The sequence below is a fragment of the Nomascus leucogenys genome, unplaced genomic scaffold, assembly GCF_006542625.1.
Source record: "Nomascus leucogenys isolate Asia unplaced genomic scaffold, Asia_NLE_v1 Super-Scaffold_241, whole genome shotgun sequence".
Lineage (NCBI taxonomy): Eukaryota > Metazoa > Chordata > Mammalia > Primates > Hylobatidae > Nomascus > Nomascus leucogenys.
Genome location: NW_022095767.1, coordinates 2,867,120 through 2,936,254, shown reverse-complemented (window position 1 = coordinate 2,936,254; position 69,135 = coordinate 2,867,120). Strand labels below are relative to the sequence as shown.

Genomic DNA, 69,135 nt, shown 5'->3' with positions numbered 1-69,135 from the left:
TAGATTTCTCTGGAAGCTCACCCACTGCAGCCTTCAGCCGGGTCAGCTCCTGGTAGATCTCCTGCAGCTGAGATTTCTCTGGAAGCTCACCCACTGCAGCCTTCAGCCGGGTCAGCTCCTGGTAGATCTCCTGCAGCTTAGATTTCTCTGGAAGCTCACCCACTGCAGCCTTTAGCTGGGTCAGCTCCTGGTAGATCTCCTGCAGCTTGGATTTCTCTGAGAGCTCACCCACTGCAGCTTTAAGCTGGGTCAGATTCTGGTAGATTACGTCTTGCTCGGATTGTTCCTGACTTAGGGAGCTGGGGACCTTGTACACTGGGCCACGAAGAAAAGGAACTGCAATTATTAAACACCTACTGTGTGCCAAGTCCTGAACTGAGCCCCATAGAGACATCATTTGTGAGAGCCAAGGTCTTGGTTAATACCCTTTGAAGATGAGGAAAACTGACACCCGGAGAAAGCAGCACAGAAGGCCAAGGAGAGCCAGGTTCTTCCCCTCCTCCTCCTCCCTGTCCTGTCCTGCCCTAGAGTGGGGAGGGGCTGTGGGAGAGGCCTCTACAGACCCCCAGGGGCAACATCTTGGCTCTCAGTCCCACCTCCCTCCCAGACCCGGCAGCCCCAGGTTGTGTCCACAGCCAAAAGCCAGGCCTGGGGACCCCAGACTGTCAGAACCTGCCCCTGACCTTGGACAAGGATGGCCACCAGGACCCCAGCCAAAAGCGTGAAGGAGAGGAGTTGCAGCACCAGGGGGCCATGGCCAAGACACCCTGAGAGAGGATACATGCGTCAGCCTGCCAGTGTCCCCACCTGAGCCTGGCCCAGGGAGAGCCTGGCCTAAATCCCTCAGCACCCCAGGACCCAGGAACCCCAGCCCCAGCGCCCTCCACTCCAACACCTGGGAATCCAGGCCCTAGCTCACACCCCCCCAGGAACCAGGAACCCTGTCCCCAGCCTCTCCCTCCCCAAGTCCCAGGAGTTTAGGTCCCAGCCCCCACCTCCCCAGGTCCCAGGAAACCAGGTACCTGCTTCCACCTCCCCAGTGGAACAGGAATTAAAAGAAATTAAAGAATGTGTAAGCAAAAACTCAGTTGTATGTAAGAAAACCCAATTCCCCCTGAGGAAGAGAAAGAGGTGGAATCCTTTAAAAATTAACTGCCTGTTTGGCTGGGCATGGTGGCTCACACTTGTAATCCCAGCACTTTGGGAGGCTGAGGCGGGCAGATCACAAGGTCAGGAGATCAAGACCATCCTGGCTAACACAGTGAAACCCTATCTCTACTAAAAATACAAAAAATTAGCCGGGCGTGGTGGCAGGCGCCTGTAGTCCCAGCTACTCAGGAGGGTGAGGCAAGAGAATGGCATGAACCTGGGAGGCAGATCTTGCAGTAAGCTGAGATGGCGCCACTGCACTCCAGCCTGGGCACCAGAGTGAGACTCCATCTCAAAATAAATAAATAAATAAATAAAAATAAAAATAAAATAAAAATAAAGAAAGAATTAACTGCCTTTCTGTTTGGCTAGTGAGCCTTATCTCTCCCTTTCCCAGGCATTGTGAAGACCCTGTTTCTCTAGCTGTGCAGCTGCAAGATCACTAGGCAGATAAACTCAAGTTGTAAAATATGTTTTTCCTTGAAAAGTAAGAAATGATGTAATCCATGTCTCAACTGAATAACTATCTTTGTTTCTCACTTCTGTAATATGCTTCCCCCTGCACAGATCTCCCTCTACCCCATGAAATGCTTAAAAGGTAACTTGACTCTTTGTTTGAGGCTCAGTCTTTTTGAATGTTAATCTGATCGGGCTGGTGCACCTAAATAATAATAATAATAATCCTCCTCAACCCCTCAATCTCTGTGATTCCTAAATTATCCTGCAACACCAGGACTCAGGAATCCAGGCCCCAGCCTCCACATCCCCAGGACCCAGGAGGAACCCAGGCCCAAGCTCCCACCTCCCCAGGTCCCAGGAACCCAGATACCTGCTTCCACCTCCCCAAGACCCACGAATTCAGGCCCCAGTTCCCACCTCCCCAGGACCCAGGAATCCAGGCCCCAGTTCTCATCTGCCCCAGGACCCAGGAATCCAGGCCCCTTCTCCCACCTCCTCTTGTTCCAGGAGTCCAGGCTCCAGTCCCTACCTCCCATGGACCCAGGTGTCCAGCTTCCAACCCCCACCTCTCTAGGTCCCAGGAGTCCAGGCCCCCTCTCCCACCTCCCCAGGCCCCAGGAACCCAAGCCCCAACCCCCACCTCCCCAGGTGTGAGGAGTTCAGATCCCTGCTCCCTCCTCTTCAGGACCCAGGAAACCAGGTCTCAGAACTTTCTTCCCCAGGACCCAGGATTCCAGACCCCAACATCTACTTCCCCAGGACCCAGGGGTCTGGGAGGCTCTGTCTTCCACTATCTGCCCCCTAACTCTTGCCTACCTGTAGAGCTCTTGTGGCCATGTGTCTGCTGGAATTGAAAGTCTCTTGGAAAAAGTCTGATGCCACTGGTTGTCGGATCTTCTTCTGAACGGACAGACATCAGCTCAGAGCCTGGGCCATCCCTTTCCCTTACCCAGGATCCCAGAGTTCCAACCCAGCCTTACCCAGGAGGCCCAGCGGCTGCACCCTTGGTTCCTTGGAGTCACTCATGTTTTCCCCCTGTCCCCAGATGTTCAGGGCTCCTGGGGACCACAGCTTTTATTTTCTACCCTCTGATCCTCACTCCCTAAATCTACTGTCCCTCAGGAAGACAAACAGGAAGCTGGGTAAGGTCACATCACCAGAAAGGAGTCAGAGCCTGAGATCAGCCTGACCTTGCAGGAATTTCAGGGAGGTGTTGGGGGATGGTCTGGAGTTGACAGGGAGAAGAACTCCTCCACCCATGACATGGCTGAGTGACAGGATGCTTTTAATAAAATCCAATTCATTCTAATGGAAAGCGACTTTGTTATGCCTCCCCACGTAGGGCAGGGGTGGGCAGGCAGTACCCCCTAGTTCCTGGAACCATCATGCCCTCTGACTTCCAGGATCTGCTGTTTTGGTCTGCGGATGCTCTCATTCATGGGAATTTCCTCTGTTATTGGGAGTTGGAGATGAACAATAATTGTTTATTTCATACCTATGATAGGCACATTTCCAACAGCTTTATAAAACTCATTCATTTAACTTTCCTACCCTGCAGTAGATCATGTGACCTCTAGTTTACAGATGGGGGAAACAGAGGCACTGCGAGATTAAGAAACTAGCCCAGGGTCACACAGCTGGTAAATGGTGGAGCTGAAATTTGAATCCAGGCAGTTCGCCTCCACACTCCACCCAGTTAACCAAAGAGGGTCTAATAACATCAAGGGCAAAATAAAAATATTTATAATAACTTTAGTTAGAATATCCCAAATTGGAACAAACCATGTGGCCACCAGCAGGTGAATGAAAACAAATATCATGGCATATTCAGAGGGTGGAATTCTATACAGTAATGAAAAAGCAAAGTACTGATACAAACAACAATTTGGATGAATCTCACAAGAGTTAAGAAACCCAGACAGAATGAATACATTCTGTAAGATTTTGAGTTTACATGAATTTAAAGAATGGGCAGAAGAACTAACCTTTGATCGGACTCAAATTGGGGGCTTTCTGGAAGGAGTGGGTGTAAACTCAACAGAATAGGGTAGAAGGAAGTTTTCTGCTGACAGTGTTCCATATTTTGATCTGAGAAGTGGCTGCATGGATGAATTCATGTGTCCAAATTTCTTTTCTTTTCTTTCTTTCTTTCTTTTTTTTTTTTTTTTTTGAGACAGAGTCTCGCTCTGTCACCCAGGCTGGAGTGCAGTGGCGCGATCTGGGCTCACTGCAACCTCCACCTCCTGGGTTCAAGTGATTCTTCTGCCTCAACCTCCCAAGTAGCTGTGACTACATGTGTGCGCCACCACATCTGGCTAATTTTTGTATTTTTATTTATTTATTGGAGACGGAGTCTCGCTGTGTTGCCCAGGCTGGAATGCAGTGGTGCAAACTTGGCTCACTGCGACCTCCACCTCCCAGGTTCAAGTGATTCTCCTGTCTCAGCCTCCTGAGCAGCTGGGATTACAGGTGCGTGCCACCATGCCTGGCTAATTTTTTTGTATTTTTAGTAGAGACGGCTTTCACTGTGTTGGCCAGGCTGGTCTCGAACTCCTGACCTTAAGTGATCTGCCCTCCTTGGCCTCCCAAAGTGCTGGGATTACAGGTGTGAGTCACCGTCCCTGGCCCATATGTCAAAATCTTTTGAACTATATATTTAAGACTTGTGTACTGAGTTGTAAATGTGTTATATATCAATTTAAAAATGGGAAATACAGAGGCAGTTCAAGATGGCTGATTGGAGCCATCTGGCACTCACCTCCTCCCCAAAGAAGAATTAAATAGTGGGTAGATAATCACACTTTGAATACAGCAACTAAGAGAAAACACTGGAATTCAGCAGAGAAGTGATAGGAAACATCTGTGGCCTGGAAGGAGGGAAACAAGGCAGCTGGCCCAGCCTGGATCAGCTGGGAGCACCGGGTTGGGGGGCTTCCCAGTGCAGGAACAGGGTAAATGAGAGATCCCCCGCAGTCCGCATTCCCACCATGAACTCCTGAAATCCTAGCTGTGGGAGAGCTCCTCAACCCTCATGGGCCATGAGACCAGTATAAGGTGCTGCTTGGAGTTGATGTGACAACATTACTCCAGAGAGGGAGCTGACTCTGGGTTCCACACATCCCCCAACACACAAGTAGTTGCAGCACAGCACCATTTGGAGAACCCAGTCCCCACCAGACTACATCCTGCCCTGGGGCCCAACAGCCCCTGCATCTCCATGCCCCTGGAGTCCGACTGATATCCCCTCACATCCATCCAGAAGACTACTGCAGTGCCACAGTAGTTGGACCCAGGAATGTAGCAGGGTCCCCAGCACTGCAGCCCACATACTGTCTTACGTACCAGGGAACAAGCAGTGGAGCACAGTAGGGAGCCTGTCCCCAGGACAAAGGTAGGCGAAGTCCCCAGAACTTGAGAGACACCTTCCTAGGGCTGCTGCCATTGACAGCAAACCCCCACCCCTAGCAGCAGGGCCACCTTGCACCTGTACACACCATGAGGATAGGCTCTAACCATCCACCACCACTGCAGCCACTGCCACTCAAGCACACTGCCTTTTCCTTCCCATCACAGCCTACATGCATGAACGCCACTGGGGGGGCCCGAGGACAGGCCTGCATGGCCTGGCACTGTCCTCCAGGTGCCCAAGCACACTACCAGGGGTCCTGGGGATTGCTCTGCTCTATCAGTCACCCTAGGCACATGCATGTATCATCAGGAGACCTAACAACAGGCCTAGAACAGGCTGGACATGGTGGCTCATGTCTGTAATCCCAGCACTTTGGGAGGCCAAGGTGGGTGGATCACCTGAGGTCAGGAGTTCGAGACCAGCCTGACCAACATGGTGAAACCCCATCTCTATTAAAAATTCAAAATTAGCCAGGCGTGGTGGTGCATACTTGTAATTCCAGCTACTTGGGAGGCTGAAGCAGGAGAATCGCTTGAACCCAGGAGTCAGAGGCTGCAGTGAGCTGAGATCATGCCATTGCACTCCAGCCTGGGCTAAAAGGTGAAACTACATCTCAACAAACAGGCCCAGAACAACTGCCACCAGCACCAAAGCATGCTCTCTGAAGATCTGGGGTTCACCTCACTTTGTTCACCACTACTGGCATCTGTGTATCCCTCCCAGGGGCCCAGGCACAGGTACACCCAGCCTGCCGCTGCCACCACTGGGACCCAAGGACTGGCTCACATGGCACCCTTATCCCCAGCAAAGCCTCACTGTAGCCTCTGCTAACAACTGCAGCCTGAGACGCTGAGGAATTTACAGATACCACTCATGATATTTATGGTTAAAGAAATCATACAGAGACTACACTGCTGCATGCACCCAGTCAAAGCTAAAGTGACTTACCCAACCAACACCATAGATACATCAACAGCAAAAAGTCTTCCCCTATGAAAGCCAATCCAAAAAATTGGAAGAAGCAACTGTTACACCACATACATAGATATCAATGTAAGAACACAGGAAACATGAAAAGGCAAGGAAATAAGACACCTCCAAAGGAACACAATAATTCTCCAGTAACAGATTCCAATGAAAACGAAATCTGTGAAATTGCCTGAAGAATAATTCAAAATAATGATCTCAAAGAAGCTCAATTAGATACAAGAGAACACGGATAAACAATACAAAGACTACCTGAGTGTGGCGATGCATGCCTGTAATCCTCACTAAGCAGGAGGGTCCCTTAAGCCCAGGAGTTCTAGGCCAGCCTGAGCAACATAGTGAGACCCCCATCTCAAAAAATAAAAAATTCAAAGAAATCAGGAAAAAAATTCAGAATATGAATGAGAAATTCACTAAAGAGATAGAAATTATTTACAAAGAACCAAACAGAAATCCTGGAACTGAAGAATTCAATGAGTGAAATAAAAAATACAGTTGAGAGCTACAAAAAAAAAAAAGATTAGATGAAGCAGAAGAAATAATTCCAGAACTTGAAGACAGGTCGTTTGAAATAATCTAGTCAGATAAAAACAAAAAGAGAATAAAGCATAAAAAGAATGAATAAAGCCTATATAATATATGGAGCATCATAAGGTGACCAAATATTTAAATTTTGAGTGTATCAGAGAGAAAAGGCATAGAGCACCTATTTAACAAAATAATAACTGAAAACTTCCCAAGCCTAGGAAGATTTAGACATCCAAATATAGGATGCTCAGAGAATCCCAAATAGATACAAGCCAAAAGGACTTCTCTAAGGCACATTATAGTCAAACTGTAAAAAATAAAAGACAAAGACAGAATTCTATAAACAGCCAGAGAAAAGCATCTAGTCACATATAAGAAAACCCCTATCAGACTAACAATAGATTTCACAGCAGAAAACTTAAAGGCCAGGAGAGAATGGGATGATATATTCAGAGTGCTGAAAGAAAGAAACTGTCAGGCAAGAATGCTGTATTAATTCGTTCTCACATGGCTAACGAAGACATACCCGAGTCTGGGTAATTTATAAAGGAAAGAGGTTTAATTGACTCACAGCTCAGCCTGGCTGGGCAGACCTCAGGAAACTTACAATTATGGTGGAGGGGAAAGCAAATACGTTCTTCTTCATATGGTGGCAGGAAGGAGAATGAGTGCCAAGCAAAGGGGGAAGCCCCTTATAAAAGCATCAGATCTCATGAGAACTCATCTGCTATTACCAGAACAGCACGGCAGAAACCACCCCCATGATTCAATTGTCACCACCTGGTACCTTCTACAACACAAGGGAATTATGGGAACAACATTTCAAGATGAGATTTGGGTGAGGACACAGCCAAACCAGATCATTCCACCCCTGGCCTCTCCCAAATCCCATGTCCTCACAATTCAAAACACAATCATGCTCTTCCAACAGTCTCCCAATGAGTTAAAGTCTTAACTCATTCCAGCATTAACTCAAAAGCCCAAGTCTCATCTGAAACAAGGCAAGTCCCTTTTGCCTATGAGCCTGTAAAATCAAAATCAAGTTAGTTACTTCCTAGATACAATGGGGGTACAGGCATTGGGTAAATACACCCATTCCAAATGGGAGAAATTGGCCAAAACAAAGGCCGCATGCAAGTCTGAAACCCAATAGGGCAGTCATTAAACCTTAAAGTTCCAGAGTAATCTCCTTGGACTCCATTTCTCACATCCCGGGCATGCTGATGCAAGAGGTGGGCTCCCATGGCTTTGGGCAGCTCTGCCCCTGTGGCTTTGCAGGGTATGGCCCCCTCCTGGCTGCATTCATGGGTTGGCATTGAGTGTCTGTGGCTTTTCCAGGTGCATGGTGCGAGCTGTCAGTGGATCTACCATTCTGAGGTCTGGAAGACAGTAGCCCTCTTCTCACAGCTCCACTAGTCAGTGCCCTAGTAGGGATTCTGTGTGGGGGCTCCAACCCCACATTACCCTTCTGCACTGCCCTAGTAGAGGTTCTCCATGAGGGCTCTGCCCCTGCAGCAAACTTCTGCCTGTACATCCAGGTGTTTCAATACACCCTCTGAAATCTAGGTGAAGGTTCCCAAACCTCAATTCTTGACTTCTGTGCACCCATAGGCCCACAGCCCATGTGTAAGTCACCAAGGCATGGGGTTTGCACCCTCTGAAAGCAATGGCCTAAGCTGTACCTTGGCCCCTTTTAGCCACAGCTGGGGCTGAAGCAGCTGGGATGCAAGGCACCACGTCCCAAGGTTGCATAGAACAGGGGGTCCCTGGGCCCAGCCCATGAAACCATTTTTTCCTCCTAGGCGTCCAGGACTTTGATGGGAGGGGCTGCTGTGAAGGTCTCCAACGTGCCCTAGAGATATTTTGCCCATTGTCTTGGTGATTAATGTTCAGCTCATTACTTTTGCAAATTTCTTCAGCCAGCTTGAATTTCTCCCTAGAAAATGGAGTTTTCTTTTCTGTCACATCATTGGGCTGCAAATGTTTCAAACTTTAATGCTCTGCTTCCTCTTGTATGCTTTGCCACTTAAAAATTTCTTCCACTAGATACCATAAATAATCTTTCTCAAGTTCAAAGTTCCACAGATCTCTAGGGCAGGGGCAAAATGCTGCCAGTCTCTTTGCATAGCAAGAGTCATCATTACCCCAGTTCCCAAAAAGTTCCCCATATTCATCTGAGACCATGTCAGCCTGGACTTCATTGTCCATATCACTATCAGCATTTTGGTCAAAGCCATTCAACAAGTCTCTGGGAATTTCCAAACTTTTCCACACCTTCCTGTCTTCTGAGCCCTCCAAGTTTCTAGGAAGATTCAAACTTCCCACATTTCCTGTCTTCTTCTGAGACCTCCAAACAGTTCCAACTTCTCCCTGTTACCCAGTTCCACATTTGCTTCCACATTTTGAGGTATCTTTGTAGCAGCACCCCAGTCTCTGCAGTAACAATTTACTGTATTAGTCTGTTCTCATGCTGCTAATAAAGACATACCCAAGACTGAGTAATTTATAAAGAAAAGAGGTTTAATTGACTCACAGTTCAGCATGGCTGGGGAGGCCTCAGGAAACTTACAATCATGGTGGAGGGGGAAGCAAACACATCCTTCTTCACATGGTGGAAAGAAAGAGAATGAATGCTGAGCAAAGGAGGAGGCCCCTTATAAAAGCATCAGACCTCATGAGAACTCATGCACTATCATGAGAACAGCATGGTGGAAACTGCCCCCATGATTCAGTTATCTTTACCTGGTCCCTCCCATGACACATGGGGACTATGGGAACTACAATTCAAGATGAGATTTGGGTGGGCACACAGCCAAACTATATCAAATACTATACCCAGTAAAGTTATTCTTCAAGAATGAAGGAGAAATAAAGACTTTCTCAGACAAGCAAAACCAGAAGGAATTCATCATCACTAGACCAGCCCTACAAGAAATAATTAAGAAAGTCCTGCACCTAGAAGTGAAAGGACAATATCCACCATCATGAAAACACACAAAAGTATAAAACTCATTGGTAGAGCAAAACACAAATGAAGAAGATTTCTTCTCAAGTGTTACCACTACAGAAAACAACCAAACCACAATGATAAACAATAAGAGAGAAAGAAAGGAACAAAAGATATACAAACCAACCAGGAAACAATTAACAAAAGGAAAGGAATAAGTCCTCAGACATTAGTAATAACCTGGAATGTAAATGGATTAAATTTTCCACCTAAAAGATATAGACTGGCTGAATGAATTTTTTAAAAAGACCCAACTATATGCTGTCTATAAGAAACTCACTTCACCTGTAAAGACACATATATACTCAGGAGGAGGCTGAAGCAGGATGATTGCTTGAGGTCAGGAGTTTAAGACCTGTCTGGGCTACATGGTAAGACTGCATCTCTAAAAAAAATTTTTGTAAAGCTAGCCAGGTATGATAACATGTGTCTATAGTCTGAACTACTCAAGGGGCTGAGGCAGGAGGATTGCTTGAGCCCAGGGGTTTGAGGGTGCAATGAGCTATGATTGTGCCTGGGAACAGCCACTGCACTCCAGCCTAGGCAACAGAGTGAGACCCCATCTCTTAAAAAAAAAAAAAACACATATGGACTAAAAGTGAAGGGATGATAAAAGAAATTCTAACAAATGGAAACAAAAAGTGAGCAGGAGTAGCTATACTTATATCAGATAAAGCAGACTTTAAGTCAAAGACAGTAAAAATAGGCAAAGAAGGTCATTATATAATGATAAAGGGATTGATTCAGCAAAAGGATATAACAATTTTAAATATACGTGTACCCAACACCAAAGCCCCAGATATATAAAGGAAATCTTATTAGATCTAAAGGGAGAGATAGACTTCAATACAATAATAGTTTGGGGCTTCAACACCCCACTTTCAGCACCAGACAGATAATCTAGACAGAAAAATCAACAAAGAAACATCAGATTTAAACTACACTTTAGACCAAATGGACCTAACAGATATTTGCAGAATATTTCATCCAACAGCTGCAGCACACACATTCTTCTCATCAGTACATGGAACATACTCCAGAATAGGCCACATGTTGGGCCACAACACATTTTTTACAAAATTAGAATTATATCAAATATCTTTTCAGACCACAGTGGAGTAAAACCACAAATTAATAACAAGAGGAACTCTGGAAACTGTACAAATACATGGAAATTAAACCATATGCTCCTGAACAACCACTGGGTCAATGAAGACCTTAAGAAAGAAATAAAATTTCTTGAAACAAATCAAAATGGACAACAGAGCATACCAAAATCTATGGGATACAATAAAAGCAATGCTAAAAGAAAAGTGTAGAGCAATAAATGCCTACATCAGGGCCAGGCGTGGTGGCTCACACCAGTAATCCCAGCACTTTGGGAGGCCAAGGTGGGAGGCTTGCTTGAGCCCAGGAGTTCAAGACCAGCCTAGGCAACATAGTGAGACCCTGTCTTAAAAACAAAAAAACACACAAAATGCCTACATCAAAAAAGTAGAAAAATTTCAAATAAACAACCTAGGAATACACCTCAAGGAACTAGGAATGTAAAACCAAAACAACCCAAAATTAGATGGAAGGAAATAACACAAATCAGAATAGAACTAAATGAAATAAAGACTAAAAAAACAAAAACAAAAACAGAGGATCAGCAAAAGGAAATTTTTTTTAAAGATAATCAAAATTGATAAACCACTATCTAGACTAACCAAGAAAAAAAGAGATAAGGCCCAAATAAACAAAATCAGAAATGAAAAGGAGATATTACGATTGAAACCACACAAATACACAGAAAAAAAAAATCATCAGAGACTATTATGAACGACTATATGCTAACCAAATTAGAAGACCTAGAGGAAATGGATAAATTCCTGGACAACCTACCAAGATCGAAACAGGAAGAAATAGAAAACCTGAAACAGACCAACAATGAGTAATGAGATTGAATCAAAGTAAAATGCCTCCCAACAAAGAAATGCCCAGGGCTGGATGGCTTCGCTGCTAAATTCTACCAAACTTATAAAGAACTAACATAAATTCTCAAACTAATCCAAAAAATTGAAGAGGAAGGAATTCTTCCTAACTCATCCTACAGGGCCTACATTACACCAAGACTAAAACTAGACAATTACACAATAAAACAGAAAACAGTCTTGCTTTCAACCGTTTTGAGTATATACCCAGAAGTGGGATTGCTGGATTATATGTAATGAAATTTTTATTTCTATTTTTTAGGAACTGCCATACTGTTTTCTGTAGTGACTGCACCGTTTTACATTCCCACCAACAATGCACAAGGGTTCCAGTTTCTCCACATCCTTGCCATTATTTGTTACGTTATTATTTTTTGTAGTAGTCATTCTAGTGGGCGTGAGGTGGTATCTCATTGTGGTTTTAATTTGCATTTCCTGAATGATTAGTGATGTTGAGCATCTTTTCACATGCTCCTTGGCCACCTGTATACCTTCTTTGGAAAAATGTTTAGTCAAATCCTTTGCCCATTTTTAATTGGGTTGTTTTTCCGTTGTTGATCTGTACTTTTGCTCATCTTTAAACTAGGTTTGTTGTTTTCTTACTGTTGGGTTTTAGGAGTTCTTTACTTACTTTGAATATGAGTCTCTTTTCTTTTGAGATTGGTTCTTGCTCTGTTTCCCAGGTTGAAGCTCACTGGCACCATCATAGCTCACTGCAGCCTTGACCTCCTGAGCTTAAGCAATCTCCCACCTCAGCTGCCCAAGTAGCTGGGACTATAGGTGTGCACCACCATGTTTGGCTAATTTTTAAAATTATTTGTAGAGACAAGATCTTACGGTGCTACCCAGGCTGGATGATTTCTTTATATATGTCTTGCAAATATTTTTGCAAGTTTGTGGATTTTCTTTTCATTTGTCTTGATTTCAATGGGGATGCTTCTAAAATTTCTCCAGTAGAAATGGTGTTTGCTGTGGATTCTTGATGGATACCACAACCACGTTAAGGATATTTCCTTCTCCTCTTAGTTGATGAAGACTTTTAAAAATGTAAATCACGAGTCACTGTTGAGTTTTACGGAACACTTTTATTTGATCTATTGTGATACTTATGTAGGTTTTCTACTTTAAATTGTTTATTTGATTTATTATTATTACTATTATCACTTGAGATGGAGTCTTACTCTGTAGCCCAAATTGGAGTGCAATGGCACGATCTCGGCTCACTGCAACCTCTGCCTTTCGGGTTAAGCGATTCTCCTGCCTCAGCCTCCCAAGTAGCTGGGATTGTAGGCATGTGCCACTGTGCCAGCTAATTTTCGTGTTTTTAGTAGAGATAGGGTTTCACCATGTTAGCTAGACTGGTCTTGAACTCCTGACCTCAGGTGATCCACTCACCTCAGCCTCCCAAAGTGCTGGGATTACAGATGTGAGCCACCGTGCCCGGATGGTATGCTATTATTAATAGATTTTCTGATGCTGTCCATGTGTTTGTCGAAAAACTTTATTTGATCATAATGTTGTATAGGGAGAAACATGACAAACAGTACCTCAGCTAAGTTATCAAGCTTGGCTGATGATAAGTAATAAGTAATATCATGTGATAAACAAAAACAAAAAACTAAAACTGTAAACAAAACATACATTTCAAGTGAAATAAAATAAAATAAATGGCCGATGGAAAAATAAAATGATATTAGAGGACAAAGGACCAAGAAAAGGGGTAATAAGAACATAGTTGGGCCAGGCGCAGTGGCTCATGCCTGTAATCCGAGCACTTTGGGCGGCCGAGGCCGGTGGATCACAAGGTCAGGAAATCGAGACCATCCTGGCTAATACGGTGAAACCCCGTCTCTACTAAAAATAAAAAAAATTAGCCGGGTGTGGTGGCGGGCGCCTGTAGTCCCAGCTACTCGGGAGGCTGAGGCAGGAGAATGGCATGAACCCGGGAGGCGGAGCTTGCAGTGAGCTGAGATCGCGCCACTGCACTCCAGCCTGGGTGACAGGGTGAGACTCTGTCTCAAAAAAAGAAAGAAAGAAAAAAAAAGAACGTAGTTGGTCAGATGTGCTACGGGGACTTTGAATTGACTATCTAGCCAAAAGTCTTATTTCCTGGCTCACACAATACTGTGGAGGCGGGGGCAGAGGGGACACTCACCTGTCTCCAAGAGACAAAATGGCACTGACTGGTCTCCAGCTTAGGGCGTGGGTGAAGGTCTCCTCCACCAAGGCCAGGTCCCCAAGTTTCCCAGCTTGGGCCAGCTCAGCTGTCACAGGGTACCAGTAGCCTATTGGCCTGCTGGTCAGAGTGGCTGGTCCCACCTTACATGACACTACAGCCGGATGTTCCTCTGCTCAGCTCCCTTGCCTGCTAGGGAAGATGATGGTTCTTAAGAGTCTTTGGTTAGTGTTACAGCTCTGCAGTTTTGATTACCGTAGTGCTGATGGCTGTCTTGCTGTCTCTCGTCAACTGCTGCCTCTCCGTCTCACCCATCATCATCCTGCCCACTGCTGATCACCACCTGACATGGTTTGGGTGTGTCCCTACCCAAATCTCATCTTGAATTGTAGCTCCCATAATTCCCTCGTGTTGTGGGAGGAACCCAATGGGAGATCATTGAATCATGGGGGCAGTTTCTTCCACACTGTTTTCATGGTAGTGAGTCAGTCTCATGAGACCTGATGGTTTTATAAGGGGAAACCCCTTTCGCTTGGCTGTCTCATTCGCTCTTGTCTGCTGCGATGTAAGACTTACCTTTTGCCTTCCACCGTGATTGTGAGGCCTCCCTAGCCATACGGAACTGCCCATTAAACCTCTTTTTCTTTCTTTCTTTCCTTCCTTTTCTTTTTTTTTTTTACAATCCAGAGGTCTTTTATTTTTTTAACACCTCTGATGCCATGAATTCATAGGGAAGAGTTTCCAGCAGCTCAGCCTCCTTCCCATTGGTTCTCACAAAGCATGCTTCTCTGGGTGGAGCAGGCTGGTGCTTCAGTTGAACCCAAGTACCTTTCTCTTTGGCTTCTTTCTGTTTCTGATTATTTTCCTTCACACATTTCTGGAAGCTATCTCAGCTCTTAGCGTGCTTAATGCGCTCAATACACACATTAATTCTCTCGGCATGAATCTTGCCCTTAACTTGCTTGTTTACAGCAATGCCAACAGCATGCTGGGTAACATTGTAGACTCTTCCAGTTTTGCCATGGTAACCCTTGTGGGCCATTCCTTTTTGAACAGTACCCATTCCCTTGATGTCTACAATATCACCTTTGTTACAGATTCGCATATACGTGGCCAAAGGAACAACTCCATGCTTTCTAAAAGGCCTAGAGAACATATATTGGGTGCCTCTCCTCTTTCCCTCTGCGTTCGTCATTTTGGCAAATTACTGGAAGATGGCGGTTACTGCCAAAAGGCACCTCTTTTTCTTACAAATTGCCCAGTTTCAGGTACGTCTTTAACAGCAGCATGAAAACAGACTAATACACCACCTCTCTGTCTTTCTTTCTTTGCCACCACTCCACCAGTCTCTGATCACCACCTCTCTGTCCCACTGACCTATCACCGATGGGCACCTCTTGCCACCTTACCAGTTGCCATCTTGCTGTCTTGCCATCCCTTGCTGTTTCACCTCTCTGCCAATCACCAATTGCCACTGTCTCTGCTGTCTTACTAATTCTTCAGTGATCCCCAGTGTCTCACTGTCTCACTGCTGATCACCATCGGCAGTGCTGCACAGTCACTGCCTCTTGCTCACTGTCGTTGTCCCTTCATGGTCACCAAATGTTGCAGGACAGGTGAACCCCAAAATTGGGGCTTAGCCGGGGAGGGTTCTTGGCTTCGCTCTAGAAAGAATTCAAGGGTGAGCCAGTGATGTTAGACAGAGATTTTTTTTTTTTTTTTTTGAGACAGAGTTTCACTCTTGTTGTCCAGGCTGGAAGGCAATGGCATGATCTTGGCTCACCGCAACCTCTGCCTCCCAGGTTCAAGCGATTCTCCTGCCTCAGCCTCCTGAGTAGCTGAGATTACAGGCATCAGCCACCATGACTGGCTAATTTTGTATTTTTAGTAGAGACAGGGTTTCTCCATGTTGGTCAGACTAGTCTTGAACTCCTGACCTCAGGTAATCTGCCTGCCTTGGCCTCCCAAAGTGCTGGGATTACAGGCATGAGCCACCTTTTGTTTGTTTGTTTGTTTTTGACATGGAGTCTCACTCTGTCCCCCAGGCTGGAGTGCAGTATTGCAATCTTGGCTCACTGCAACCTCCACCTCCCAGGTTCAAGTGATTCTCCTGCCTCAGCCTCCCGAGTAGCTGGGATTACAGGCATCAGACACCATGCCTGGCTAATTTTGTATTTTTAGTAGAGACAGGGTTTTACCATGTTGCTCAGGCTGGTCTCGAACTCCTGACCTCAGGTGATCTGCCCGCCTCAGCCTCCCAAAGTGCTGGGATTACAGGCGTGAGCCACTGTTTTTTGTTTGTTTGTTTATTTGTTTGTTTGTTTTTGAGATGGAGTCTCACTCTCTTGCCCAGGCTGGAGTGCAGTGTCACAATCTCGGCTCACTGCAACCTCTGCCTCCCAGGTTCAAGCAATTCTTCCACCTCAGCCCCCTGAGTAGCTGGGACTACAGACATGTGCCACGTCGCCTGGCTAATTTTTTGGTATTTTTAAAAGAGATGGGGTTTCACCATGTAGCCAGGAGGGTCTTGAACTCCTGACCTTGTGATCTGCCCACCTCGGCCTCCCAAAGTGTTATTACAGGTGTGAGCCACCATACCTGGCCTTAGACAGATATTTTTTATGTAATGATACTGCTCCTTGTGAAGCAGGGCTAACTCATAGGCAGTGCACCCAGAGTCAACAACATACAAGCTCTTGGCAACTGTAGTTATGCTCATGTCAACTCGCTTTCAGTTATATGTCAGTTAAGGGGTGGGTCAATGCAAATTGAGGGGCGGGTTCTTTAGAAGTTTTTAGGAAAAGGGCAATGATGTCCAGGTTGTTTCCATGGAAACAGGTGGGAACTTCTGGGTCGTTGCCATGGCATTGGTAAACAGTCATGGCACTGGTGGGAGTATCTTATGCCCACGAGCAATGAGGCAGCCAGGGATTGCTTTTGTTGCTATCTGCTGGTTCCTGCTGGTTTCTTCACATCATCTGATCTGGACAAGATTCTGTATGGGTCTGCAGGGTTGTGGCCAGAAAAAAGTTCTGCCAGTTTCCTACCTCATTACCATGTGAAATGTTACCATTAGGAGAAACTGGGTTCACATTAGGGATCCCTAGGTGAGGGATTATATATGGGAAATCTCTTTCCTACATTTGCAACTTTGCTATAAACCCAAAATTATTCTAAAATTAAAAAATTTTTAAAAAGAATACAAAGTAAAGATCAGGTCAAAAACCACTATTTGATTATGATACATGTATGTATTTTCCATCTTTAAATTGAGATTTAACACGTGGTAAATGCACATCTCTATGATCAAAATATAGAATATTTCCAGCATACAGAAACCCCACTGTCAATCTCCACCTGCTCCTTCCTGATAATTCCCATTCTGAGTCTCCTTCAAAGGTTAGTTCTGCCTGTTCTCAAAATTCACATAAAATCAAATCTTACAGTGTGTACTCACTCTGTCTGGGTCCTTCTACTGTTTTGTGAGATTTATCTATGTTATTAAATGTATCAGTACTTTGCTTTTTCGTTGCTGTATAGTATTCCAATCTTTGAATATGCCATTATATTTTTTTATCATTCACCTGCTGGTGGGCATGGGGTTGTTCCAATTTCAGAGCATTCTAAATAAAGCTGCTATGGATCTTTTCTTCCTTCTTTGATACTATTTCACTCCTTGGTTAACAGCATGCACTGTGGAGGCAGACTGGGTTCAAGTCTCAGCCCCACCATTTACCAGCTGTGTGACCTTGGGCCAATTAGCTAACCTTGCAGTGCCTCCTCAGTTTCCCCATCTGTATAATGGAGGTCACATGATCTACTGAAGGGTAGGAACATTAAATGAATGAGTTTATAAAGCTGTTGGAAAAGTACCTGACTACCCTAGGCATTAAATAAACAAGCAATTATGATTCTGCCCCAACTCTCAAAGTCAGCAGGAATTCCCAAAAATGAGGACAGCAGCAGCTCACAGCAGGAAAGCCAGGAGGTCACAGGGGACAGTGCTTCCAGGAATTGGGGGTGCTACCTGCCCACCCTTGCTGTAGGTGGAGGGGGTGTAACACAGTAGCTTTCTCTTGCAATTTATCAGATTTCGTTAAAAGCATCCCACTGCTCAGCCATCCATGAGTGGATGAGTCCTTCTCCCTGTCAACCTCAGACCGTCCCCCACCCCCTCCCTGAAATTCTTGAAAGATCCAGCCCATCTCATGCTCTGATCCCTTCCACTAGCCTTTTGGGTGACAGATCCCTACCCAACTTCCTGTTTCTCTTCCTGTGGGAGACTAGATTTAGGAAGTAAAGATCACAGGGTGGGAAATAAAAGCTGCGGCCCCCAGGAGTTCTGGACACTGGGGGAGAGTAGGGCGACATGAGTGACTCCAAGGAACCAAGTGTGCAGCAGCTGGGCCTCCTGGGTGAGGCTGGGTTGGGACACTGGGATTCTGGGAAGGGGGAAGGGATGGCCAGCCATGGCCTCAGCCTGCCCAGGCTCTGATTTCACATCTATCCATTCAGAGGAAGAACAGCTGAGAGGCCTTGGATTCCGACAGACTCGAGGCTACAAGAGCTTAGCAGGTAGAGAGGAGTTAGCAGCTTGGGAGGAGAGACGAGAGACTCCTGGACTCCTGGGTCTTGAGGAGCTGGACGCTGGGGCCTGGACTCTTGGGTCCTGGGGATGTGGGGCTGGGGGCCTGGACTCCTGGGACCTGAGGAGGTTGAGTTTGGGGCCTGAATTCCTGGTTCCTGGGAAGGTGGAGGCTGGGGCCAAGACTTCTGGGTTCTGGGGAGGTAGAAGTTGAAGCCTGGGTTCCTGGGTCCTGGGGAGGTAGGGGCCTGGGCCTGGACTCCTGGGTCATGGGGAGGTGGGGACTTGGGCCTGGGTTCCTGGGACCTGGGGATGTAGGGGCTGGGACCCAGATTCTTGGGTCTTGGGGAGGTGGGAGCAGGTAACTGGGTTACTGGGGAGGTAGGGGCTGGGCCTGGACTCCTGGGTCTGGGGAGGTGGGGACTTGGGCCTGGGTTCCGGGACCTGGGGATGTAGGGCTGGGACCCAGATTCTTGGGTCTTGGGGAGGTGGGAGCAGGTACCTGGGTTACTGGGACCTGGGGAGGGGGAGGCTGGGTCCTGGGTTCCTGGGTCCTGGGGAGGTGGGGGCTGGGTGCCTGGGTTCCAAGGACCTGGGAATGTAGAGGCTGGGGCCTGGATTCCTGGGTCCTGGGGAGGTTAGAGCTAGGGCCTGGATTCCCAGGTGTTGGAGTGGAGGGGGCTGGGGCTGGGGTTCCTGGGTCTGCTCTCCCTGGGCCAGGCTCAGGTGGGGACACTGGCAGGCTGACGCATGTATCCTCTCTCAGGGTGTCTTGGCCATGGCGCCCTGGTGCTGCAACTCCTCTCCTTCACGCTCTTGGCTGGGCTCCTTATCCAAGGTCAGGGGCAGGTTCTGACAGTCTGGGGTCCCCAGGCCTGGCTTTTGGCTGTGGACACAACCTGGGGCTGCCGGGTCTGGGAGGGAGGTGGGACTGAGAGCCAAGATGTTGTCCCTGGGGGTCTGTAGGGGCCTCTCCCACTGCCCCTCCCCACTCTAGGGCAGGACAGGAGAGGGAGGAGGAGGAGGGGAAGAACCTGGTTCTCCTTGGCCTTCTGTGCTGCTTTCTCTGGGTGTCAGTTTTCCTCATCTTCAAAGGGGATTAACCGAGACCTTGGCTCTCACAAATGATGTCCCTATGGGGCTCAGTTCAGGGCTTGGCACACAGTAGGTGTTTAGTAATTGCAGTTCCTTATTTTTTTTTTGGCCCAGTGTCCAAGTTTCCCAGCTCCATAAGTCAGGAACAATCCAAGCAAGACGCGATCTACCAGAACCTGACCCAGCTTAAAGCTGCAGTGGGTGAGCTCTCAGAGAAATCCAAGCTGCAGGAGATCTACCAGGAGCTGACCCAGCTAAAGGCTGCAGTGGGTGAGCTTCCAGAGAAATCTAAGCAGCAGGAGATCTACCAGGAGCTGACCCGGCTGAAGGCTGCAGTGGGTGAGCTTCCAGAGAAATCTAAGCAGCAGGAGATCTACCAGGAGCTGACCCGGCTGAAGGCTGCAGTGGGTGAGCTTCCAGAGAAATCTAAGCAGCAGGAGATCTACCAGGAGCTGACCCAGCTGAAGGCTGCAGTGGGTGAGCTTCCAGAGAAATCTCAGCAGCAGGAGATCTACCAGGAGCTGACCCGGCTGAAGGCTGCAGTGGGTGAGTTCCTGGAACCAGGGCTCCTTGGGCCTGAGATGGTCATTGTGTGGTGTGAGTTTGCTTGAGTCACTGACCCTGCCTGAGCGAGTTTCTTCATCTGTGACATGAGAACACAGGGTAACTGTGATCATTGCACTCAGTGTTCCCAGTGGGCTGGGTACACAGTAGGCACTCAGTTAAGCCAGTCTCCTGCCTTCTGTCCTGAGTTCTAAAGCCCTGACTTCTCCTAGTCTGGAGGAGATGGGGCCAGGACTCCCGGGTTCTCATGGGGATGGGGGAGGGTCTCAGGAAGTGGGAAGGGGAATGGTCCACCCAGCGTGGACAGTCAAGGAAGGAACCTGATTCTCAAGACCTTGAAGGCTGGGCAGATACAGGAATATGGACGACCTAATCTAAGCCCAGCCCTGACCAGCCTCCCCCAACAGAACGCCTGTGCCGCCCCTGTCCCTGGGAATGGACATTCTTCCAGGGAAACTGTTACTTCATGTCTAACTCCCAGAGGGACTGGCACGACTCCATCACCGCCTGCCAGGAAGTGGGGGCCCAGCTCGTCGTAATCAAAAGTGCTGAGGAGCAGGTACACCTGGTGGGGGTCCCCGTCCTGGCCTGGGGCATGGCTTCTGGCCAACCGGGGAGGAGGTGCTCAGAGAGGATTTTGCAAAAGAGAGGCTTTGCTCCACTTGGAAAGATGGGAGGAGAAGGATATGAATGAAGGATTCTCAAGTACCCTTAGAGCAGATACAAACCGAATCTGAACATGTGTGAATGCTCCGGAAAAAAACATCAAATGTAAGCAAACCCCTGTGGCATGCTGCAAGCGGTTAACAACCAGCTCTCTGGGGGAAGAAGTCCTGATGTGTCTCGTGTTTGCCAATTTCCCTGGTGTAAATATTCCCATGGTGGCTGATTTCAAGCTGTCGATGTGATGTCACTCAGTGCAGAGCTGAAAGGAGATGTGCACGACCAGCAATTAGGGAATGAATCTGGCTCCAATACATTAAGCCCAGTTATGAGTAAATGCGTGTGGACATGCACAGTACATGTGAAATGGATAAACATGCAGTATTAGTGGGAGTGTGTGAGGAGAGGCCAGCTGTGCATGGATGTGTGCACGTCAGGACACATGTGCCGTGGGATACACATGTGAGGGGGACTCAGACACGAGGGTCTCAGGACCTAGTACACCAGAAGGCTGTAGGTCAGCCTACAAGCAGAACTTCCTGCCAAGAGATGGGGAGACAGAGCCTGGAAAATGGGAAGCAGAGCTCCCTCCTGACTCCTCCTCTACCCTCCAGAACTTCCTACAGCTGCAGTCTTCCAGAAGTAACCGCTTCACCTGGATGGGACTTTCAGACCTAAATCAGGAAGGCACGTGGCAATGGGTGGACGGCTCCCCTCTGTCGCCCAGGTAGATCTCAGAAGGGGCACCCTATCCACTGGGGCTGGAATTGTGAAACTCTGACTTGAACTTTCCCTGGGGACCCTCCCCAACTCCCTGACACCCTAGACCCAAGAATCTGGGGGTTTTACTGAGTTGAGGAAGGTGGTCTTCACACCCACCTCCAGAGAGCATGGCAGGTGCCTAGAATTCCACCAGCAGAGCTGCAGGCGGAGCCTGCCACCGGAGAGGTGTGTTAAAATATAGTGTATTAATAGGAAGTCTGAGGTCCAGTAAGGCCACCAGCTCAGGAGACCCCTGCCATTGTGAGTAGCTTCTCATATACACAGATCCCTAGAGAGAGGACACATACAGCTGGGGGCCACCTGGGGAAGCACCAGGGTCTGTTATGAGGCAGAGTGGTGGGGAGGGGGGACTGTGGGCCAGAGCCTTTATTATGGTTTCTATGGAAAGGAAAGGTCAAGGCCAGGTGAACAGGCTTAGGATTGGGAATTATGAAGCATTTTTTGGGCTCTGGGGCACAGGGGCTGCCCCTCGCTGTCTGACACCTGGCCTTGCGGTGATTAGCACAGGATAGTGGCTTGGAGTACAAGAGCCCAGTAAGGCAGGTGGCCGGGGGTGTGGACTCCAGATTGGTTGGTTCGTATTTGAAAATCACACCCTCAATAGGTGGAGTCCACCCAAGGACAGGTTGTGAGAAGAGAGGCAGGAACTCAAGGCATCGTGAGTGAGGCATATTATCAGGTATGCAGAGGGATTCAAGTCCAGCATACACACGCAGGGCAGATGTTAAGGCGTCAAGATGACAGAAGGTAGAAACACAGCTCATGTAGCTGAGGGGGACAGAGGCTCACATTCCGCATGGGCTTTGCAGCTTCAAGCAGTATTGGAACAGAGGAGAGCCCAACAACATTGGGGAGGAAGACTGCGCGGAATTTAGTGGCAATGGCTGGAATGATGACAAATGTAATCTTGCCAAATTCTGGATCTGCAAGAAGTCCGCAGCCTCCTGCTCCAGGGATGAAGAACAGTTTCTTTCTCCAGCCCCTGCCACCCGAAACCCCCCTCCTGCGTAGCAGAACTTCACCCACTTTTAAGCTACAGTTCCTTCTCTCCATCCTTCGACCTTCACAAAATCTCTGGGACTGTTCTCCACCAGATTCTTCCTCCTTTAGAAGGCTGGGTCCCATTCTGTCCTTCTTGTCATGCCTCCACGTTCCCCTGGTGTAGAGCTTGTTTTTCTGGCCCATCCTTGGAGCTTTATGAGTGAGCTGGTGTGGGATGCCTTTGGGGGTGGACTTGTGTTCCAAGAATTCACCTTCTCTTCCTTTTGGAGATTAGGATATTTGGGTTGCCATGTGTAGCTGCTATGTCCCCTGGGGCGTTATCTCATACATGCAAACCTACCATCTGTTCAACTTCCACCTACCACCTCCTGCGCCCCTTTGACTGGGGACTTACTGGTTACAAGAGCTCATTTTGCAGGCTGGAAGCAGCAGGGAATTAATTCCCCAGTCTACCAATGGCACCCAGAGAGGGCATGGAGGCTCCACGCAACCCCTTCCACCCCCACATCTTCCTTTGTCTTATACATGGCTTCCATTTGGCTGTTTCTAAGTTGTATTCTTTATTTTATTATTATTATTACTGTTTTTCCAGATGGAGTTTCACTCTTGTTGCTCAGGCGGGAGTGTCATGGCGCGATCTTGGCTCACTGCAACCTCCGCCTCTCGGGTTCAAGTGATTCTCCTGCCTCAGCCTCACGAGTAGCTGGGATTACAGGCAGGCGCCACCAGGCCCGGCTAATTTTTTGTATTCTTAGTACAGACAGGGTTTCTCCGTGTTGGTCAGGCTGGTCTTGAACTCCCGACCTCAGATGATCTGCCCGCCTCGGCCTCCCAAAGTGCTGGGATTACAGGTGTGAGCCACCGCGCCTGGCCTATTATTTTTTGTAAGAATAAAACAGGTTTATTTGGATTTGGGACTCTGAACAGTTCTGTCTCTACTACCTGATCTCTTCCTGCCACGACTTTGGGACCTAGAGGAACTTTGGCTCTGGCTGTGATGGCTCCTGCGGTTCTGGCTCCGGCTGCACTGGCCCCCTGCTGCGGTCACTATTTCTTCCTCTACTTGGTGAATTGTGCCTCTCCCGGCTCTTTGACGTGTGCTCGTGAGATTTCTTCCTTTTCCTTTCAGATTCCCCATTTCTTTTGTAGGAATGGTCTGGACTAGGGTTTCTCCTTCCCCGCAGCCTGTAGTATTCGTCGTGGTGGCCCATCCTCTCCCTCCTCTTGGAGCTCTTGCCAAAGGAGGAGCCATTCAGATCTGGAGACAAGCAGAGGTCTCTATTGGATTTCTCAACACCTGAAGCAAGTGCAGTGTCCTCCTCTTGGACATTGTTGTATTTCAAATAAACCACAAGTCACCATTTTGCACCGGGCCACTGGGCAGAATTCACACGGAAGCTGTCATCCTGCATACATACCATCGTCTGTTAAACAGAGAAAGAGCTGCTTGGCATTCTTCCAACTGGTACTGAACATATACACTGCCCCTCAGGTGAGGTTCCAAGTTGCAACTGACCTTGAACTGAATCACTCTCCTCGTGTTATTTTTTAATTATTATTTTTTTTTTAAAGATGGGGTCTTGCTCTGTCACCAGGCTGGAGTGCAGTGCTGTGATCTAGGCTCACTGCAACCTCTGCCTCCCGGGTTCAAGCGATTCTCTTGCCTCAGCCTCCCGAGTAACTGGGACTCTACTGAAAGTAAAAAAATTAGCTGGGCGTGCACCACCGCACCTAGCTAATTCTTGTATTTTTGGTAGAGATGGGGTTTCAACATGTTGGCCAGGATTGTCTCAATCTCTTGACCTCGTGATTCACCCGCCTCGTCCTCCCAAAGTGCTGGGATTACAGGCCTGAGCCACTGCGCCCAGCCTCTCCCAGCCTCTGCCCGTTCTTGAACTCGGGCAGCACATCCTCACAGAAATCTAGGAACTGTTGGTAGGTTTTTTCCTCGCTGTACTCCAGGCTTGCGTCGGAGTCATAGTCATCCCTCCTGCACTGCTCCATTCCAAACGTTGTAAACATGCTCTTAATAAGAATCGTAGGACCGGATGTTGGGAAATTATGTGAACATCTATCTCCAAATCTGCAAGCTCCTGTTTTACTGTAGAAAGGACAATTAACTTCATCCTTCTCCATGAGTCTGAAATCCAAGGGGGGGTTCCGGGTTTTGCCATGTGGCACCATTTTCCAACTCATTTTCAGCCTGATCCAGCATCTTCTGGACAACTTCCTGTTTTTCTTTCTTCTGTCGTTTCTGTTCCTCCTCTTCTCTCTCTTTCCTCTGCTGTTCTTCCCATTGTTCCTTTAACTTTCGCTCTTGTTCTTGCCGTTTTCTAGCCACCTCTTCCTTTTCCTTCTTTATTCTGAATTCTTCTTGTGCCTCCTACTCTCTCAGCAACCACTCCTCATGTAATCTTTGCCTCTCTCTTCCCCATAGCTTTTCTAGTTGTTGTTCTTCAATAAAAGTGTCCTCCTCCTTCTGTGAGAGTCCTGAATCCCTCAGTGGAGCAAGTTCCTGCCGGCGTTTCTTTCGTTTCTCCTTCTTCAGGGCGGCCCTGTACTTTCTGTGGCTTGGTTTCTCTGGAAATGTCACCTTCTCGGGTGCAGCCATCTTGCCGGCCCCGCACTGCCCCTCTAGTTGTATCCTTTATAATAAACTGGTAAACATTGTAACCGCAGATCCAGCCCAATCTGGTTCAACTTTGTGTAATAAAATGGCGAGTTGTTTTTCAGTTGTCGTGGACCCCCAGGTTGCAAGTTATGTACCCTGGGCATGCCCAGATGAACCAAGTGTGCAAATCCACGTGGAACCTAAGTGCTCAGACCGAGGAACAGGGACTGACTTAGGAAGTGGACACCATGTGGCATAATCTGTAATCTAATCAGATTGAGCCCTGGCATCACTCCACGGCGTGATCCAATCAGATCAAGCCTCCTGCATCCCCTCATTACAAGATCCAATCATATCATGCCTCACTACCCTCTGTGTATAAGATCTGCCCCAGCCCCCAGCTTGGAGAGACAGATTTGGGCCAGACTCCTGTGTCCTTGCTTGGCTGCCTTGCAATAAATTTTTCTCTCTACAAAACTCCAGTGCTTCAGTGTTTGGTTTTCCACTGTGAGCCAGGGAACTGACCCAATTTAGTTCGGTAACAACATAAGCTAAATGTTTTCCTGAGTTCTCTAAATCATTCTAGGAAATTACTGAACTTGAGATGGACTTATGGGAAGCCACAATTTTTTGCCAGCCTGGCAGAAGTGTGGGTGCACTGTCTTTGCATCTGGCATCTGAAGCGGAGTCAGTCTTTTGGAACCTAGCCCTTTAACTTGTGGAATGTGGTGCTAACTCCAGGAAGCTAGTGTTAGAGAATTTCTTCGGTGTAAATAAGACCCCACAAACATCACTTCCTTTCTACTGATGTTGACCCCAAAGATGCGCCTTCATAAACAGCTTGCAAGCTAAATTCCATCTTACTTAGAGTTGACCTTCAACAGGCAGAGGAACTGTGAGGCTTGTTCTGTGTCATCTCCCAGAGGCTCCCAGGGGGAATTGGGCCCAATTGCCCTTTTCAGCTCATTGGTGCCTTTGTATTGGGTTCCTTCCTTTCCCTACCTGCTCCTCTTCATTCTCCCCGGCCCCTGCCGGTGCTTCTTGGAATCTCTTGCCAGATAAGCTACTTATATCCAAATCCTTGTCTCAAGCTCTGCAGTGGGGGAAACCCAAGCCAAGCTTATATTTTGATAACTACCGGGCATGGGTCTTTTTATGTGTGAGACAAGGTCCTGCTCTGTCACCCAGGCTGAAGTGCAGTGGTGCAATCATGGCTCACTGCAGCCTTGACCTCATGGGCTCCAGTGATCCTCCCACCTCAGCCTCCTGAGTAGCTGGGACCACACGTGTGCACCACCATATCTAGCTACTTTTTAAAATTTTTTTGTAGATACGGGGTCTCACTGTGTTGCCCATGCTGTTCTTAAACTCCCAGGCTCAACTCATCCTCTCAAGTGCTGAGTTTATAGGCATGAGCCGCTGTGGCCTGCCTGGTCATGGCTCTTCTCTATCAGAATGTTCTCAGGTATTCCTGTGCAATTTTTGGATGATTTTTGAAACTACTCTGGCTTTAAAGGTTTTCATTTACTTGTGGAATAAGTCACGTGTGCACACAGAACAAAAACGTATCAATCTCTACAGTGAAAACTAAAGCTCATTCTGTCCCCATCTTCCCATCTTAAGAGGTTACTGTCCCCACTTGTAGCTTTGCTATTTATTCCCAACTAAAGCATATAACCTCTTTATTATATTCCAAATAATGAGCTTGTCAAGTTTGTTTTAAAATCTGTTTGGAAATCCTTCAGTAGAATTTTGAAAATCTATCTGTGGAGTACGTGGAGCCCAAAGGACTTTTATTTTTATTTTTATTTTTTGAGACAGAGTCTCACTCTGTCGCCCAGGCTGGAGGGCAGTGGTGCGATCTCAGCTCCTTGCAGCCTCTGCCTCCCAGGTTCAAGCAGTTCTCCTGCCTTAGCCTCCTGAGTAGCTGGGACCACAGGCACCCGCCACCATGCTCGGTAATTTTTTTGTATTTTTTGTAGAGACAAAGTTTCACCACATTCGCTAGGCTGGTCTCGAACTCCTGACTTCAGGTGATCCACCTGCCTTGGCCTCCCAAAGTGCTAGGATTACAGGCGTGAGCCACCGTGCCCAGCCTATGAAATTTTCTTTTCTTTTCTTTTACAAAGTAGATTCACGTTGTTGTGCAACCATCACCACCATTCATCTTGCAAACTTTTTCATCTTCCCAAGTGAAACTCTGTCCCCAGGAAACACTGACTCGCCATTCCCCATTCCCCGTTCCCCAGCCCCTGGCACACACCATTCTACTTTCTGTCTGTATGAATCTGATGACTCTAGGGACCCCGTATGAATGGAATCATACAGCCTTTGCCCTATTATGACTGGCTTATTTCACTTAGCATATTTTCCTCAAGGTTCATCATGTTGTCGCATGTGTCAGAATGTCCTCCCCTTTTTTTTTTTTTTTTGAGATGAAGTCTCACTCTGTCACCTAGGCCGGAGTGCAGTGGTGCGATCTTGGCTCACTGCAACATCCGCCTCCCAGGTTCAAACGATTCTCCTGCCTCAGCCTCCCAAGTAGCTGGGACTACAGGTGTGTGCCACCACTCCTAATTTTTGTATTTTTTTAGTAGAGATGGGATTTCGCCATATTGGCCAAGCTGGTCTTGAACTCCTGACCTCGTGATCCACCTGCCTCGGCCTCCCAAAGTGCTGGGATTACAGACGTGAGCCACTGCACCTGGCCACTGTCCTTCCTTTTTAAAGGATGAATAATATTTCACTGGATGGTTATATCACATTTTGTTTATTCATTTCTGTGTCAACTGACACTCGGATTGCATCCACCTTTGGGCTCTTGTGAATCATGTTGCTGTGGACATGAGTGTACAAATATCTCTTTCAGTCCTTGCTTTCAATTCCTTTTTTTTTTTTTCAGTGAGAATTTCCTTTCCCTCTGTCACCCAGGCTGGAATGCAGTGGACACAGTCAGGGGTCCTTGCAGCCTCAACTTCCTGTGCCCAAGTGATCCTCCCACCTCAACCCCCTAAGTAGCTGGGACTTCAGGCACGCACCACCGTGCTCAGGTAATTTTAAAAATTCTTTGTAGAGATGGGATCTCCCTGTATTGCCCAGACTGGTCTGGAACTCTTGGGCTCAAGCAATCCTCCTGCCTCAGCCTCACAAAGTGCTGGGATTACAGGCCTGAGCCACCAAGCCTGGCCTTTGCTTTCTTTTTTTAAATTTATTTTTATTTTACTTTAAGTTCTGGGGTACATGTGCAGAATGTGCAGGTTTGTTACATAGGTATACATGTGCCATGGTGGTTTACTGTACCCATCAACCCATCATCTAGATTTTAAGCCCCACATGCATTAGGTATTTGTCTTAATACTGTCCCTCCCCTTGTCCCGCAAACCCCAACAGGCCCCGGTGTGTGATGTTCCCCTCCCTGTGTCCATGTGTTCTCATTGTTCAACTCCTACTTATGAGTGAGAACATGCGGTGTTTGGTTTTCTGTTCCTGTGTTAGTTTGCTGAGAATAATGGTTTCCAGCTTCATCCATGTCCCTGCAAAGGACATGAACTCATTCTTTTTTATGGTTGTATAGTATTCCATGGTGTATATGTGCCACATTTTTGTTATCCAATCTATCATTGATGGGCATTTGGGTTGGTTCCAAGTCTTTGCTATTGTGAATAGTGCTGCAATAAACATATGTGTGCATGTGTCTTTATAGTAGAATGGTTTATAATCCTTTGGGTATATACCCAGTAATGGGATTGCTGGGTCAAATGGTATTTCTGGTTCTAGATCCTTGAAGAATCACCACACTGACTTCCACAATGGTTGAACTAGTTTACAGTCCCACCAACAGTGTAAAAGTGTTCCTATTTCTCCACATCCTCTCCAGCATCTGTTGTTTCCTGACTTTTTAATGATCGCCATTCTAACTGGCATGAGATGGTATCTCATTGTGGTTTTGATTTGCATTTCTTTAATAACCAGTGATGATGAGCTTTTTTTCATATGTCTGTTGGCTGCATAAATGCTTTCAATTCCAGGTGAGATTTGGGCAGAGACACAGAGCCAAACCGTATGAAGCATGGAATGTTTCTTCGTTTGTTTGTGCCATCTATGACTTCTTTCAGCAGTGTTTAGTCGTTCTCCTTGTAGAGATCCTTCATCTCCATGGTTAGATGCATTCCTAGATAATTTTTGTGTGTGTGGCTACTGTAAATGGAATTGTATCCTTTTTTTTTTTCTCTTAAGATGGAGTCTTGCTCTGTCACCCAGGCTGGAATGCAGTGGCATGATCTCGGCTCGCTGCAACTTCCGCCTCCCTGGTTCAAGTGATTCTCCTGCCTCAGCCTCTCGAGCAGCTGGGATTAGAGGCATGCACCACTATGCCCAACTAATTTTTGTGTTTTTAGTAGAGATGTGGTTTCACCATGTTGGCCAGGCTGGTCTCAAACTCCTAACCTCACGTGATCTGCCCACCTCGGCCTCCCAAAGTGCTGGGATTACAGGCATGAGCCACCGCGCCTGGCTGAAATTGCTTTCTTGATTTGGCTGTCAGCTTGAATGTTATTGGTATATAGAAATGCTATTGATTTTTGTACATTGATTTTGTGTCCTGAAACTTTACTGAAGCCATTTATCAGTTCCAGGAGCCTTTTGGTAGAATCTTCAGGATTTTTTATGTATAAAATCATGTCATCAGTGAAGAAAGGTAGTTTGACTTCTTTTCCAATGTGGATACCTTTTATTTATTTATTTTGCCTGATTGCTGTGGCTAGGACTTCTGATATATACATATAGATATAGATATATGGATATATAAATATATATAGATTATATTTATGTATATAAAATATATGTATATTTAATATATAATATATGTATAATATATATAAATATATATAGATATCTATATATATATTTATTCACCTGCTGGTGTCCACACAGGTTGTTCCAATTTGGAAAGAACCAAATTTAGGAATTTGGGAACAATTCAAAGCCATTATGAATATTTTATTTCCTCCTTGATGCCATTTAACTGTCTTTTGGTGAATTGTCTTTGACTGTCATTGAGCAGACTGTCTGGGTTCAAATCCCAGATGTCCCATTTACCAGCTGTGTGACCTTGGGCCAGTTACATAACCTCACCATGCTTTAGTATCCCCCATCTACAAAACGGAAATCATATGATCTACCATAGGGTAGGAAGATTCAAGTGAATGAGTTTATAAACTTACTAGAAAAATGCTTGACTATCATAGGCATTAAATAAACAAGCAATTCTGATTCAGCCCCAACTCCCAAAGTCAGCAAAAATTCTCATAAAAGAGGACATCAGCAGACCACAGCAACAAAGCCTGGGGGTCAGGGAGGCTGGTGGTTCCAGGAACTAGGGGTACTGCCTGCCCATCGCTGCCCTAGGTGGAGGAGTATAACAAAGTCACTTTTCATTAGAGCTTACTGGATTTCATTAAAAGCATCGCACAGCTCAGCTATGGAAGGAGTGGACGAATCCTTCTCCCTGTCAACCTCAGACCATCCCCCACCAGCTCCTTGAAATTCCTGCAAGTTCAGGGCCATCTCATGCTCTGACCCCTCCCACTAGCCTTTCGGGTGTTATGTCCCTACCCAGTTTCCTGTTTTTCTTCCTCAGTAAGAAGAGATTTAGGGAGTGAGAATCACGGGGTGGGAAATAAGCATCGTGGTCCCCAGAAGTTCTGGACATTGAGGGACAGTGGGGGAAATATGAGTGACTACAAGGAACCAAGGGCGGAGCCGCTGGGCCTCCGGGGTGAGGCTGAGCTGGGGCTCTGGGATCCTGGGGTGCTCTGGGATCCTGGGGTGGGGAAGGGGATGGCCAGCCCTGGCCTCAGCCTGCCCAGGCTCTGAGTTCGTGTTTATCCATTTAGAAGAGGAAGAGCTGATAACTAGCGGTATGAATTTTTTTCCGAGAAACTTTGGATTCCGACAGACTCGAGGCTACAAGAGCTTAGCAGGTAGAGAAGGGTTAGCTGGAAGGGAGGAGGGAACAGAGCCTCCCAGACTCTTGGGTCCTGGGGAGCAGGTGGCTGGAGCCTGGACTCCTGGAACCTGGGGAAGTGGAGGCTGGGTTCCTGGGTCCTGGGGAGCTGGTGACTAGGGCCTGGACTCCTAGGACATAAGGAAGTAAGTAGAGGCTGGGTCTTAGAGAGGTGGGGGCTGAGGCCTAGACTCCTGGGACCTGGGGTGGTGGGGGCTGGAGCCTGGACTCCTGGGTCCTACGGAGGCTGGGGCTGGGGCCTGGACTACTGAGACTTGAGGAGGTGGAGGCTGGGACCTGGGTTTTGGGGTCCTGAGGAGATAGGGGTTATGGGCCTGGGTTCCTGGGTCTTGGAGAGGTGGGGCCTGGGGGCTTGGACTCCTGGGTCCTAGGGAGGTGGAGGCTGGGGTCTGGACTCCTGAATCCTGGGGAGGTGGGAGCAGGGTCCTGGACTCCTGCATCCTAAGGAGGTGGGGGCTGGGTCCTGGGTTCCTGGGTCCTGGGGAGGTGGGGGCTGGGGCCTTCACTCCTGGGACCTGGGAAGTAAGGACTGGGTTCCTAGACTCCTAGGTCCTGGGTAGGTGGAGGCTGGGACCTTGACTCCTGCCACGTGGGGAGATGGGGCTGGGGCCGGGCTTTCCCTGGGCCAGGCTGAGGCGTGGCCACTGGCATGCTGAAACCAAGCAATGTTTTCTCCTGCAGGGTGTCTGGGCCACGCGCCCCTGGTGCTGCTGCTCCTCTTCTTCACACTCTTCACTGGGCTCCTGGTGGCCATCCTTGTCCAAGGTCAGCAGCGGGCTCTGAGAGTCCTGGCCTCCTAGGCCTGGTTCTTCTGCTGTAGACACAGCTGGGGGTGGCCAGGTCCAAGAGGAACGAGGGGCTAATAGCTGGCCTTCTGTCCCTTTGGGTTTCCAGAGGCCTTTCCCTATGACCACTCCCATCTCCAGGGCAGGGGAGGGGAGGACAGGCTCTCCTGTCCATTCCCTGCTGCTTTCTCTGGGTGTCAGTTTTCCTTATCCACAAAAGGGTTTAAACAAGATTTTGGTGCTCAGAAATGACATCTTTAGGGGCACAGTGTAGGGCGTGGCACAGAGCAGGTGTTTAATAATTTCAATTTCTTTCCTTGTCCCAGGTTCCAAGAACCCCAGCTCCCAGAGGCAGGAGCAGTCCAAGCAGGAGGAGATCTTCCAGGAGCTGTCCCAGCTGAAGGCTGCAGTGGGTGAGTGGCCAGACACTAGGGGTCCTTGGGCCTGGGAGGGTTTCCACGGGGTGTGACTCTGCTTGAGTCACTAACCCTCTCTGAGCCTCAGTTTCCTCCTCTGTGAAATGAGAACACAGGGTAACTGCGATCATTGCACTTGGTAGTCAGTGGGCTGGGTACACAGTAGGCACTCAATCAAGCTAGTCTCTTGCCTTCTGTTCTGCACTTTAAAGCCCTGACTTCTCCTAGTCTGGAGGAGATGGGGCCAGAACTCCCGGGTTCTCATGGGGATGGGGGAGGGTCTCAGGAAGTGGGAAGGGGAATGGTCCACCCAGCGTGGACAGTCAAGGAAGGGACCTGATTCTCAAGACCTTGAAGGCTGGGCAGATACAGGAATATGGACGACCTAATCTAAGCCCAGCCCTGACCAGCCTCCCCCAACAGAACGCCTGTGCCGCCCCTGTCCCTGGGAATGGACATTCTTCCAGGGAAACTGTTACTTCATGTCTAACTCCCAGCGGGACTGGCACGACTCCATCACCGCCTGCCAGGAAGTGGGGGCCCAGCTCGTCGTAATCAAAAGTGCTGAGGAGCAGGTACACCTGGTGGGGGTCCCCGTCCTGGCCTAGGGCATGGCTTCTGGCCAACCGGGGAGGAGGTGCTCAGAGAGGATTTTGCAAAAGAGAGGCTTTGCTCCACTTAAAAAGATGGGAGGAGAAGGATATGAATGAGGGAGTCCCAAGTACCCTCAGAGCAGATACAAACCAAATCTGAACACGTGTGAAAGCTCTGGGGAAAATATCAAATATAAGTAACCCCCAGTGGCATGCTGCAAGAGGTTAGCAACCAGCTCTCTGGGGGAAGAAGTCCTGATGTGTCTCGTGTTTGCCAATTTCCCTGGTGTAAATATTCCCATGGTGGCTGATTTCAAGCTGTCGATGTGATGTCACTCAGTGCAGAGCTGAAAGGAGATGTGCACGACCAGCAATTAGGGAATGAATCTGGCTCCAATACATTAAGCCCAGTTATGAGTAAATGCGTGTGGACATGCACAGTACATGTGAAATGGATAAACATGCAGTATTAGTGGGAGTGTGTGAGGAGAGGCCAGCCGTGCATGGATGTGTGCACGTCAGGACACATGTGCCGTGGGATACACATGTGAGGGGGACTCAGACACGAGGGTCTCAGGACCTAGTACACCAGAAGGCTGTAGGTCAGCCTACAAGCAGAACTTCCTGCCAAGAGATGGGGAGACAGAGCCTGGAAAATGGGAAGCAGAGCTCCCTCCTGACTCCTCCTCTACCCTCCAGAACTTCCTACAGCTGCAGTCTTCCAGAAGTAACCGCTTCGCCTGGATGGGACTTTCAGACCTAAATCAGGAAGGCACGTGGCAATGGGTGGACGGCTCCCCTCTGTCGCCCAGGTAGATCTCAGAAGGGGCACCCTATCCACTGGGGCTGGAATTGTGAAACTCTGACTTGAACTTTCCCTGGGGATCCTCCCCAACTCCCTGACACCCTAGACCCAAGAATCTGGGGGTTTTACTGAGCTGAGGAAGGTGGTCTTCATATCCCCCTGCAGACAGCATGGCAGGTGCCTAGAATTCCACCAGCAGAGCTGCAGGCGGAGCCTGCCACCGGAGAGGTGTGTTATAATACAGTATATTAATAGGAAGTCCGAGGTCCAGTAAGGCCACCAGCTCAGGAGACACCTGCCATTGTGAGTAGCTTCTCATATACACAGACCCCTAGAGAGAGGACACATCACAACAGATGAAGCACCAGAGACAGAGAGGGGGGAACTGTCAGCCAGAGCCTTTATTATAGATTCTGTGAGAAGGAACAGACAGGGCCAGGCAAGGAGGCTTAGGATTGGCAGGTATGAATCATACATCGGCAGGCTCTGGGGGTAGGCTCTGTCCCTAGCTGTCTGACACTTGGCTTGGGCGGGTCACCTGAGGCCAGGAGTTCAAGACTAGCCTGGCCAACATGGTGAAAGCCCGTTTCTACTAAAAATACAAAAAGCAGCCGGGCGTGGTGGCACACACCTGTAGTCCCAGCTACTTGGGAGGCTGAGGCAGGAGAATCACTTGAACCCAGGAGGCAGAGGTTGCAATGAGCCGAGATCAGGCCACTGCACTCCAGCTTGGGTGACAGAGTGAGACTCTGTCTCAAAAAAAAAAAAAAAAGATAGTGGGTTTGAATGCAAGAGCCCAGTAAGGCAGGTGGTTGGGGGTGTGGACTCCCGATTGGTTGGTTTGTATTTGAAAATCACACCCTCAATAGGTGAAGTTCTTTCAAGGACGGGGTGCAGCAAGAGAGACAGGAACTCAAGACAATGTCACTCAAACACTATGGGGTGTGCAGAGCAATACGTGCCCAGCATACACATGCAGGCCAGATATTAAAGCATCAAGAGGCCAGGGACGGTGGCTCACGCCTGTAATCCCAGCACTTTGGGAGGCCGAGGCAGGCGGATCACCTGAGGTCAGGAGTTCGAGACCAGCCTGGCCAACATGGCGAAACCCCGTCTCTACCCAAAGTACAAAAATTAGCCAGGCCTGGTGGTACACGCCTGTAATCCCAGCTACTCAGGAGGCTGAGGCAGGAGAATCGCTTGAACCCCGGAGGCGGAGGTTGCAGTGAGCCGAGATCACGTCACTGCACTCCAGCCTGGGTGACAGAGCGAGACTCCGTCTCAAAAGAAAAAGCATCGAGATTTCGGAAGGTAGAAACACAGCTCATGTAGCAGGTGGGGGCAGAGGCTCACGGTCCGTATGGGCTTTGCAGCTTCAAGCAGTATTGGAACAGAGGAGAGCCTAACAATATCGGGGAGGAAGACTGTGTGGAATTTAACGGCAATGGCTGGAACGACGACAAATGCAGTGCTGCCAAATTCTGGATCTGCAAAAAGTCTGCAGCCTCCTGCTCCAGAGATGAAGGGCGGCTTCTCCCTTCAGCCTCTGTATCCCCGACTGCCCATGCAGCGTAGTGGAACTTCAGCACTTTTAAGCCAGGGTTCCTTCTCTCCATCCTTGGACCTTCACAAAATCTCTGGGACCGTTCTCTATCAGATTCTTTATTTTTGTTTTGTTTTGTGAGATAGGGTCTCTGTCACCCAGGCTGGAATGCAGTGGCATGATCACAGCCCATTGCAGCCTCAGCCTTCTGGGCTCAAGCAGTTCTCCCACCTCAGCCTCCTGAGTAGCTGGGACCACAGGTGCGCGTCAAGCCCTGCTAATTTTTACACTTTTTGTAGAGACAAGGTCTTGCTATGTTGCCCAGGCTGGTCTTGAACTCCTGAGCTCAGGCAATCTGATGTCCTTGGCCTCCCAAAGTGCTGGGATTACAGGCGTGAGCCACTGTGCCTGGTCTCTGTCAAATTCTTCATCCCCACGGGCCTGGGTCCAGTCTGTCCTTCTTCGGATGTCTCCAAGGTCCCCTGGTGTAGAGCTTGTGTTTCTGGTTCATCTTTGGAGCTTTATAAGTGAACTGGTGTGGAATGCCTTTGGAGGGTGGGCTTGGTGTGTTCCATTAACTTACTCTCTCTTTCTTTTGGAGATTAGAGTATTTGGATTGCCATGTGTAGCTGCTATGTCCCCTGAGGCTTTATCTCATCCGTGCAAACTACCATCTGCTCCATTTCTGTCTACCAGCCCCTGAACCCCTTTGACTGGGGACTTACTGGTTGCCAGAGCTCATCTTGCAGGCTGGAAGCACTGGGGAATTAATTCCCCCAGTCAACCAATGGCACCCAGAGAGGGCATGGAGGCTCGATGCAACCCCTTCCACCCCCACATCCTCTTTTCTTTCATGCATCTCTTCCATTTGGCTGTTTCTGAGTTGTATCCTTTATAATAAACTGGTAAACATTGTAGCCACAGAAGTAGCCCAGTCTGGTTCAACTTTGTGTGATAACATGGCCAGTTATTTTTCAGTTGCCATGGACCCCCAGGTTGCAAGTTACATACCTTAATCATGCCCAGATGAACCAAGCAAACAGACATGGGCAGAACCTAAGTGTTCGGTCCAACAAATGGGGACTGAATTAAGCGGACACCACATGGCGTGATCTATGATCCAATCAGATTGCACTCTGACACCATCCCATGGTATGATCCAATCAGATCAAGCCTCCCACATCACCTCATTACATGATCCAATGAGGTTACGCCTCACTACCCTCTGTATGTAAAATCTGCAGCAGCTCCCAGCTCAGAGAGACAGATGTGAGCCAGACTCCTCTCTCCTTGCTTGGCTGCCTTGAAATAAACTTTTACCTCTACAAAATCTGTGCTTTGTTGTTTGGTTTTCCTTTGCATATGGGTAAACAGACCCAATTCAGTTCGGTAAGAACACAAGCAAAATGTTTTCCTGAGTTCTGTGAGTCATTCTAGCAAATTACGGGAACTGAAAGGAGTTGTGAGAACCCCCAATTTTTGTTGGGCAGGCGGAAGTGTGGGTGGCCTGGGCACCCCCTTTGCGCCTGGGATCTGAAATAGGGTTATTCCTGTGGGACCGGACTTTTTAACTTGTGGAATGTGGTGCTAACTCCAGGTGGCTAGTGTTGGAATTAGATAATATTTTGGTGTAAAAAAGACTCTACAAATGCCACCTCCCTTCTACCAATGTTGACCCCAAGGACGTTCCTTTATAAACAGCTTGCAGGCTAAATTCCATCTCATTTAGAGTCAACCTTCAACAGACAGGGGAACTGTAAAGCTTGTCTGTACCATCTCCCTGGAGTGCAGAGGCTCCCAGAGGAGCTGAGTGCAGTCACCCACATGGGTCAGAAGCTCACGGATGCCTCTGAATTGGCTTTCTTCCTTTCCCTACTTGACTGTCTTCACTTTCCCCCTCCTCTACTGATGCTTCTTGGAATCTCCTCCCAGATCAACTACTTGTATCCAAACCCTTGTCTCAAGCTCTGCATCTAAGGAAACCCAAGCCAACTTATAATATTTTGATAACTACTAGGCATGGCACTTTGTGTGGGTGTGTGGGGGGGTGGGTGTGTGTGTGTGACGATCTCACTTTTTCACCCAGGCTGCAGTGCAGTAGTGTGATCACGGTGGCTCACTGCAGCCTCAATTTCCCGAGCTCCAGCGATCCTCCCACCTCAGCCTCCTATGTAGCTGGGACTAGAGGCATGCACCACCACAACTGGCAGATTTTTAAATTTTTTTGTAGAGACAAGGTCTCAGTATGTTGCCCAGGCTGGTCTCGAACCCCTAGGCTCAAGAGATCCTCCAGCCTCAGCCTCCCAAAAAGCTGAGATTATAGGGATGAGCCACCAAGCCCTGCCCTGTGATGGTTCTTCTTTATTCAAAATTTTCTCAGCCAGTCTTGTGAAATATTTTAGATGATTTTTAAATTACTCTATCTTTCAATCTTTATTTTTGCTTTTTGAATGTCACTTGTGCACACGGAACTGAAACATTAAGCTCTACAGTGAAAACAAAAGCTGGCTCACTTCTCATTCTCTGACCTCAAGAGGTTATTCTCCCTAGTTGCAACCTCTTTATCATATTCCACATAATCCGCTTGTCAGGTTTGTTTTTAAATCTGTTTGGCAATCCTTCAACAGAATTTTGAAAAATCTATTTGTGAGCAGACAGAGCCTGAGGATTTTTAGGCACCTACTCCGTATGTCTGATACTGTAATGGTGAATATATGTCATTATACATTCGTCCAAAACCATAGAATGTAGAACACCAAGAGTGAACCATCTAAACTATGGACTCTAGGTAATAATGACAGGTCAATATCAGTTCATCAATTGTAATAAATGCACCACTTGGCCGGGCGCGCGGTGGCTCATGCCTGTAATCCCAGCACTTTGGGAGACCGAAGTGGGCGGATCACGAGGTCAGGAGACCGAGACCATCCTGGCCAATGCGGTGAAACCCTGTCCCTACTAAAATAAATAAATAAATATATAAATACAAAAAAATTAGCTGGGCGTGGTGGCATGCACCTGTAGTCCCAGCTACTCAGGAAGCTGAGGCAGGAGAATCGCTTGAACCCGGGAGGTGGAGGTTGCAGTGAGCCGAGATCATGCCACTGCACTCCAGCCTGGATGACAGAGTGAGACTCTGTCTCTAAATAAATAAGTAAATAAATGCACCACTCTGGTGGGGGGTGTTGACAGTGAGGGAGGTTGTGCCTATGTGGGGACAGGAGGAATATGGGAACTCTCTGTACTTTACCTCGATTTTGCCTGCTGTGAACCCAGAGCTACTCTGGAAACTAGTATTTATTTTTAAAATCTGTCTGGTCTTCCTTGCAGAATGATTCCAATGAATAAGTGAACGAGGAATGAAGGAAATAGGATATTGCCATTAGAACATCCTATAAATAATTGCTTCCAGCAAGATCTAAAGTTGAATGCCTTAATTCAACAAGTGAGATGGGAAAGAGAAACAGGAGTTTGGCATAACTCAAAGCACCTCCCCCTTAAATATTATTAATTCCCATGGTGGTTTTAGTATATGTTCACACTTTTTTTTTTTTTGAAATGAAGTCTCTGTCGCCCAGGCTGGAGTGCAGTGGCGCGATCTCGGCTCACTGCAACCTCTGCCTCCCGAGCTGGGATTACAGGCACGTGCCACCACGCCTGGCTAATTATTATATTCTTAGTAGAGATGGGGTTTCACCATGTCGGCCAGGCTGGCCTCAAACTCCTGACCTCGTGATCCGCCTACCTTGGCCTCCCAAAGTGCTGGGATTACAGGCTTGAGCCACATATTTAAGTACTTCTTGGAGGTGGAGCCTAATTCTACTCCCCTAAAGTGGGGCTGGACTTAGTTGACTCACTTCGAAGGATTAGAGCAATACCAAGTAGCCTGTACAGACATTTTCTCTAATTAGCCTCAAAAGGCCAGGCTCGGTGGCTCTTGCCTGTAATCCCAGCACTTTGGGAGGCCGAGACGGCAGACAACTTGAGTCCAGGAGTTCGAGACCAACCTGGGCAATGTAGCAAAACCCCATCTCTACAAATATTAGCCGAGTGTGGTGGCTCATGCCTGTAGTCCCAGCTACATGGGACCTGAAGTGGGATGATTGCTTGAGCCTGGGTGGCAGAGGTTGCTGCGAGCCAAGATTGCACCACTGTGCTTCAGCCTGGGGAACAGAGTGAGACCCTGTCTCAAAAGAAGAAGAAGAAGAAGAAGGAGAAGGAGAAGGAGAAGGAGAAGGAGAAGGAGAAGGAGAAGGAGAAGGAGAAGGAGAAGGAGAAGAAGAAGAAGAAGAAGAAGAAATAATATCCTAATCCTCTCCCAAATTAAATATTAAGGAATAATATTTTGTTCAGTAGGGCTGAGTTCTGGAGGGCACGAAGACATTATGATCTAAGATTTTTTTGCCCCTCAAAGAATCAGTTTTCTTCCCCTTGGGAGCAGTATCAACCCCACTGAGGATGCATGAAAGAGAGTATGGAAAGGCAAAATAGTGACTCCATAGTGGAGAAACCTGGTAGATACCGCCTTAACCAAGGTTAGCATCGCCAGTGATCAGGCACATTCATGTGGCCATGATACTCTGCCCCCCATAGGATGTGATTAGAAGAGGGCTCTTCACCTTTGTTACATTCTTAACTGCAAACTAACAACCTCAGCAAACGCTAGAATCATCAGCAAGCACTAGAAAAGGCCAGGCGCAGTGGCTCATGCCTGTAATCTCAGAACTTTGGGAGGCTGACGTGAACAGATCACCTGAGGTCAGGAGTTCGAGACCAGCCCAGTCAACGTGGTGAAACCCTGTCTCTATTAAAAATACAAAAAATCAGCCAGGCTTGGTGGTGAGCACCTGTAGTCCCAGCTACTTGGGAAGCTGAGGCAGGAGAATTGCTTGAACCCAGGGGGCGGAGGCTGCAGTGAACCGAGATCGCACGGCTGCACTCCAGCCTTGGCGGCAGAGTGAAACTCTGTCTCAAAAAAAAAAAAAAAAAACTAGAAAAACCCAAACCATGCCCCCTTCAACACATTGCCTGATTGATACTCTTCTAATCTGTCAACGTCATGAAAGACAGCGGAGATCTGAAACCTGCTATCGTTTAGAAGAGTTGCGGGAGGCGTGATGGCTGATATTGTTGACGGCCGTTGTGAGACTTCGGTTCTTGCCTTCTTGGTTTAAAAGAATTTAAACAAGGAACACACAGCAAAAGAAGTGCAGCATAGGCTGGGCGCAATGGCTCACGCCTGTAATCCCAGCACTTTGGGAAGCCAAGGCAGGCGAATCACCTGAGGTCAGGTGTTCAAGACCAGCCTGACCAACAAGGAGAAACCCTGTCTCTACTAAAAATACAAAATTAGCCGGGCCTGGTGGCGCATGCCTGTAATCCCAGCTACTTAGGAGGCTGAGGCAGGAGAACTGCTTGAACTTGGGAGGCGGAGGTTGCGGTGAGCAGAGATTGCGCCGCTGCACTCCAGTCTGGGTGACAGAGCGAGACTCTGTCTCAAAAAAAAAAGGTGGCTCCCTCCCTGCTTCGAGTTATCCCGCCTTTCCAGACTGAACCAATGTTCATCTTATATGTTGACTGATGTCTCATATCTCCCTAAAATGTATAAAACCAAACTGCTCTGACTGCCTTGGGCACCTGTCCTCAGGACCACCAGAGGCTGTGCCACGGGCATGTGTCCTAAACCTTGGCAAAACAAACTTCCTAAATTAACTGAGACCTGTCTCAGATTTCCCGGGTTCACAGTTCCAATATTAATTTCTTCATTTTGACAAATGTTCGACGATAATGCAAGATGTTCACATTAAAGGAAGCTGAGCAAAGAATATAGAGAAGGCTCTGTGCTATCTTTGCAACTCATCTGTAAATCTTTATTTATTTATTTATTTATTTATTTATTTATTTATTTATTTATTTATTTTGAGACGGAGTCTCGCTGTCGCCCAGGCTGGAGTGCAGTGGCTCGATCTTGGCTCACTGCAGGCTCCGTCCCCCGGGGTTCACGCCATTCTCCTGCCTCAGCCTCCCGCGTAGCTGGGACTACAGGCGCCCGCCACCTCGCCCGGCTAATTTTTTGTATTTTTAGTAGAGACGGAGTTTCACCATGTTAGCCAGGATGGTCTCGATCTCCTGACCTCGTGATCCGCCCGCCTCGGCCTCCCAACTCATCTGTAAATCTAAAACTATTGCAAAGTAAAAAGTTTGGGCCGGGTGCGGTGGCTCACACCTGCTATCCCAGCACTTTGGGAGGCCAAGGCTGGCAGATCATGAGGTCAGGAGATCGAGATGCTTCTGGGTAACACGGTGAAACCCCGTCTCTACTAAAAATACAAAAATTAGCTGGGCGAGGTGATGGGTGCCTGTAATCCCAGTTACTCAGGAGGCTGAGGCACGAGAATCACTTGAACCTGGGAGGTGGAGGTTGCAGTGAGCTGAGATGGCGCCACTGCACTCCAGCCTGGGCAACAGAGCAAGACTCTATCTCAAAAAAAAAAAACCAAAAATTTTTTTTTGAAAAAGACTCAAAAGCCTATTTAGGATTCCACTCTTTAGGATTCTTCTTATATGAGGTATCCAGATAAATTCATAGCGAAAGAAAGCAGAATGGTGATTACCAGGGGCTAGGAAGGGAAGGGAATAGGGAATTAGTGTTTCATGCAGTCAGAGATTTAGTTTGGGAAGGTGAAAAAAGGTGGAGAAACTTGGTGGTGGTGGTTGCCCAATAATGTGAATGTACTGAAGTGACTGAATCACACACTTAAAAGTGGTTACAATGTTGGGAGGCTGAGGCAGGCAGATCACTTGAGGTCAGGAGTTCGAGACCAGCCTGGCCAACATGGTGAAATCCTGTCTCTACTAAAAATACAAAAATTAGCCGGGCGTGGTGGTGTGCACCTGTAATCCCAGCTACTTGGGAGGCTGAGGCAGGAGAATCGCTTGAACCCAGGAGGTGGGGGTTGCAGTGGGCCTAGATTACACCACTGCACTCCAGCCTGGGTGACAGAGGAAGACTCCATCTCAAAAAAAAAAAAAAAAAAAAGAGGTTGCAATGATAGATTTCATGTTATGCATATTTTACCATAATAAGAAAACTCTATCAAAAAATCTATTTAGGCCGAGCATGGTGGCTCACGCCTGTAATCCCAACACTTTGAGAGGCTGAGGCAGGTGGATCACTTGAGGCCAGGTTCAAGACCAGCCTGGCCAACATGGTGAAACCTCATCTCTACTAAAAATACAAAAACTAGCCAGGTGTGGTGGCATGCGCCTATAATCCCAGCTACTCGGGAGGCTGAGGCAGGAGAATCAGTTGAACCCGGAGGCAGAGGTTGCAGTGAGCCGAGATTACGCCACTGCACTCCAGCCTGGATAACAGGGCGAGACTCTGTGTCAAGGAAAAAAGAAAATCGATTTAGGATTTTTATAGGGTGGCATTTGTTTTAATTTAGGATCTTTTGGATGGAGGGCACCTCTTCAGTTATCAAGAGAGACAGAAAATGGAAATAAAGATTTTATTACTTACAGAACCTGGAGGGTACATGGCATATCCGGTGGCCACATACAGCATGGTGGTCAGAGAGTGCTTGGGGGATGGGAGAGGGAAGAGAGAGAGATCCATGGGCCAACGCCCTCATTGAGGTCCATGACTTTATCCAAACAGATTTCTGGTGAGGAGATTTATTTGGTGGGTTTAATGCAAGCAGGCATGGGTTCTAGGAGATCTCGCTGTGGCTGAGAGGTGGTCACTGCAACGTTTCTGCACAGTCTGCAGAAACTGCAGGGTCAGGGGAGTCATCTGCAGGGCTAATTCAGTAGGGCATGTCCAGCTGTCCCACAGGCAGGTGGTCACCATGGGCAGGTTGGATAAAGCAGATATCTGGATCAGTCCCATTGAGTAACTGGGAGGAGGTGAGCTAGAAGTGGTTTCCAGAGGGACTAAGCCCTGCTTCCGGTATGAGACATGGGAGACATATTCAAAACGGGCGTGGGCCCAACACGAATTATAGGAATTCACAACAGCATTACATTTATAACTTAATTTTGGAAGAATTAACCTCTTTAAAATACTGAGTGTTCTTTTGGGGAACTCATTTTGTGTCTTTTTTTTTTTTTTTTTTTGAGACAGAGTCTCATTCTGTCGCCCAGGCTGGAGTGCAATGGCGCGATCTCAGCTCACTGCAACCTCCGCCTCCCGGGTTCAAGCAATTCTCCTGCCTCAGCCTCCCTAGTAGCTGCGATTACAGGCGCCCGCTACCACGCCCAGCTAATTTTTGTATTTTTAGTAGAGACGGGGTTTCACCAGGTTGGCCAGGCTGGTCTCGAACTCCTGACCTCAAGCAGTCCACCTGCCTTGGCTCCCAAAGTGCTGGGATTACAGGTGTGAGCCACAGCTCCCAGCCTTGTGTCTTTAGTTATTTAGATCTTAGCTACATGTAAGGGCTTAATCTATACTTTTCCTATAATTATTCTTTAATGTTCAAGAATTTTTCTTGTAGTAGCTCATGCCTATAATCCCAGCACTTTGGGAGGCAGGAGGATCGCTTGAGCTCAGGAGTTCAAGCCTGGGCAACATAGCAAGACCAAGAGGGTTTTCTTTCCTCCTGTATTTGCAAATACTCACTGCTGCAATGTAAGAAAGCTGCTCCTTTTTTTTTTTTTTTTTTTTTGAGATGGAGTCTCACTCTGTCGCCCAGGCTGGAGTGCAGTGGCGTGATCTCCGCTCACTGCAAGCTCCACCTCCCAGGTTCACTCCATTCTCCTGCCTCAGCCTCCCCAGCAGCTGGGACTACAGGCGCCCACAACCACGCCCGGCTACTTTTTTTTTTTTTTTTTGTATTTTTAGTAGAGACGGGGTTTCACCGTGTTAGCCAGGATGGTCTTGATCTCCTGACCTCATGATCTGCCCGCCTCAGCCTCCCAAAGTGCTGGGATTACAGGCGTGAGCCACTGCGCCCGGCCAAGATCTTTAATTAGTCCAGAAGTCCCTAGAACTTCCTAGATACAAGATCGCGGCTTCCAAAAATTGTCAGCTTTGACTCATCCTTTCCAATATTTACAGGTCTTAATTCTTTATATTTCCTTATTGCATCGACAAAATAGCAAGAGGGGCATCTTTATCGTGTTCTTGATTTTACTAAATATGCTTCTCACATTTCACTATTGAGTAAGGCGTTTCGTCAGGCTCACAGAAATTACCCCTTATCCAGCCAGAAGCAGTGAGCTAGGGCTGCCATGACAAAGTAGCACAAAGCGGGGACTTTGAACAACAGAAATTTATTCTCTCACAGTCCTGAAGGCCAGAAGTCTGAACTCAAGGTGTCAGCAGGGCCGTGTTCACTCTGAATCGCGTACGGGAGAATCCTTCCCTGCGCGTCTCTAGATTCTGGTGGTTGCCGACAACCTTTGGCGTTCCTTGGCTTGTACACCCATTGCTGGAATCTCTGCTTCTGTTGTCGTGATTTTCTCCCTTCCTACCTCTTCACATCATCTTCCCTCTGTGTCTCTCTCCTCTCATTTTGCTTTGTTTTGTTTTTAAGAGATAGGGGCTGGGTGAGGCAGCCTATCTCACCTATAGGGTGAGCTATAATTGTAGCTCACGCCTATAATTCCAGCACATTGGGAGGCAGAGGTAGGAGGATCTATTTGAGGCCAGGAGTTCGAGACCAGCCTGGGCAGCAAAGTGAGATCGAATCTTTACAAAAAAATAGAAAAACTGGCTGGGTGCCATGGCTCACATCTGTAATTCCAGCACTTTGGGAGGCCGAGGTCGGGGGATCACCTGAGATGAGGAGTTCAAGACTAGCCTGGCCAACATGGTGAAACCCCACCTGTATGAAATTCAAAAAATTAGCCGGGAGTGGTGGCATGTGCCTGTAACCCCAGCTACTTGGGAGGCTGAGGCAGGAGAATTGCTTGAACCCAGGAGGCGGAGGTTGCAGTGAGCCAAGATTGCACCATTGCACTCCAGCCTGGGCAACAAGAACAAAACTCTGTCAAAAAAAAAAAAGAAAGAAAGAGAGAGAGAGAGAAGGAAGGAAGGAAGGAAGGAGAAAGAAAGAAAGAAAGAGAAAGAAAGAAAGAAAGATGAAAGAGAGAAAGAAAGAAGGAAAGAAAAAGAAAGAGAAATAAAGAAAAAGAAAGAAAAAGAAAGAAGAAAGAAAAAGAAAGAGAGAAAGAAGGAAGGAAGGAAGGAAAGAAAGAAAGAAAAAGGAATGAAAGAAAAGAAAGAAAGAAAGGAAAGAAAGAAAGAGAAAGAAAGAAAGAAAGAAAGAAAAAGAAAGTTGGGCATGGTGGTGCTCTCCTGCAGTCACAGCTACTTGGAAGGCTCAGACAAGAGGATCACTTGAGCCCCGGAGGTCAAGGCTGCAGTGAGCTGTGATTCTGCCACTGGACAAACAGAGTGAGACCCTGTCTCAAAAAAAAAAAAAAAAGAGGATCTCGCTCTGTTGCCCAGGCTGGAGTGTAGTGACATGAGATTGCGCTGCCTCAGCCTCCTGGGTAGCTGGGGCTACAAACATGTGCCACCACACCCAGCTAAATTTTTTTTTTAGAGATGGGATCTTCTTGTGTTGTCCAGGTTGGTCTCCAACTCCTGGCCTTAAGCACTTCTCCAGCCTAGTGCTTGGATTACAGGTGTAAGCCACCACAGTTAGCCCCAGCATTGCTTTTGGGGGACACTGTTCAATCCACTACACTGTGGACATTTTGAATTTGTTCTGGATCTTACCAAAAATGGTTGTCATGTTGCACTATTAAGGAAGACATTTCTGTAAGATCCTGGAAATTGCCACTTCTCAAATTAAGGAAGCTTTATCCTGTTCTGTGTTTACTAAGCATTTATTTTTTGTGCTTATCTTCATTTTAAATGAAGACTGAGTGTTGAATAGACATATCTCATAATTGTAATGTGGAGAGGACAAAAACAAGTTCCGGAAGGATATAGACCATGTGATGACATTTTAATAAAGCTCCCAGATGTGCAAAACAGCCCAATATATCCACCATTGAAAGATGTGTAATTAAAGCATTTTAAGATAGGATAAACACCAAGTTTGGGAGGGCAGTGGCCTTGGGGAGGGGAATAAGAGGAGGGTGGGGTACAAGAGACCTCCACTCTATTTGCTGTGATTTGTTATGTGATGATGTTATTTGTTATGTGATGTTATTTGTTATGTTATTATGTTTGTTATGTGACGTTGTTACATTATGTTATTTGTTACGTGATGATTTTTAAGAAGATCTGAAGTATGTGAAGATGTCAAAACTTGATAAAGCTGAGTGGAAGGCATACGCGTTTTCATTTTTTCCTGCATACCTCTTTGCATACTTTATAATAAAAAATAAAAGCAAAGCCAAAATTCAGAGCAACAACCAATGCACCATATGCCCTTCACAGTAGGCTGGCTTCGCTGGTTACAGCAACCCTCTCATCTCTGCAGAGAGTGGAAACCAGAGTGGTCATGGCCTTGGAGCTGAATCCTGTGACTTTCACCTTCTTCCCACATTTGCCCAAACCTCTTCTCCCTGCTCTTCAGGTCCTTGTGTGATGTGACCCCAGCTGATACCCTAGCCCCAGATGACTGCCCCTAAGTTAGTCTCAGCTTCTCCAACAAGTCCTGTTCCCTTACTCTCCCAATCTTTGCATGTGCTGATACCATGTTGGGGCCATTCTTTAATGTATCCATCTCCTCTGGAATAATTCTGACTCCTTCCCCAGGCATCACCTCCTCCAGGAAGCCCTCCCGGCTCAGCCAGTGTCTCCAGTGGTCTTCACAGTCTCCTATACTTCCCAGACTCATCATATTGCCTTCAAATTCACTGGTTACATGTTCCCCGCCCACCCGAGAATCAGGCCTCCCTTCCCTGTCCTAGGCCAGGGGTAGAGAGTGGAGGTCTGCTGCCTCCTTCTAGAACCTCTCTTCCCCTCTCAGTTGCCCCGCAGCGAGGTCTGGGCACGGGACATTGATGGGCAGCCTTCTGGCTTCCTCACTAAGCTGGACAGCTCCGCCCTGGCTCGCCAAGGCAGCTTCAGCCACAGGTGTATCCAGCTGAGCCCCACTTTCCTGCCCCCTTGCCTTCGCCTTGGCTGTGCCCTGTGCCTGGTGTGTCCTTCCTTTCTCTGTCCACAATACATATGTCCTCGAAGCCACACGTCTCATGCTAGCTCTTCCAGAAAACCTCCTCCGATTTCCCAATGAACTAATTCTATCTCCTCCGTAAGGGCTGATCAAACACTTCCATGTAAATCCTTTCCCCAGAACACATTCCGATGGTTGCCTTGGACAGAGATTGTGCAATTCTTTTGGGGTTTCATTTCCACTCCCTGAGCCAGGAAGCCATCTACTCTCCGCTCAGTGACAGCCAATTGCTATTCCATTTATGGAAACTTTCATGAGGACTTAATTCTGCACATCCCCCTCTCCCACCCCACCCCAAAATATTACTCTGGAAGAGTCAGGTGCACATTGCTGGGTGTCTGACCCTATTCCCTGCCTCAACAAAACCAGGAGATGCTGGTATGAAGCCTGACACCCTGATCTGTGTTTTGTGTACAAGGCTTGTCTTTTTAGATGTGTGTTTTCTTCTTCACCTTCCTTTCCCTTCCATTTTCTTTTACAAAATCCTCTTGTTTTTTTTTTTATTTCATTTTATTGTGAATGCCTCTCATTCCTGGAAGAAGAGGGGGGAAATAGACATCAAGTACAATTTATTTATTTATTTATTTATTTATTTATTTATTTATTTATTTTTGAGACAGGGTCTCACTCTGTCACCCAGGCTGGAGTGCAGCGGGCACAATCACAGCTCACTGCAGCCTCAAACTCCTGGGCTCAAGCGATCCTCCAGCCTCAGCCTCCTGAGCAGCTGGGACTACCAATACACACCATCATGCCCAGGTAATTAAAATTTTTTTTTAAATTTTGTAAAGATGGGGTCTTGCTACATTGCCCAGGCTGGTCTCGCGATCCCCCTGCCTTGGCTCCCCAAGGCGTTGAAATTGCAGAGCTGAGCCACCGTGCCTCGGCTCAAATAAAATTTTCAAATGAAAAAATGGGTAAGGGTTTCTGAGAGGCTCAAGAAGATGGAGTGTGTTTACATATCTACAAGAGGGGCTGGAACATTCTATTAAGTGCTCAACATTTCATCCTGTCAGTGAGGCTGGCCCTGGCCACCCTAGCCATGCCCACTGCCTAGTGCCCATCCCAGTCCTGCCAAGCACTTATCCTACTGGATTTTTTCTTCCCTTAATATTTTTTCATAGCATTTATGACTTTTGAATAGAGTATACTGCGGTTCCCACCTTTTGCACTATGGACATTAGGAGTCAGATCATTCTTTGCTATGGGGGATGTCTTATGCATTATAGGGTTTTGAGCAGCATCCCTGGCCTCTACCCACCAGATGCCTGGAGTGCACACACACACACACATACACACACACACACACATACACACACACACATACACACACATACACACCCACACACATACACACACATACACACACATACACATACACACATACACACATACACACACACACATACACACATACACACACATACACACACATACACACACATACACACATACACACAGATACACATACACACATACACACACATACACACACACACATACACACATACACACACATACACACACATACACACACATACACACATACACACAGATACACATACACACATACACACACATACACACACACACATACACACATACACACACATACACACATACACACACACATACACACACACATACGCACACACATACACACAGATACACACATACACACACATACACACAGATACACATACACACACATACACACACGCACACATACACACACATAAACACACACATACACACACACATACACACACACATTCTGTGACAACCAAAAGTGCCTCCAGACATAGCCAAATGTCCCCTGGTGGGCATAATTGCCCCCAGCTGAGAACTACTATGCTACACAACTTACGTTTTCAATTATGTTTATTACATTGAGTATGGAGTCTGTCTCCCCACACTTCTAGAATATTAGCTCCAAGAAGAGAGGATTTTGCTTATTTTATTCTCTGATGTGGCCCCAGTTCCAAGATCAATGCCTGGCATACGGCAGGTGCTCAATGTTTGTTGAAAGACTGCATGAACACAGAGTTTTTGATGTGCCTGAAATGGTGCTAGGTAGACATATATAACCTCATTTTCTTTCTTTTTTTTATTTTTTCAATTTTTGTTTTCTTTTTCATTTTTTTTTTTTTTGTAGAAATGAGGGTCTTTTTTTTTTTTTTTTTTTTTTTTTTTTTTTTTTTGAGACGGAGTCTTGCTCTGTCGCCCAGGCTGGAGTGCAGTGGCGCGATCTCGGCTCACTGCAAGCTCCGCCTCCCGGGTTCACGCCATTCTCCTGCCTCAGCCTCTCCGAGTAGCTGGGACTACAGGCGCCCGCCACCACGCCCGGCTAATTTTTTTGTATTTTTAGTAGAGACAGGGTTTCACCATGGTCTCGATCTCCTGACCTCGTGATCCGCCCGCCTTTGTCTCCCAAAGTGCTGGGATTACAAGCGTGAGCCACCGCGCCTGGCCAGAAATGAGGGTCTTGTTATGTTGCCCAGGCCGGTCTGGTCTGGAACTCCTGGGCTCAGTGATCCTTCCACGTCGGCCTCTCAAAGTGCTGGGATTACAGGCGTGAGCCAGCGAGACTGTCTTGTTTCTTTATCATAGCATCTTTGTGAGAGAGGCCCATCTCTATCTCCTTTACAGTGGGGAGAACTAAGGCTTCTAGAAGCCACCTAGAACCCACACAGTGGTAGAGTCCTGCAGCTCAGCCGGCTACCTCCCTAACACACCTGTTTGTTGCCTTCTGGTCCACAGGGACTGGATCAAGGTCAGGTTCAAACCCAGCCTCTGCAGACACCTGCAGGGGAGTTGAGAAGGGACCTGAACTGGCCTGGGGGGCTATGCCTGAGGGGGCTTTCTCAGGAGCCAGCAGGGGTTACAATTTGGTTGGGTTCAGTGTGTCCGTCTTGGGATAAAACCCAGCCTCAGGTCCATAAGAGATGGGGACTAAGCTCCAAAGAGAAGCCTCCAGGACCAGCCTGGGGATGGAGCTGCAGTGGCAGAACCAGGAGGCTGGAACCGCCCCGCCTCACTCCAGCCCAGCCCAGCCCAGCCCAGCCTTGAAAGGGCCCAATCCTGTGGTTGGTCCGTGGGTTCCCGTTGCCAGGAATTAAGGCCAAGAAAATGGGAAGGAAGGAAGGGAGTGCGTAGGTCCAGTGAGAACAGGGGTGAAATTTATATCTCTGCCCAGGACTGGGTGCCTGCACCGCCATGGACACCACCAGGTACAGCAAGTGGGGCGGCAGCTCCGAGGAGGTCCCCGGAGGTATGAGCAAGGAGACTGCCCCATCCCTGCCCCAGTGTCTGGGGTTTAATGGGGGAGGGGAGGGAAGAGTCGAGACAAGCCAGGGTTGTGGGTGCAGGAGAGACACCACAGGCCATAGAGCCAGTTGGACCAGGGTCCAATTCCAAGTCTGCCACTTAGAAGCTGTGTGACCATAGGCAAGTTGCTTAACTTCTCTGAATCTGTTTCCTGGGAGGAACTCTGGCCTCCAGGGCTCAGTCCTGGGGGACCCAGCATGCCATCCTTGTTATGCCAGGGCCCTGGGGACGCTGGGTGCACTGGAGCAGGAGACCCCTCTTCTTGGCCCTGGTTGTCCTGGTCACCACAGTCCTTTGGGCTGTGATTCTGAGTATCCTGTTGTCCAAGGGTGAGTGACTCTCGATGGGGAGGTGTTGCGTCCGGCCCCCCTGGGGACACAAAACCCCCACTGCATGGTGCACCAGCTGCACCGTGGCGTCTTTTTCGCGTCTGAGTGTGAGCAGAGTGTGTGTACATCTTTGGGCCGTGTGCACTCACGCGTGTGCACATGGCATGCCTGTATGTGTGCGAGTCCCCGCGCGTTTGTCTTCCATCGGCGTGTGTGCACATCGTGTGAGCTGTATGCCTGCCCGCCCACTCCGTGGTCCCGAGTTGGGGGACCCTGCACCCCCCGGGCGAGGGGAGGATTCCCGAGTCTCCGGCCTCGCCTGCAGGAGCCTCTCTCCGCAGCCTCCACGGAGCGCGCGGCGCTGCTTGACGGCCAGGACCTGCTGAGGACAAACGGTGCGTGCAGAGCGGGGCGCCTGGGCCCCCGGGGCGTGCTGGGCGGGAGCCTCTGAGACCCCGGAGATGGAGTCTCGGGTGCGTGGGGGCCCTATGGTCCCTGAGGCTGGCCCCGGGGTGGGGAAGGGGGTCTCCTGAGTCCTCCCAAGTGACCCGAGGGGCATGCATTTTGGGGCGGGGGTCGTTCCAGCCTCGAAGCAGAGGGCGGCGCTGGGTGCCCTGAAGGAGGAGGTCGGAGCCTGCCACAGCTGCTGTGAGGGGGCGCGGCCGAGGCTGTGGGCGCAGGGACGGGGTCTTGCGGCCGCGATGGGAGGGGGGCCGGGGCCGAGGCCTGCGACGGGTGGTGCGGGGCGGGCTGGTCTCCGAAGTCTCGCCCCATCCTCGCCGCCCTCGCCCCTCTCACCCCGCGGCTCCCAGGCTCGGGAACGCAGGCGCAGCTGCAGACCACGCGCGCGGAGCTTGGGGAGGCGCGAGCGAAGCTGATGGAGCAGGAGAGCGCCCTGCAGGAACTGCGTGAGCGCGGTGAGGGCCCGACGCGACCCCAGTCCTGAGCCCTGGCCGCGTCCCCCGACCCCGACCCCGTCCTGAGTGCTGACCCCCGACCCCGATCATGCACCCTGTCCTGAGCCTGACGCTGCACTCTGACCTTGACTGCTACTCCTAGAACCAGCCACATCCGGACCCTGCCCAGTTGTAACCGCCCTTGACCCTGTGCCATCCTGGACCCTGGCACCGAGGGTACAATGACCACAGACAGGGGTCCTGACCTTTAGCTAGTCATGACCCTGGTCCTGGCCCTGACCCCAGCCATAATCCCCGCTCCCTTGACCCCGCAGTGACCCAGGGCTTGGCTGCAGCCGGCAGGGACCGTGAGGACGTCCGCACTGAGCTGTTCCGGGCGCTGGAGGCCGTGAGGCTCCAGAACAGTGAGCGAGACGGGGGGTGGGGGGCGGGCTGTGAGGGTGTAAGTGGACCCTGTCCCTCTTGGACCTTGGCCTGGTTCTGTGTCTCCACCCCTGAGCCCGCGGGGCCGAACCCCTACCCACTGCATCCTCTCGGTGCTTTCCCCCTGGAAGCACACGACCTCTCTGACCCTCGCCAACCCGCAGACTCCTGCGAGCCGTGCCCCACGTCGTGGCTGTCCTTCGAGGGCTCCTGCTACTTTTTCTCTGTGCCAAAGACGACGTGGGCGGCGGCGCAGCGTCACTGCGCAGATGCCGGCGCGCACCTGGTGATCGTCGGGGGCCTGGATGAGCAGGTGCGCAGGGGGAGGGGGCGTGGTCAGGCGGTGGGGCGGGGCGGGGCGGACTCTGCAGGCTCAGATGTCCCCTCCTTTCTAGGGCTTCCTCACTCGGAACACGCGTGGCCGTGGTTACTGGCTGGGCCTGAGGGCTGTGCGCCATCTGGGCAAGGTTCAGGGCTACCAGTGGGTGGACGGAGTCTCTCTCAGCTTCAGGTGAGGGAAAGGCTCCTGGGGAGACCTGGGGAGGGAGACAGGTTAGGCTCTAGAGGACATGCTTTGGCTAGATCTCAGGGACCCCTCGGCTAGGGCTCCATGCTTAGGGATGGGCAGGCTGGACCCCAGGAACTGTCCTCAGGTTAAATTCTGGGCGTTAAAAAGTTATATACCAGGTGTATACTCAGGTTAGACAGTTGGGGTATCTAGAGTAGACCCAAGCAATAAACAGGCTACAGCCTGGAGAGGAAGGCGGGACCCCGAGTTCATCCTCCATCTAGATTCCCGGCAACACCCCCACTCAACCACTGTAGCCACTGGAACCAGGGAGAGCCCAACGACGCTCGGGGGCGCGAGAACTGCGTCATGATGCTGCACACGGGGCTGTGGAACGACGCACCGTGTGACAGCGAAAAGGACGGCTGGATCTGTGAGAAAAGGCGCAACTGCTGACCCCGCCCAGTGCCCCGGAGCCACGCCCATTGCAGCACGTGGTATCCTGGGGGCTGCTCACCTCCCTGGCTCCTGGAGCTGATTGCCAAAGAGTTTTTTCTTCCTCATCCATCGCTGCTGAGTCTCAGAAACACTCCGCCCAACATAGCCCTGTCCAGCCCAGTGCCTGGGCTCTGGGACCTCCATGCCAACCTCATCCCAACTCCACTCACGCAGGCCCAACCTAACTTCCACTAGCTCCAAAATCCCTGCTCCTGGGTCCCCGTGATATGCCTCCACTTCTCTCCCTAACCAAGGTTAGGTGACTGAGGACTGGAGCTGTTTGGTTTTCTCTCATTTTCCACCAAATTGGAAGCTGTTTTTGTAGCCTGAGGAAGCATCAATAAATATTTGAGAAATGAATCCAGGATCCTGGCTCTGGCGAGATCTTCTATGCTTTTTCCCAGATGTTCTAGTTTAAATCCCTACGAGTGACCCCTGGACTCTCTCAGTGACCTCTTGGCCTTTGGTGGGTAACTTGCACTGGGCCAGGAGGGCTTGAAGGTAGGGGCAGTTTCCCGCTCTACACCATTAGTTCCTCAGTCCCTGGCACAGGGCTTGGCTCAGAGGGTGCTGAGGACACAGAAATGGGTCAGACGCAGTCCTTTCCCCTGGGACCTCTGCATTCTGGTCTAGCTGGGCACAGGAACAAAGTGATCAGTAATTTAATGGAGGAATGCATGGAGAGGACACCTGATGCATTTGGAGGGGCCACCTTTGTCTTTGGGGAGAGGGACTGTCCTGAGATACTGCAGTGGTGGCACCCATCTTTGAGAAGATTGTCACCTCATCGTGAAGATTATGGGCATCCTGAGACAAGCCCTTGAGGCAGGTGGGGGACAGGGTACCTTGATGGAACGAGCAGGTCCCTTCTGCTCCATGCATCTAGGGTCTGTGACTATTGGATGGGTCGGTCAGGAAATACATTCCAGAGAAGGTGGATTTTCCAAGGGACAATGGAATTTTGAGTAGATGAAGCTGGGAAGGTAGGACTTTGGAGGCAGAAGGCCCAGGAAGAAAAAGGCTTGGAGAGTGGGTGTGGTGGTGCATGTTGGTAGTCCCAGCTACTCAGGAGGCTGAGGTGGGAGAATCGCTGAAGCCTGGGAGTTTGAGACTGCAGTGAGCTATGATCATGCCTGTTGATATAGTCACTGTACTCCTTTCTGGGCAATGCAGTGAGACCATATCTCAAAAAAAAAAAAAAAAAAAAAAAAGAAGTCTGGGAGGTTGGAAGGTATACAGATAGCTGAATTCACACAGGGGTGTATGTTACATAGAACCTGGGTTTCTCAACCAGGGACTTTTGATCCGAATTCACCCTACACTCCCAGTTTCTTGCTTCCATCTCGGAGAGTTAGGGGCTTTCCAAGAATTTCCCATGGAGACAGGTTCAACAGGGGAGTGACAGGTTGGCAGCTTTTAGTTCTGTGCAGAACTGAGTGTAGAACTACAGGCTGCTGGGAGGCCCCAGGCTGCTGGACTGTATAACAGCATCAGCTGAGCGGGAAATAGAAGGAACACCATCACATTCCCTGGCCAAGTGGAAATCTTCCACTGCTGTAACCTGTCAACCCCCCATCCTCTGATCCCTCTAAACCTGCAGTCTGGAGCAGGCACTGGGCAAGTCCAGGACTTGCCTATTGACTTGCCTACTGGACTGAGGGCCAGGCTGCTGGACTTCCAGACACAGCTGGCTTGGAGGAGGGTTTGAGTTTCCCACCACTACTGTAATGGATTTTGCTGGGCAAAAACCAAGGTCTAAGGATGTATTAATCTGTTCTCATGCTGCTAATAAAGACATACCTGACACTGGGTAAGTTATTAAGGGAAGAGGTTTAATGGACTCAGAGTTCCACATGGCTGGGGAGGCCTCACAATCACGGCAGAAAGGAAAGGAAGAGCAAAGGCATGTCTTACATGGCGGCAGGCAAGAGAACTTGTGCAGGGGAACTCTCATTTATAAAACCATCAGATCTTGAGGCTGGGCATGGTGGCTCACACTTGTAATCCCAGCACTTTCGGAGGCCGAGGCAGATGGATCACGAGGTCAGGAGTTTGAGACCAGCCTGGCCAATATGGTGAAACCCCATCTCTACTAAAAATACAAAAATTAGCTGGGCATGGTGGCAGGTGCCTGTAATCCCAGGTACTTGGGAGGCTGAGGCAGGAGAATTGCTTGAGCCCTGGAGGCAGAGGTTGCAGTGAGTCGAAGGTCATGCCATTGCACTCTAGCCTGAGTAACAGAGCAAGACTCCATCTCAAAAAAAAAAATTAAAAAATTAAAAAATAAAACCATCAGATCTCGAGAGACTTATACACCACCACAAGAACAGTATGGGGAAAACTGCCCCCATGATTCAATTATCTCCACCTGGCCCCACCCTTGATCCATGGGCATTATTACAATTCAAGGTGAGATTTGGGGAGGGGGACACAGCCAAATCATATCAAAGGGAAAATGTTTCTTTACCTCTTCTTTAGCTCTTCTAGAGCTGTTGTCCTCATCTTTCTTGACTCCCGGACCCTTCTTCCATCTTCAAAGGCAGTAAGGTAGCATCTAGCTTCAGCCATGACAATTACTTCTTCTGTATCAAATCTCTGCATGCATGCCCCCACAATCACCTTTTTTTTGAGACAGGATCTCGTTCTGTCACCCAGGCTGGAGTGCAATGGCACGATCATAGTTCACTGCAGTCTCAACCTCCTGGGCTCAAGAAATCCTCCCACCTCAGTCTCCCAAGTAGCTGGGACTACAGGCATGCACCACCACACCCAGCTATTTGTTAGCTTTTCTGTAGAGATGGGGTGTCACTATGCTACCCAGGCTGGTCTTGCCTCCTTCTTATATGACCACTTGGGATTGCATTTAGGGCCTGACCTGATAATACAGATGATCTCCTGTGGTTCCTTTTCGCTTTTTTTTTTAAATTTTCTTTTTGAGGCAGGATCTCGCTTTGTCACCTGGGCTGGAGTGCAGTAGCACGAACATGGCTCACGGCAGCCTTGACTTCCCAGGTTCAAGTTCAAGCAATCCTCCAGGCTCAAACAATCCTCCCGCCTCAGCCTCCTGAGTAGCTGGGGCTACAGGCGTATGACACCATGCCTGGCTAATTTTTTTTTATTTTTTGTAGAGAAGTGGTCTCATCATGCTGCCCAGGCTGGTCTCAAACTCCTGAGCTCAAGTGATTCGCCTAACTTGGCCTCCCGAAGTGCTGGGATTACAGGCATGAGCCACCGCTCCTGGCCTCCTGTAATTCTACATGCAGCTCTGCCACTATTCACCCAGATAGTGCAGACTCTATCCACAGGTTAAGGACACAGTCCTCATCAAGACTGCTCTCATTTCAGATACCAGCTACAAGTTTGGGGATCCCCAGCCACCCACATTTCTGATCAACTGCCTACAAATTCTCATGACCCCTTCAGGTTCCATAATTCACTAGAATGACTCCTGGAACTTAGGAAAATGCTATACTTATGATTTCAGTTTTGTTTTTTGTTTTGTTTTGTTTTGAGATGGTGTCTCGCTCTTTTGCCCAGGCTGGAGTGCAGCGGTGTGATCTCAGCTCACTGCAACCTCTGCCTCCCAGGTTCTAGCAATTCTCCTGCCTCAGCCTCCCAAGTAGCTGGGACTACAGGCATGCGCCACCACCATGCCTGGCTAATTTTTATATTTTTAGTAGAGACGGGGTTTCACCATGTTAGCCAGGATAGTCTCAATCTCTTGACCTGGTGATCCACCCGCCTTGGCCTCCCAATGTGCCGGGATTACAGGCATGAGCCACTGTGCTTGGCCCTGATTTCAGTTTTCTTAACAAGATACAAATCAGGACCTGCCAAATGAGGAGATACATAGGGCGAGGTCTGGGAAGGTCCCAAACACAGAGCTCCTGTGTCCTTCCCCATAACATCAGTACACATCACTCTCTCTATGCCTTCCCCACTCCCAGGGTGATGGGTTCACCAGCCAGGAAGCTCCACTGAGCTTGGTGTCCTGAGTTTTTATTGGGGTTTCAGTATGTAGGCAGGATTGATCCAATTACTCCTTCAGTGTTTCAGTTTTGTTTGTCTGTTTTTTTGAGACCAGGTCTTGCCCTGTTGCCCAGGCTGGAGTGCGGTGGCACAATCATAGCTCACTGCAGCCTCAACCTTCTGGGCTCAAGTGATCCTCCCACCTCTCAGCCTCTCGAGTAGCTGAAACTACAGGCACATGCCACCACCCTGTCCAGCTAATGTTTGTATTTTTTGTAGAGACGGGGTTTCACCATATTGTCCAGGTTGGTCTCGAGCTCCTGAGTTCAAGTGATCCTCCCGCCTTGGCCTCCCAAAGTGCTGGGATTACAGGCAGGAGCCACTTCACAAGGCCTTAGGAGTTTTTAGTGGGGTCTCATTACATAGGCAGGATTGGCTGAATCACTGGCCTTGTGATTGAACTTTATCTCCAGTCCCCCTTTCGGTCAAGTGGCTACAAATTCCAGCCCTCATGATTGATGTTTCTGGCATGACCAGCCCCCATCCTATGCCACCGCCTCAAATAAACCCAAGTGTGGTCCAGGGCCCTGATGAATAACAAAGACTCACAGCACTTGGAAAATTCCAAGGGCTTAGACGCTTCCTAGCAGGAACCAGGGACAAATTCTTTACCACACAAGCTCTTCCCATCTTGAAATCCATCATCACGTCTGCAAAGTGTCTTTTGCCATATAAGGTGACATTCACAGGATCCAGGGATGAGGACCTGGTATATTGCAGGTCATCACAAATCTGTATAAGCCAGGATTCTCCAGAAGGACTGAACTGATAGGATGTGTGTGTGTGTGTGTGTATGTGTGTGTGTGTGTGTGTGTGATATAGTTAGGATATTTGTCCCCACCCAAATCTCATGTTGAAATGTGATCCCCAGTGTTGGAGGTGGGGGCTGGTGGGAAGTGTTTTGGATCATAGGAGCAGATTCTTCTTGAATGGCTTGGACCATCCCCTTGGTGATAAGTGAGCTCTCACTCAAAGTTCACATAAAATCTGGTTGTTCAAAAGTGTGTGATACCTCCCCTGCCACGCTGTCTCTTGCTCCTGCTTTCGCCGTGTGAGACACCTGCTTCCCCTTTGTCTTCTGCCATGATTGGAAGCTTCCCGAGGCCCCTCCAGAAGCAGATACCTCTGCTATGCTTCCTGTACAGCCTGCAGAACCATGAGCCAATTAAACCTCTTTTCTTTTTTTTTTTTTTTTTTTTTGAGACGGAGTCTCGCTCTGTCGCCCAGGCTGGAGTGCAGTGGCGCGATCTCGGCTCACTGCAAGCTCCGCCTCCCGGGTTCACGCCATTCTTCTGCCTCAGCTTCTCCGAGTAGCTGGGACTACAGGCGCCTGCCACCACACCCGGCTAATTTTTTGTATTTTTAGTAGAGACGGGGTTTCACCATGGTCTCGATCTCCTGACCTCGTGATCCGCCCGCCTCGGCCTCCCAAAGTGCTGGGATTACAAGCGTGAGCCACCCCGCCTGGCCTAAACCTCTTTTCTTCTAAATTACCCAGTCTCAGGTATCTCTTTATAGCAATGCAAGAATGGCCTAACACAGCCGGGCGCAGTGGCTTACGCCTGTAATCCCAGCACTTTGGCAGGCCGAGGTGGGCAGATCATTTGAGGTCAGGAGTTCGAGACCAGCCTGGCCAATGTGGGGAAACCCTAGCTCTACTAAAAATACAAAAATTAGCCAGGTGTGGTGATGAGCGCCTGTAATCCCAGCTACTTGAGAGGCTGAGGCAAGAGAATCACTTGAACCTGGGAGGCGGAGGGTGCAGTGAGCCGAGATTGCACCACCGCACTCTAGCCTGGGTGACAGAATGAGACACCATCATGAGAAAAAAAAAAGAACAGCCTAACAGAATATTAAAGGGAGTTTATTCGGGAGAATTAGCTCACACAATTATAAGGCAAAGTCCCATAGTAGGCCGTCTGCAGGCCCGGGAAAGACAGAAGGTGGTAGTGCGGCTCAGTCCAAGTCCAAAAGCCTCAAAAACCATGGAAGGAGAAAGTGGAACCTTCAGTCTGCAGCCAAAGGCCCGGGAACCCCTGGGAGGCCACTGGTGCAAGTCCCAGAGTTCAAAGGCCAAAGAACCCAGAGCCTGATGTCCAAGGGTAGGAGGAGAGGAAACTGCACAGCAGGGGAAGAGAGAGAAAGCTGACTCAGCGAGCAAGCCAGCTTCTCCCGCCTTCTTGCACCTGCTTTGATCTAGCCACGCTGGCGGCCGATAGGATGGTGCCCACTCACATTGAGGATGGATCTTCCTCTCCCAGTCCATGGACTCGAATATCAACCTTCTCTGGTAACACCCTCACAGACACACTCAGAAACAATGCTTCACCAGCCATCCAGGCATCTCCCTCCATCCGGTCAAGTTGACACTGGGTGTTAACCATCACAGCATCACAGCACAGGGCAGAGCCAGCTGAGTTAGACTCCCAGCTGGGACAGCAGTGAGATACTTACCTAGAGGTCTAACTACTTGATGAGCCGGGTTAAGTGATGGTCTGGATGATGCAGACAGATTCTAATCAAACATACTGACAATGAGGTGGAGACTCCGGATCAAATGAAGAACAACAGAGACAGAACAACAGACAGACTTCATGGCTGGGTGTGGTGGCTCACGCCTGTAATCCTGGCACTTTGGGAGGCTGTGGTGGGTGGATCACCTGAGGTCAGGAGTTCGAGACAAACCTGGCTAACATGGCAAAACCCCGTCTCTATTAAAAATACAAAAAAATTAGCCAGGTACGGTTGTGGGTGCCTGTAATCCCAGCTACTCAGGAGGCTGAGGCAGGAGAATCGCTTGATCCCGGGAGGTGGAGGTTGCAGTGAGCTGACATCACGCCACTGCACTCCAGCCTGGGTAACAGAGTGAAACTCCATCTAAAAAAAATTTTTTTTAAAAAAAGAACAACAGATGGACTTCAAGTCTGACCAACAGCCTCAATGGGGAGCCCCTGCCAGGCTGTCATGACAAATGTACAACAACAGCACAGGCAGACACACAAGGTTTCAGCATCTCCCCGAGGATGGAGCTGAGAAAGCGCCAGCTGTGGCTGAGGCAGAAGGAGGAGAGGCTGAGTGCAGTGGTGTGCACCTGTCATCCTGAAACCAACCCAACAGTCCCATAGAACAGGGGTCCTCACCCTCCAGGACACAGACCGGTACTGGTCTGTGCCGTGTTAGGAACCAGGCCACACAGCAGGAGGTTAGCAGCAGGTGAGCAAGCAAACCTCATCTGTGTTTACAGCCACTCTCCTTTGCTTGCATTACCACCTGACCCCTGCCTCCTGTCAGATCAGCAGCGGTATTAGATTCTCACAGGAGCATGAACCCTATTGTGAACTGCACATCGAGGGATCTAGGTCGTAGGATAATTGAATGACTGATGATCTGTCGCTGTTTCCCATCACCCCCAGATGGGACTGTCTTAGATGCGGGAAAACAAGCTCAGAGTTCCCACTGATTCTGCATTATGCAGAGTTGCATAATTATTTCATTACATATTAAAATGTAATAATTATAGAAATGAAGTGCACAATAAATGTAATGCAGTTGAATCATCCTGAAACCATCCCCCAACCCAGTCTGTGGAAAAGTTGTCGGCTGGGTGCGGTGGCTCATGCCTGTAATCTCAGCATTTTGGGAGGCTGAGGCGGGCAGATCACCGGAGGTCAGGAGTTTGAGACCAGCCCAGCCAACATGGCAAAACCCCGTCTCTACTAAAAATACAAAAATTACCCGGGCATGATGGTGCGTGCCTGTAATCCTAGCTACTCGGGAGGCTCAGGCAGGAGAATCGCTTGAACCCGGGAGGTGAAGGTGGCAGTGAGCCGAGATAGCGCCACTGCACTCCAGCCTGGTGACAGAGTGAGACTCCATCTCAAAAAAAAAAAAGTTTTTTTAATTAGCTGGATGTTGTGGCACATGCCTACAGTCCCAGGTACTCAGGAGGCTGAGGTGGGAGGATCCCTTGAGCCCAGGATTTGGGAGGTTGCAGTGGGCTATGATGGTGCCATTGCACTCCAGCCTTGGTGACAGAGTAAAACCCTGTCTTTAAAAAAAAAAGAAAAAAGAAAAAAGAAAAAGAAAAAAAAAAAGAAAAGGCCTTCTTATGTGTACCCCATCTGTCCTGCCTGATCAGACAGAAACTTAGTCCTAAAAATACAAATATTTTTAAAACAACTTTTTCTGAGATAGAGTATCACTCTGTCATCCAGGCTGGAATGCAGTGGTGCAATTGTAACTCATTGCAGCCTTGACCCCCTGGGCTCAAGTGATCCTCCTACCTCAGCCCTCTGAGTAGCTGGAACTACAGGCACACACCGCCATGCTTAGCATTTTTTTTTTTTTTTTTTTTTGTAGAGATGGGGGTCTTGCTACGTTGCCTAGGCTGGTCTTGAACACCCGGCCTCAAGTCATCCTCCTGCCTCGGCCTCCCAAAGCACTGAGATTACAGGTGTGAGCCACCGTTCCTTGCTAAAAAAAAAAAAAAAAAAAAAAAAAAAAAAAAAAAAAAAAAAAAAAAAAATTTTAATTAGAAAAAAAAAAAGAAAAATTTGGCCGGGTGCGATGGCTCATGCTTGTAATCCCAGCACTTTGGGAGGCCAAGACGGGTGGACCACCTGAGGTCAGGAGTTCGAGACCATCCTGGCCAACGTGGCAAAACCGCATCTCTACGAGAAAATACAAAAAGTAGCTGGGCGTGGTGGTGCATGCCTGTAATCCCAGCTACTCAGGAGGCTGAGGCAGGAGAATTACTTAAACCTGAGAGGCAGAGGTTGCAGTGAGCTGAGATCACGCCATTGCACTCCAGCCTGGGTGACACAGTGAGACTCTGACGAAAGAAAAGAAAAGAGAAAGAGAAGAGAAGAGAAGAGAAGAGAAGAGAAGAGAAGAGAAGAGAAGAGAAGAGAAAAGGGGAAGAAAGGGAAGGAAGGAAGGGAAGGAAGGGAAGGAACGGAAGAGAAGGAAGGGAGGGAAAGGAAGGAAAGGAAAGAAAGGAAGAAAGAAGGGAGGGAGGGAAGGAAAGAGAGAAAGAGAGAAAGAAAAGAAAGAAAGAAAAAGAAAAAGAAAGAAAAGAAAGAAAGAAGAAGGAAGGAAGGAAGGAGGGAAGGAAGGAAGGAAAAGAAAATTGTCATAGTGAAATGTTGGGGTTCAGGTCATGGTTGCTACCCTCCTGGGACCCACAGTCTGGCAGAGAGAGGAAGCGGTTAGGGTTAGGGTTAGGGTTAGGGTTAGGGTTAGGGTTAGGGTGGTGAGGACAGATAGAGAGGGTGTGCCCACATGGTGAGGTTTGACATGAACAATTCTGGAAAAGCAATGCCCTCTCCGCTGCATTTCTGGCCTGGGGAGTGGGGTGCAGGGAGAGAAAGTAGGGTCTGCCCTGGAGAGACCAATAGGGGTTTGTGCTGGAAAGCAGGGCATGGAGGCAGAGAGGAGCACCTTTCAGCCACTCCCTGATTCTTTTTAGGGGGTGACCCTACCAATAGCCCCCTGAGTGACCACAGGGCAACTCTCTCTGGGGCTCAGTCAGCAAGTTGCTGGTGACTTTGGAGCCCAGCTAGGGTTTCCTGGATAGGGCAGCCCCATGGTGATCCCACTTTCCGAGGTCATGACTTTGAGACAGAGTAGTCTGTTCTTATCAGCCTCCCACCCCTCTCCCCAGATCCCAGGAAACCCCCTCAGATCCCGAGGGCTTCTTCCTAGGAAGGCTGGGGAGTGTGGGGGAGTCCCCAGGGGGCTCTCCAAAGAAGCGGGGGCAGACGGTCTCCTCGTCAGGCCTGTCCCCCAAACCCCCATGAGGATTCTTACCTTTCCTGTGTCCCCAGAGCCAGACACAGCTCAAAAAGATGAATGTAGCAGACGCCAACAAAAAGCCCAGAGTTTGGGCTGGGCGAGGTGGCTCACTCCTGTAACCCCAGCACTTTGGGAGGCTGAGGCGGGTGGATTATTTGAGGCCAGGAGTTCGAGACCAGCCTGGCCAACATAGGGAAACCCCGTCTCTACCAAAAATTAGCCGGGCATGGTGGTGCATGCCTGTAGTCCCAGCTACTGGGAAGGCTGAGGCACGAGAATCACTTGAACCTGGGAAACGGAGGCTGCAGTGAGCTGAGATCATGCCACTGCACTCCAGCCTGGGCAATAGAGCGAGACTCCTCTCAAAAACAAATAATAATAATAATAATAATAACAACATCTGTCTCCTAGAGTATAGTGGTCAGCTGAATAACAGCTCCCCAAAGATGTCCACATTCTAATCCCTGGAACCAGTCAATAGGTTGCCTTATGTGGCAAATGGGGCTCTGCAGATGGAATTACCTTAAGGGTCTTGAGATGGGAGATCACTCTGGATTATCCAGGTGGCCCAATGTCATCACAGAGTCCTTACAAGAGGGGGCAGGAGGATGAGAGTCAGAGAGAGACTGGAAGAGGCTGTGCTTCTGGCTGTGAAGATGAAGGAAGAGCAGGTCATGGTGGCTCATGCCTGTAATCCCAATGCTTCGGGAAGCCGAGGCAGGAGGATTGCTTAAGGCCGGTAGCTGGGGACCAGCCTGGGCGACATAGCGAGACCCTCATCTCTACAAAAAAAAATTTTTTTTTTTTTGAGACAGAGATCTCGCTCTGTTGCCAGGTTGGAGTGCAGTGGCGCGATCTTGGCTCACTGCAACCTCCGCCTCCTGGGTTCAAATGATTCTCCTGCCTCGGCCTCCTGAGTAGCTGGGATTATAGGCATATGACACCACGCCCAGATAATTTTTGTATTTTTAGTAGAGATGGGGTTTCCCCATGTTGGCCGGGATGGTCTCGATCTCCTGACCTCGTGATCCACCCACCTCAGCCTCCCAAAGTGCTGGGATTACAGGCGTGAGCCACCACACCTGGCCTACAAAATAATTTTAAAATTAGCTGGGCAGGTGGCCTGTGCCTGTGGTCCAAGCTACCCAGGAGGCTGAGGTGGGAGGATCGCCTGAGCCCAGGAGGTAAAGGATGCAGTGAGCCGTGATCACACCACTGCACTCCACTCCAGCCTGGGCAACAGAGTGAGACCATCTCTCCAAAAATAAAACAGAAAGGCAGGCCATTGTCACTGGACGGGCATACAGAGGCGGCAGTACAGAGGAGAAGGTGTCAGCCACACAGGGCCTTGCTGGCTGCCGGGTTGGGAGCTGCTTAATTATGTGAGAGATATTTTTCAAGAAATTGAACTAAAAATGCTCCCATTTTTAGAGCCTCCCTATATCTGGCATTGGGCTGAGGGCTTTATGCACACAGCAACCTATGTGAGAGATTTTACAGATGAGGTTATCCCCATTTTACAGATGAGGAAACTGGGGCCCAGAGAGGATTAAGTCACACAGCAGGTAAAGGGGTGCAGCTGGGCTGGGAACCCATGGCCTTTAGTCACCCACATCAGGGTTACACAGTGGTGGCAGTGACCAGGTGTGTCCAGCAAAGAGGCAGCACCCGTCACTGTCCTGGCAGACCCAGAAACCGGCATGAGATCAGCAGGGACAAAGGAGAAAAACACACGATCCCACACCTAGGGGTCTGGGGGCCTGGGTCCCTGAAGATGAGGTCTGGGGGACTGGCTTCCTGGGTCTTTAAGATACTAAGCCTCACTCACGCCTGTAATCCCAGCACTTTGGGAGGTCAAGGTGGGTGGATCACCTGAGGTCAGGAGTTCAAGATCAGCCTGGCCAACTTGGTGAAACCCCGTTTTTACTAAAAATACAAAAATTAGCTGGGTGTGGTGGTGGGTGCCTGTAATCCCAGCTACTCGGGAGGCTAAGGCAGGAGAATCGCCTGAAGCTGGGAGATGGAGGTTGCCGTGAGCTGAGATCACGCCACTGCACTCCAGCCTGGGCGACAGAGCGAGACTCCATCTCAAAAAAAAAAAAAAAAAGAGACTAAGCCTGGGTCTCTGAGGGTGGGGTCTGGGGGCCTGGCTTCCTGAGTCTTTAAGAGACTAAGCCTGGGTCCCTGAGGATGGGGTCTGGGGGCCTGGCTTCCTGGGTCCCTACCGGGCTGGAGGCGTGGGTCTTTCAGGGATTGAGAGGCTGGAGTCCTAACCTCCTGGGTCCCTGAAGGGCTGGGGATTTGAGTTCCTGAAGATGGGGTTTGGGGGCCTGTCTTCCTGATCCTTAGGGAGCTTAGCCTGAGTCCCTGAGGGTGGGGTCTGGGGGCCTGGTTTCCTGAATCTCTAAGGGGTTAGGGGACCTGGGTCTCTGAGGGTGGGGCCTGGGGATCCGGTTTCCTGGGTCCCTAAGTAGCTGGGTCTCAGTCCCTGAGAGTGGGGTCTGAGGGCCTGGCTTCCTGAATCCCTAAGGGGCTAGGGGGCCTGAGTCCCTGAGAATGGGGTCTGGGGACTTGGCTTCCTGGGTCTTTAAGGGACTAAGCCTGGGTCCCTGAGGGTGGAGTCTGGGGGCCTGGCTTCCTGGGTCCCTAAGGGACTAGGGGGCCTAGGTCTCTGAGGATGGGGTCTGGAGACCCGACTTCCTGGGTTCTTAAGTGACTGGGCCTGGGTCCCTAAATGGGAGTCTGAGGGCCTGGTTTCCTGGGTCGCTAAAAGGCTGGGAACTTGGGTTCCTGAAGATGGGCTTTGGGGCCCTGGCTTCCTGGATCCTCAGGGGGCTGAGCCTGGGTCCCTGAGGGTGGGGTCTGGGGGCCTGGCTTCCTGGGTCTCCAGGAAGGTGAAGGCCTGGGTCTGTGAGGGTGGACCCCAGAGTCCAGGATTTCAGGGTCTCTGAGGGCATTCTTGGAGAGAAATCCCCAAGTCTCCCAGGCTGCGCCTGGGCTGCTCTCAGAAGTCTCAGGACCTGCTGGCTCAGCTCTCTGGTCCCTGGAAGTATCCTGGGGCCTTGAGGGGAGGGGTCAGGGAGGCAATGAGTGGTCCAGGACTCCCCTCCTGGAGTTCTGGGGGGCCCTCTGGAGGGAAGGGTGTGGACAAGCCCATCTCTGTGTCCCCTCTTAGCCTGAGGACTCCCAGCCACACATACCAGTCCCGCCAAGCTCTCCCCGCTCCACTGCCACAATCCACACCAAAAAAACAGCCTGGGTTTGGGCTCCAGATCCCGAGGTTCCCGGAAGACGAAAGTGCACATCCAGGCTCTTCTCATCCCACACACCCCTTTCCTCTTCCTGTTGACTGGCTCTCTGCCTGAGTGGGGGTCGGGAAGCGGAGGGAAAGGGGTGCATGTGACTGTGACTCAGGGCCGCCCTCCTGGCCCTTCTAGGAGTGGGGCATAGGTCCTGCCCCTGGGGAGCCCCCAGTCCTAGGAGGGGCCCATCCAGTGAAGGAGCTCAAGGCTGGGAAAAGAGGGGGCCTTAGGACTATGGGTGGCAGGGAGGGGTGTCAGAAAGGCTTCCATGCAAATTGGTGCTGCGGGTTGCCTCAGCACTTTAGGCAGGGAGCTGCCCGTGCGAAGGCTTGGAGGGAGCCTGGTGTTTCAGAATTGTGTGAAGTTCAGGCACTCTGTGGAGTCTTGGAGGAAGAGATACAGGTGTGGCTGGAGAGACCAGCTGCCAGGCCTGAGCAGGCGGGACCCTTGAACTCCAGGACATCGGGGAGCTGGAGCTTTGGGCCCAGGGCAGAAGGGAGCCATGGATGGTTGTAGGCAGAGAGAAGATACGGGCAGGTGGTTGCCGTTCAGGGAAGACACAGAGGAGGGGTTTCAGGGAGACCCTAAAGAAGGCTGTCATGAAGGTCTGGTGGGGTTGAGGACCCTAAGGGGAGCCGTCATGGGGGCTGGAGTTGGGTAAAGAGGGAGTGAGTGTTTCATGGGGACACAGTTTCAGTTTGGGAAGATGAGAAAGTTCCGGAGATGGATGGTGGTAATAGTTGCACAACAGTGCGAATGTGTTTCGTGCTGCTGAACGGTGCACTTAAAAATGGCCACGATGGTAAATTTTATGTTATGTATATTTTGCCACAATGAAAACAAAATAAAGCGTGATCTAGGAATCGTGTTTTCAAAGCAGCGCTTTTCAACCACGGTGACTCTATTGGCGACTAGTGGCCAGAGATGCTTCTAAACAGCCAACAATGCACAGGACGGCATCCCAACGAGGAATCATCAGCCCCGAAGTCAACAGTGCAGTGCGGGAGAGACCCAGCTTTGAACATACCTCCTCCTGGAAGCCCCCCTGGATTTGACGCACCTACTGCCCTTCCTCCCCACCCCTGTACCCTTTCCTTCTCCCCTTCGTAACCCCAGGAAAGGTTAAACAGGTAGGGGAGCCCAAGGCTGTGTTGGGATGGGGTTAGAGTCAGGGTCGCCAGGCTCCATCCCTTTGGGACACAGCGCCAGGCCCTGTCCCAGGTGTGGGGGTTCTGTGATTAGAGCCGTGGATGTGCCTCCATCCTGTGCAGAGCAGAGGTTAGGGCTGGGATCAGAGCATCATGGGGTGAGGGGATCGAGTTGTAGTTGAGCTGGGGTTACAGTCAGGGCCGGGGCTAGGATGAGAGCTCAGCTGGAGGTGGTTTAGGGTTGTCATCGCTGGACGCCCTGAACTCCTTCCTGTTGAATTCTGATCTAGGTCAAAGGAGGAGTGAGACGCGGCCTCCCCCAACACACAGAGGATCCCAAATCAGAAAGAAGAACCGACACCCACAGATCTGGGGCCCACATCCGCACAATTTTCTGTTTTTCCCCCGAAGTGAGCAAGAGGCGTGTTAACACCGCAGAGGGGAAGCGGGTGGGGCAGTCCCGTGACTGAGTCCCTGGGGCCCCAAAGCATCCAAGTGTTTGAGCTGAGTCTTGGCAGGGACCCAGCAGGCAGGGGGCTTTCACCCCTGGGAAGGACATGATGGAGCCGGTGGGGTTGGGCTGGGGAACCTGGGCTTGTAGAACTCAGAAACACCAAATTCCAGCTGGGCACAGTGACTCATGCCTGTAATCCCAGCACTTTGGGAAGCTGAGGCAGGAGGATCACTTGAGCCCAGGAGTTTGAGACCAGCCTGGGCAACATAGTGAGACCCCATCACTACCAAAAATTTAAAACATTAACCAGGCGTGGTGGTGCGTGCCTGTGGTCCCAGCTACTCAGGAGGAGAAAGTAGGAGGATCTCTTGAACCTCAGGAGGTTGAGGCTGCAGTGAGCCGAGATCACACCGCCGCACTCCAGCCTGGGAGATAGAGTGAGACCCTGTCTCTAAAAAAAAATACGGACGATTTTGTTGTATAGTTTAATTTAGTAGCAATGGATGCTGGGCACAGAAATTTGTTTGTTTGTTTATTGGGATTGCCCAGCCTGGAGTGCAATGGCACAATCTCAGCTCACTGCAACCTCTGCCTCCCAGGTTCAAGCAATTCTCCTGCCTCAGCCTCCCGAGTAGCTGGGATTACAGGCACCCGGCACCACTTTTGGCTAATTTTTGCACTTTTCGGTAGAGACCGGGTTTCACCTTGTTGGCCAGGCTGGTCTCAAACTCCTGACTTCAGGTGATCTACTCGCCTCAGCCTCCCAAAGTGCTGGGATGACAGGCATGAGCCACCACGCCCAGCCGGCCACAGTTCTTAGTGTCTTGTGTGCATATTAACACATCTAATTTTCACCACCACCCTAGGAATTTGATGCTTTGGTGATCAATGCTGCCTTATGTGAAGCACAGAGAGGTTAGGTGACTTGCCAAAGGTCACACAGCACTTCAATGGAAGAACCAGGAATTTGAACACAGGTAGTGTGGGTCAGGCATCTGCAGCCCTAGCCACTATGCCACCTAGACTTCTATATACTAAGACCCCTTGGCACTTTGCCCACCCTCCTCATCCTTCCCAAAATGTGTCTCCTGATCCTTAACCCCCTCCCCACT

The 69,135-nt window shown here is 49.3% G+C and overlaps 4 protein-coding genes and 1 pseudogene across 18 annotated transcripts in view; 3 read left to right on the top strand and 2 right to left on the bottom strand.

Annotated features, from left to right (window-relative positions):
- The window catches only part of LOC100605870 (C-type lectin domain family 4 member M), a 5,734-nt gene extending 2,982 nt beyond the window's left edge, over positions 1-2,752 (bottom strand). For 2 of the 9 annotated variants that reach the window (XM_030807738.1, XM_030807739.1), the window contains exons 1-4: positions 2,589-2,752; positions 2,425-2,508; positions 684-767; positions 1-315 (exon numbers count right to left, since the gene is read on the bottom strand). The exon at positions 1-315 is cut by the window's left edge. In XM_030807738.1, the coding sequence (XP_030663598.1) occupies positions 1-315; positions 684-767; positions 2,425-2,508; positions 2,589-2,634 (529 nt within the window). In that variant the 5' untranslated portion in view covers positions 2,635-2,752. Of the gene's footprint in view, positions 337-683; positions 768-2,424; positions 2,509-2,588 lie in introns of all 9 variants that reach the window. The other 7 variants (XM_030807741.1, XM_030807740.1, XM_030807742.1 and 4 more) reach the window with 7 other exon arrangements.
- A 15,252-nt stretch (positions 2,753-18,004) lies between these two features.
- On the top strand, positions 18,005-25,468 carry LOC100604872 (CD209 antigen). 6 transcript variants are annotated; one of them, XM_003281066.2, is made up of 7 exons: positions 18,005-18,103; positions 18,204-18,263; positions 19,040-19,111; positions 19,483-19,569; positions 20,340-20,491; positions 21,210-21,322; positions 22,188-25,468. In XM_003281066.2, exons 1-7 carry the CDS (start codon positions 18,058-18,060, stop codon positions 22,387-22,389), a joined length of 732 nt encoding a protein of 243 aa, XP_003281114.2. In that variant the 5' UTR covers positions 18,005-18,057; the 3' UTR covers positions 22,390-25,468. The 6 variants fall into 6 exon arrangements, with proteins under 6 accessions (XP_003281114.2, XP_003281112.2, XP_003281113.2 ...); XM_003281064.2 differs by having other exon boundaries at positions 18,035-18,103; positions 19,483-19,776; XM_012509638.2 differs by having other exon boundaries at positions 18,058-18,103; positions 19,483-19,914; positions 22,188-22,779.
- Positions 23,282-24,991, bottom strand: LOC115833534 (annotated as a pseudogene).
- Positions 25,469-30,721: 5,253 nt separating the features above from the next.
- On the top strand, positions 30,722-35,190 carry LOC100584814 (CD209 antigen-like protein 2). The gene is made up of 7 exons (XM_030807832.1): positions 30,722-30,767; positions 30,886-30,972; positions 31,698-31,781; positions 32,128-32,214; positions 32,641-32,792; positions 33,510-33,622; positions 34,989-35,190. The coding sequence occupies exons 1-7, from the start codon at positions 30,722-30,724 to the stop codon at positions 35,188-35,190; spliced, it is 771 nt and encodes a 256-aa protein (XP_030663692.1).
- Positions 35,191-50,442: 15,252 nt separating this feature from the next.
- CLEC4G (C-type lectin domain family 4 member G) lies at positions 50,443-53,664 on the top strand. Of its 2 annotated transcripts, none has more exons than XM_030807779.1 (9): positions 50,443-50,530; positions 50,841-50,951; positions 51,293-51,346; positions 51,537-51,599; positions 51,764-51,868; positions 52,183-52,272; positions 52,456-52,604; positions 52,687-52,802; positions 53,117-53,664. In XM_030807779.1, the coding sequence occupies exons 1-9, from the start codon at positions 50,512-50,514 to the stop codon at positions 53,253-53,255; spliced, it is 846 nt and encodes a 281-aa protein (XP_030663639.1). In that variant the 5' UTR covers positions 50,443-50,511; the 3' UTR covers positions 53,256-53,664. The 2 variants fall into 2 exon arrangements, with proteins under 2 accessions (XP_030663639.1, XP_030663638.1); XM_030807778.1 differs by having other exon boundaries at positions 50,443-50,566.
- Positions 53,665-69,135: the final 15,471 nt, after the last annotated feature.

Bases quoted from the DNA above. Each gene is read 5' to 3' on its own strand.
- LOC100604872 (XM_003281063.4), top strand. From the start codon at position 18,058: ATGAGTGACTCCAAGGAACCAAGTGTGCAGCAGCTGGGCCTCCTGG. The intron at 18,104-19,039 runs GTGAGGCTGGGT...ATCCTCTCTCAG, and splicing joins GCAGCAGCTGGGCCTCCTGG to GGTGTCTTGGCCATGGCGCC. The intron at 19,112-19,482 runs GTCAGGGGCAGG...TTTTTGGCCCAG, and splicing joins GGCTGGGCTCCTTATCCAAG to TGTCCAAGTTTCCCAGCTCC.
- LOC100584814 (XM_030807832.1), top strand. From the start codon at position 30,722: ATGAGTGACTACAAGGAACCAAGGGCGGAGCCGCTGGGCCTCCGGG. The intron at 30,768-30,885 runs GTGAGGCTGAGC...TTATCCATTTAG, and splicing joins GGAGCCGCTGGGCCTCCGGG to AAGAGGAAGAGCTGATAACT. The intron at 32,793-33,509 runs GTACACCTGGTG...TCTACCCTCCAG, and splicing joins TCAAAAGTGCTGAGGAGCAG to AACTTCCTACAGCTGCAGTC.
- CLEC4G (XM_030807778.1), top strand. From the start codon at position 50,512: ATGGACACCACCAGGTACAGCAAGTGGGGCGGCAGCTCCGAGGAGGTC. The intron at 51,600-51,763 runs GTGAGGGGGCGC...CGCGGCTCCCAG, and splicing joins CGGAGCCTGCCACAGCTGCT to GCTCGGGAACGCAGGCGCAG. The intron at 52,273-52,455 runs GTGAGCGAGACG...GCCAACCCGCAG, and splicing joins GGCCGTGAGGCTCCAGAACA to ACTCCTGCGAGCCGTGCCCC.